Source organism: Trachinotus anak, unplaced genomic scaffold (assembly GCF_046630095.1).
Source record: "Trachinotus anak isolate AG129_WGS33_773 ecotype Australia unplaced genomic scaffold, CSIRO_AGI_Tana_v1 ptg000011l, whole genome shotgun sequence".
Taxonomy (NCBI): Eukaryota; Metazoa; Chordata; class Actinopteri; order Carangiformes; family Carangidae; genus Trachinotus; species Trachinotus anak.
The window spans coordinates 6288683-6360771 of record NW_027273862.1 but is presented as its reverse complement, the minus strand read 5'-3'; the positions used below and the strand labels follow the sequence as shown (position 1 = coordinate 6360771).

At 40.4% G+C, this 72089-nt stretch overlaps 1 protein-coding gene and 1 pseudogene across 2 annotated transcripts; one reads left to right on the top strand and one right to left on the bottom strand.

The window, feature by feature from the left end:
- The first annotated feature begins 2114 nt into the window (after window positions 1-2114).
- On the top strand, window positions 2115-20862 carry LOC139628372 (xaa-Pro dipeptidase-like; annotated as a pseudogene).
- A 6680-nt stretch (window positions 20863-27542) lies between these two features.
- On the bottom strand, window positions 27543-69950 carry LOC139627701 (thrombospondin type-1 domain-containing protein 4-like). 2 transcript variants are annotated; one of them, XM_071488711.1, is made up of 18 exons: window positions 69571-69950; window positions 68766-68820; window positions 68440-68509; window positions 66888-67204; window positions 64668-65097; window positions 63512-63614; window positions 60418-60554; window positions 36828-37032; window positions 34327-34502; window positions 34091-34175; window positions 33600-33797; window positions 33125-33254; window positions 32458-32662; window positions 31923-32096; window positions 30774-30947; window positions 30421-30600; window positions 29773-29917; window positions 27543-29404 (listed from the first exon to the last, which is right to left on the bottom strand). In XM_071488711.1, exons 2-18 carry the CDS (start codon window positions 68792-68794, stop codon window positions 29262-29264), a joined length of 2901 nt encoding a protein of 966 aa, XP_071344812.1. In that variant the 5' UTR covers window positions 68795-68820; window positions 69571-69950; the 3' UTR covers window positions 27543-29261. The 2 variants fall into 2 exon arrangements, with proteins under 2 accessions (XP_071344812.1, XP_071344813.1); XM_071488712.1 differs by lacking the exons at window positions 60418-60554; window positions 63512-63614; window positions 64668-65097; ... (2 more) ...; window positions 68766-68820; window positions 69571-69950 and adding an exon at window positions 46994-47340.
- Between the last annotated feature and the right edge of the window lie 2139 nt (window positions 69951-72089).

The window sequence follows — 72089 nt, the reverse complement described above, 5'->3', positions numbered from 1 at the left end:
GTCTTAGTGTCTTTGAAGATGCTCCGCCTTCCTTTGCAAATGTCCAAAGCCCGCGAGGAGCAAAGTTTTGAGTTCAAAGCCCAGCAGTTCAACTGTATCAGCACAACCTACAGCTGGCACTAGAGATAAAATTTAGGATGCAGGGGAATTGGCACTCAGTCTACAGTGACAGTGGTGGCTTGACGCCTGGTGTCCCAGAGCCCTCCTTTGTACTACCAGCAGAAACATTTCCTCTCTGCCAGGGGGCCCACTGAGGGGAAACAACGAAATTATGAGTGTGTAACGTGAGGATATATTTTTGTGGCGTGTCAGGAAAGAGTGTGAAGCAAGCCAATGATTAGTCTATGAACTAATATGACTTTTCTGTATGTTCATTGTATTTGGAAAGTAAAACAAGGATGACTATAATTGGATTATATTTTGCCCTTTTAAAAGTGGCAAATATATGCACATGAATATAATGAGTACTAGGTAAAACTGCCTGTAGTTCAAATTAGGCCCAACTTTCTGAGAGCAATGGCCTCATTTAGTTCAGACCAAACTAGCAAAAGGGGAGGTGGAAAGGTTATGAGTCTTATTAATAATATCTGGAAATCTAAATAAGTCTTCAGTGTTCATTTTTCAGCAAAACATTAAGTCCAAATAGCCTGGGCACACTGGAAAATAGCTGAGACATGGACAAATGATGTTTGCAGATACTTTACTCGATTTCTAATCTATCTTCTGTTAATTATCATCCCTAATAATCATTCCCCATCCACCATCATAAAGATTGAAATAAACCTTTATGATAGATGATTAAATGCAGCTTCAATCTCTGAGTGGAAGTGTTGATGAAATTATTAAAAACTTTACTTCAGAGACAGATGTTAGTATCTTGTTACCATATATCCTATTATCAGACATCTATTGGACATCTACCTTTCACAGTGAAAGCTACTCATGTTTCATCGTGAGTGTGCCAACCTTCCTGACAGTGTGTCATCGGTGCCTGGATGCTGTCTTTTATGACACATTGTTTAGAGTTACCTGCATTGTGTAGCTGTTGTCACTTATAAAGATTAATTATTTCTCAGACTCCCCCCTGCATTGCGTCAAGAGAGTGTTGCATCTCCCCCTACTGTTTTTACTGTAAAATCACCATTGCAGTATCAAATCAAGAGGCAGTCTATTGTACCTATCTAAAGATTTTAATGGGTGCTTCTGAAGGTCTCACATCTCATTTCGTTTTCAGAATATTAAGGTTTTTATGTGGACAAAATGTCTTGTGTTGTAATTGAGCCTTTCTGGTTTATTGGCTGGAATGGAAATGTACAGAACTGAGAGTGTTTACTATAGAAGTACTATAGAAGAAGTATAGATAATTGTTGCTCTGAAATGTGGTACAGTGGTTCAGAAAGCAAGACCCCTTGTTTGTAAAACTCACAAAGCACCAGGGGAAAAAATGCATGAATAAATAACAGTGTCTCATCACGTACACATGTTAAAGTATAACCACATTGTCTGTTCCCTGTAGATTATAGAACAAGTTCTAATTCTCAAATTCTCTTAGCGTGAGCTCATTTATATTCACCACAGAGGATAATTTTATAATTTCACTTCCTCAGCACAAAAGGAGCCGAAAACAGAATCTCAGTGTGACTCTGTAAGGTCAGATGTCTTAACTGTGCTATTCCTCTTTTTAATGAAATTAATTAAAATGCAACAGAGTTGAGAGCTACACGATATACACATAGAAAGATAGATAGATAGATAGATAGAGAGAGAGAGAGAGAGAGAGAGAGAGAGAGAGAGAGAGAGAGAGAGATAGATAGATAGATAGATAGATAGATAGACCATCAGTACTGTAACTTCCAATGACATTTAGGGGGAGAAGAATTTTCATCAGTATTTTCAGAGGAACCTAATGAGCCTGCATTGTTTTGACCCTCTGTCTTCTTTGTAGCTTCTCATTATTTTTGTGCAGTGATGTTTGCTGACTGCAGCACTTTGTGCACGACTGTTGGAAAAACAACCTCAGGACATCCTCTCAATCTGTTTTCAATACAATTTCACGGCTGAAGCTAATATCTCCGAAAACAGTAAACGCAGCACGGTGGTACGTCAGCTGACCGGCGCCACATCAGCACCACAGCATCACAAAATCACGTCAGCATCCATGCATGACAGTCTGGACCTGAATCCACATGGCTGCAGCACAACCTGAGGTGACGCGTCTGTTTCCCCACTGGGAAATAATATGTGTATTTATTTCAATCAGAACATTTACAGAGATAATTTAGCGTTCAACTGTCAGAGCACAGCAGCACGTGGATGTCACTTCGCAAAACTCGCGATAATAATAAAGCAGTTGTCAGGCGGATATACCGTCACTACACTGTGTAATTAATGCCAACATATTTTCAACCTCACTTTCCCACGGATGTAGTGAACTTTCTCTTTATTAAAGTAAAAACTGGACATAGCACTTTTACAGCTGCGTTCAGCTTAGCTTAAAAAAAAAAACCAAAAACACCGGTGTAAGAATACCTGGAGCAGCTTTCATTGGCACATTCATTTCTACAGTACATGTACACTTCGCAATTTCATTTTTAAGGGGACTGTAATTATTGAGAATATTGGCTGAACCAGTGGTACCCAACAGTTTTGGGTTGGGGTCCCTCTTAAAAAAGGAAATGTCCACTTCTATGGTTGTGACCCATCATCACATGAGTTGTGGACAGTTGAACCAAAGGCTAATTTTATTTTACCTCTGTTTAATTTGAAAGCTCTATAGAGGCCAGAAGCAGTGAAACAATTGAATATTTCACAAGAAAATATGTGAGCCATAATTTAGAGATGTAGTTTTGTGTAACTGACTAGATTATGATTCTTGTTTTGTGACTCTTCAAATTCATAATTGACTCCTATCCCATTATACTCGTTCATTTATCAATAACTGTGCTATTTTCCAGTCCAGAAGTTCCAACATGTAATGAAATCCCCAGTCCACCTGCATAAAGGTTAAAATAAACATTAAAGACAACTTCCATCTATCTGGATTGGAAGTGTTAATGAAACACTTAGCATATACCAGTCATTGGACATCTGCCTTTCATCACAGTAAAAGCTGCTCGTGTTTAATGCTGAATCTGCCAACTCTGAATCACTGAGTTGAACTACTGGTGAATGACTGACTTTTATACATTAATAACTCAATTTATGTTTTATGTTTATAGTAATGATGTCTGTCTGACAGTGATAATAATGTCAAGCATCATCCCTTCACTTTAAAAAGTGTTCTATCCACTGCTGAAATAATTCAAAGCCAACAGTATAATTATGTATTTTGTTTTCTCAAGGCAATATGTAATAATTTTGTCTTGGTGTCAACATGACATTTGGTACATCAAACAGTGACTATGCTGCAATCATAAAATAATTATCTGTTGATCTCAACGGAACAAGTTTCATCATCTTGTGATCACAATACAGCCCAGACTGTCTTCTTGTGATCATTAGATAAAACTGCATAAGATAATCTGCTGTGATAATCATAAAAATGTCAGCCGTCAGCAGACATAAGGCAATCTCTGCCAGAGATCTTCTCCTCACCGATTGCAGAGAATAGGGCATGCGTTATGATACTATGTAATCCAATGCAACACTACTAGAGACCATACCTTCAAAAATGAACTTAGTTTAATAAATACCTAACTGACCCAGTGGGGATTGGGATTACAGTTCAGTACATGTTAGTCTCTACCTCCTTCAGTAATATAATTGACCACCTCACAACGGCCGATCTGTCCTCTCAGTTACACCTGTAAACTCAGTGAGTGATACAGAAATCCTTGAGCTATGAAATACTGCAAGGTTATGGATTAACCTTTGGTACTTTCCAGACTGAAGCAGATATGTTGTATTTGTTATCTTATCACTAAGGGCACATCCAGAAACCGTGACCTCTCAGTTACAAAGAGGTTGATCTCTCTACATCTATGTCTTAACTCAATCCAAAGTCTGTGGTTCACCCACCTCTTCAGGATCAGATCTACTGAACAAATCCTCAGGATTCCCTCCAGACTGAACCAAGAACATTACGCGTCTCTTCTCCCTGTTTAGCAGATACATGATTCTCCTGAATCTGTTCACAAAAGTTGCTATGAAAGCTTTAATTATCAATTTTCGCTTCCATAATTTTTAATAAAGAGGCTTTTCCTTTTTCAGAAAACTTGTGTTTGGCCCAATATTGTAGGGAATTTTTATTCTAATCATGGACAGGTTAAGCACATGTGAATCTACTGTGTGCCACCACCAAAACTTCCCACTATAACTGCTATATATATTTTTGTGAATATACTGTTTTGTTTCCACTATGTCATTTAACACAATTGGTTTTATATTTAAGTACTACATGAATAAATAAGGATGTCAGGAAATAGTTGAATAATGGTGAGACAGTGTGAGTCAGATTTATTTTATAGTAGGCTTGTGCGCCAGAGCCGGTCTCTTCATCCTACCAATCCCCTGTCTTCCTGTCCTTTCAGACCTGTCTACTGGCTGGGTAATGACACCCTGAGGGTGTCTGCTGCCCTTTTTGCCTAGAACCGTCAGCGACTGTGCAGAGGGCTAAAAGCCAAAGACGGAGTGGTGCCAAAGTCAGTTGTGGTGCTGCAGGGAGGAGAGCAGGAGCAGAGGTACTGCACGGACACCGACATCCTTTTCAGGCAGGTAGGTTGTCTTTAGCTGACTCTGGGATTGTTGCAAAACAAAGGCTGAGGTGGGGGCGAGGTCTTGCATGTATTAATTCATCCATCCATGGTCCATGTTGGTCCCAAACCATCAGTGAGTTAATGTCAGTGGGCCCATCTGCTCTCAGCCGGTTGTTTGTTGATCCCTAAAAACCTTTAGAGGGTATCCATCAAGGTGCTACAAAAACCTCACCTCACTTCTCTGAAAGTCAGTTCCCATTCTGAGCTTTTCTCTGTTAGTGTTAATTTCCTCAGTTCAGCCACGTTGCAGAGAAATCACTTGTGTCTATGATCTCATCCACCAAACCTTGTATCAGTAATTAGTTTTTAACAAATATCGGTGGGCACCTCAGTAAATCCAACTGGTCTGATAATAGACAGCATCTTATTTTTTCTCATGTAATAATCTGACCAGAATATGCTGCACTTGAGCTGACTATTATAATTTCTCTCACTAATGTTCTGGCTGATTGTTTCAATTCTGTAGGAGTCTTTCTTCCACTGGGCTTTTGGAGTAACTGAGCCTGACTGTTATGGGGCCATTGATGTGGACTCTGGGAAATCTATCCTTTTTGTTCCCAAACTGCCTGAAAGCTATGCCACTTGGATGGGAGAGTGAGTCACACTAATCCTCAAAGAGCTGTGGACATGGCCAGCAATCATCACAGGCTGGTCCAGAGCTGTGAGCTTGAACTTGAAGAAAAGGTTGACAGAGTCATGTGCTACACAAGTCATGTTAGTATTAAGTTAGTTCGTTAAAAAAATAATATTAATATGCAGCTAAAATCTCACATCACCCAAAACACCTCAGTGATGTGCTTGACTAGACTGATACAAAAGCCTGCTCTGCATTTCCAGCACACATGCTACACAGAGTAAATTGCTCATATAAAAGGTATTTTTTAGATTTATTTATTACTTGTTTTGGAAATTATTAATGCTTTTACAAAATGCCTGAAATTCCACCTAAAAATGACATGAAATTGTCAGACAAACAAGAATAATTTACACACTTGGCTGCTTTCTCTGAAAACTTGACAATAGGCTGGTTGCAGCACTTGGCTAATTTGTGCGAACAGGTTGTCGATAACAAGAGTTTGGACATGCAGTGTCCATCCACACTTCCTAGTGTTTGTGTGTAACTCAGTCAGTGAAACCACTGGACGTGAAGATGTGGAAGCAACCTCATGTCACATGTTTGCTCTTCCTTGATCTATAAACCTTAAAGAATCTTTTGTCATCTGATTTGTATAAACATTTTTTCACTCTGGAGTTAATTTAACAGCATATTTAATGTACTGACATCTTCATTAGTTTTTTTTTGTTCTTCGTCTGTTTTTGTCTTTTACTATGTTTATTGTACTTTTCTTCACCAGTTGTCTGCTCTGCGTCTGTCTGTTGCCAGGATCTTCCCTAAAGAGCACTTCACGGCAAAGTACGCTGTCGATGAGGTGCAATACACCTGTGACGTAAGTCGGTCTGTGCTGGTGTTGGTCTTTATAGCCTGTGTGTGTGTGTGTGTGTGTGTGTGAGAGACAGAGAGAGTGACCTTTTCCCTGTGCAGTAACTGAACCTTGATGTTAAGTCACCCAGCTATGAAGTTACAGGAAAGGACATCAGTGCCTCCATAGACTGTTTTAAAGGTGAAAGTCATCATTCTCTTCTTTGAACCTCCTGGATAAAAAAAAAAAAAAAAATTATATTGGTGGCACAAAAGGTACCAGATACACTTTGCACCGAGTATGGACCTGCATCCTTTATCTGCTCAACTAAACATTTTATTCAAAGTGATTAAAATAGAAATAAACATGCATGGAAATTTTTAATATACCTTCTGCAGCCTGTCTGCATTTTGCATGTGATTAAATGTCTGGGGAGTGTGTAAGAGGATGGAAAAGCTGTGGGGGTAGGTCATGACATCAACGGATGTTGTGTAAGAGAATGTAGACAGTATCTGTGCTCACACAAAGCTTGTGTAGCATTATACTGATGATGAAATTTGTTGGAACGATTTAGCAGCGTGCAAACCTCTGACACAGTTCAACCACCAAAACACCTCAGGGGAGTTTCATTTTGAATTTTATTTTAAATTTGCAGCTCCATCCTCTTTTTAGCCATCAAGTCTAAAAATACACACTCCTGTTCAGACTGTCTGTAATTGCATATTTTGAGACTTTGGGAAAACAGTCATGTATAGTAAGCGTTGACAGCAGATTCCCAGGGGAGCAATATTAGAGGGTTGACAGCTCGGGAGCTTTGTTGAAAATGTGCATGTTGACAACTCAAAATAATAAATTCAGACTATGATATAACAACTTTCACTGGCCAACAAATCATTTAGAAGTTTGCATCTGAAATAATCACATATAATTTCTATATTTACACTGTAACCCTGTGTTGACTTCTCCCGCTGGTATTTCAGGTATTTTTACACCTGCCTGAGGTGTTAGATTTCCTAATTAGTCACAGGTTGAGCTGCAGACTAACCGATCTGCAGTATAATAATAGAAAACATTCAGTCATATAATAGCTGCCTCTGCATTTGTTTATCTAATACTGTCGTCTAGTTAGACACAGAAACCAGCATGAGCATTCAGTTGGTAATGCTGCCTGCAGGAGGACCTAAGAGAATAATGTGCTTTGTTTTGGTTTTTTGCTATCTCAGAAGCTAATCATGAATATTTGAGTGTTTTTTTTCTATTTTTCAAACACTCAGAGAGAAGATGATGTTGCACACACTTTTCTCAGCACTACCCTGCTCAACATGTAAAAAGTTCACATTTTAGATTGCTTAAAAAAAAGAAAAAAATGTAAAGAGTTTTTTTAGTAATCTTTTTTAAGTATCTGGCAGCAATTTGCCCTCATGATTTAATTCTGGCAGAGTTTTCAAATCAATATTTTTGTATCTGTGACAATATCTTTGGAAAATTCAAAGTATGTGCAGCGATTGTGGCACTTGCCTTCAGACTCAACTACTGCAAACATGACCAAATCGTATGTGTCAGAGGGTTTAAAATGAAATAGATTTAAGACTTGATATCTTCAATCAAAACATAACAAGTGTTTTTTTTAATGCTTTGAAGTTAATCTCACGGTTAATTTTTTTTCCTGCTTTGCACAGACAATACAGTAAATGTTTTAGGAAGCCAGTTTTAATAATAAAGACAATGCTCCAACATCACCACAGCGTCTGTGAATACTGAGTCAAGGATCTGTTATCTGACATTTAGGCTGCCGGCAGAGGAGTAATAATGTCGCTTGAGCTTTGTCATTCAGCTTGCTGCTGAGTGCAGAGAGGCCATGAAGCCACAATGGCTCCTGTCAGAGTGACCTTTATCCTGCAGCCTGAGAGTAGAAGGAAACTGGTGCTGGTTGTTTCTGCGGCTCTGTTGTGTCTCAGTCTTCTAATTACTCCCTGTCGGCTTCCCTGCAGATTGTTGATGTCCTGTCCAACCTGAACCCAGCAGTACTCCTAACACTGGTATGCATCACTTATTCTTAGCTGATTACATCTTCTGATACATGAAATTACTTAATAGCAGATGACGGCACACAAGTGTGGTGTGGGAGTAATTTCCTGAACCCGTTTTTAGGGATGGCGGGCTGTAAAAGCTCCAGTCACCCTATGTTAGCTGCCAGCTTATTCACCATATCAAAAATAGAAGCACTGCAGCACCAAATATCTGACAACCTGAATCTTTAACAGTGTCAACCTAGAAAAACCTGATTATTATATTATATACTGCTAAAGATGCAGTGTGAGAATTCATGTAAACTCCTTTTCCTAATTCTACAGTTGTACAGTGGAATAACTCATCAGCATGAATATAAATCAACTTAGTGTACTGCATTGACGCTTGAATGCACTTGCTCATGATGTTTTTCTTTCCATGCAGCGAGGACAGAACACAGACAGTGGGAGCATCTGCCGAGAAGCCTCCTTTGAAGGAATTAGTCAGTGTGTTTAATTGGCATCAATTTGCATTAACATAATTATACTGTGTTTGTGGAGGCGATTGATTTATTTTTTTTCTTTTATAACCAAGGATACAACAGACTCATGCATACTGGATGTTGTTGATTAACCTGATTCTGAATATAATTAATTAAGCAGAGAATCTTGCTTTTGGTTGTTAGTTGTCAATTAATGGTAATGTTACTATTGTCCTTAGTCTTTGTTCTTTTTTTTAAAACTATGTGTATCACACAGTTTTATCTACTCTACACTCTGACCCTATCTGCTTTGAAAAACAAGTGTCATACTTATTTCAAAGGTCATATAACCATTTGCATCAAATTGCATTCATATTTATAATGCTACTGTTTCTTGTTATGTTTTTTTCCATCAGTTTCCAAGTAAACAACACCCTTTTGCACCCAGTCATTGTGGAATGGTAAGCAATTAAAATTTGTTTTATAATATTATCAACAAACCCAAGATACAAATAAAGACCATAGTCTCCCTCTCTGTTAATTTCCTAATTGTGTTTTTCAGATTCTTTTAATACAAAAACCTCAGTCAGGTAACCGTGTGTGTGCAATCAGAAGCATTGGCTTCTCTTTGACTTGTTTTTTTTTTTCCTCTTAGAGTCAGAAGCCAGTGCGCACGGATGTAATGGACTTCGTGCCTGCCTGGTTGTCCTTGGCATTAGTGTGCACCCTCCAGATGAATTGACATTTTGTGAAATAAGGAGGAATGTTTTGCAGGCACACCTCCTGGGGAGAAAGACTTGATAGATTGATTTAACTTTCATTAGTGTTGCTATTGGTTACCACTGCCTTGTGTTATTTGCTTGGTTCTATTATCGTAGAAATCCTTAATACTCTCCAGTATGTATTTCAATTCTAGCACTTTAAGGTGCATTTAAGGTTCTTCCCAAACACAAATAAATAAGCCAGCAAAAACCCTCACTTAGTCTTAAAGCTTAACTTTAAATCAAAGACCTTTACATTTTATTATGGTTTGAAACACTTTCATCAGCTCTACAACAGCAGATTATGAGACCATCTCCTTCTGGAATTGCAACAAATGACAGGTCTCTCTTTATATACCACGTTCCTGGGAATGATGGGGGAAGGTCTGCTAAACATCAGCAACTGAATTAGCAGTGTATATTTAAGAAATGCATTTCAAAAATGTCTCTGTTTCGGCCATCAAAGAACAAAAGCAGCATTCCTTTAGCCTGGTGTGTGAGCTGAATGAATTCTGTATGCTGCGTGGCTGTACAGTCTTCACACTGTGGATCGATAAACTGGCAGTGTAGCGATCAGAGAGGGAGAGAGCTGGTATCTCACTTCTTGTTGTTGTCTGTCTGCAGCCGTCTGATTAAGAATGATATGGAGCTGGAGGTCCTACGTTATACCATCAGGATTTCAAGTGAAGCCCATAAAATGGTGAGGTTCTTTTTTGTCAGACAGCGCACTAACATTGATAGTATTTTTAATTTCAAAACAATAAAAGAAAGCAATGGAGAGAATTTAAAGTTCAAAGCTTGAAATCAAACACCGAAAGTATCGAAGTGTATCAAGCAGCTTATTGAGTTTTAAACTTGTGCAAAGGATTCAAAGATGTCAGGATCCTAAGGCTATAAACTGTTTAAATGCTATTGATTTTAACTTTATGCAGTGGCTTAGAGGCACACAATTAACAGAGATAGCCTTTGACCAATAAGCTGTAACATTAAAGCATTATTTCACTTGTGCAAAGAATTTAATTTTATTACCACGAACAACCTTCAGGGATTGAGGAGCAGTTAACCTCACAAAAATCAGCCCTCTGAAATTACTGTTTTTCCTGATTGTGGAAAGATTGTGATGATTAGACTTAGTTTTCAGAGGTTTGTTTTTACATGTGTCCCCAAAGCCACCAATTTCAGCAGATTTTCAGTCATGACATCCTATAGATGTCTAGTAAAAACAGAAAATGTTCTTCCAATACAATGCACACATTACCCTGTGAGTTACCTGAGAGAGAGAAAGAGTGAAAGAGCGAGAGTACCAAAGAGCGAGCGTGTCTAGTTTTTATTTTCCTTGCCACTGTCGCCAAGTGCTTGCTCTCGGTGGGAATTGTTGGGTCTCTTTCTTATACTTTAAAGAGATGGTCTAGACCTCTTCCATTTGGAAAGAGCTTTGAGATAACTCCTGTTGTGATTTGGCGCTATATAAATAAACCTTGACTTAACTTGACATGGACTGATTCACCAAAAACACACATTTCAACAAAGGATCACCTTTTCACCCCCGTCTTAAATAATAAGACATCAGGAGCCAAATAAGCTGTAAACACCATGACTGCATATTTCCACCTTGGAACAGCAGTGAACAGTGCTTCAGCCACTGCCAGTTACACACCAACAAACAACATAAGCTAATAAAAGATGCTAACTATGTTTACCGTTCTGATACGTCTACTAGTTGCTGATTTTGTTGCACAACAAACTCCTCACTCTTCAAGAAACTCAACGATTTTCTTAAAATTTCCTCTTCTAACGACCTTGATACTCTCTGCCCTTTCATCTGTCAACCTGGCACAAGCATTGGTAGTGGGCGGGGTACAAGGCCTGAGCCAGAATTTCTCAGTGAGGAAGTAAGAGTAGATGTACTTCCTGCCCCAGTTTTCCATTTTTTTTTTTCACCTGTTATGTGGGAAAACTATGTTGACCAAAATATGAATTATTTTGCATAGAGTATTTAACATACATATCAGGAGAGGAACTTTAAGAGACTGGTAGCAAAACACAAAAATAGACTAATTTGGACAGTAATTTAATATATTTGTTTTTATATATTTTGAACAGCTGTTAGTTACACTCACTTCCCTTTGCCATATTAGAAGAACCAGGAAATATCCCTACACTGCATTGTGATGCTGTTGACATCCATAGAAGTATTTGATGGGCTTGAGTGTGTGATGATTAAAAAATGAGAACTGAATGAATTCTTAAAAAGCATGCAGTCAGAAAACAGGCAGTGAATCCTATTGCTGATCTCTGTTGTGCTGAAATTGGTTAGTTACCTTTTTCTGACTTTTTTTTCCCAGCCTGTTCCATCACTACTGCTACACTAAAGGAGGGATGCGCCACACCTCATACACTTGTATCTGTGGAACGTAAGGCTTCTTTGATTAATTCTTCACCTGTTTTATTTACTTGACTTAGTTTCTTACTGTAATTGTTTTCGAAATTGTCTTACTTAATTGATTAATTACACACCAATTATAATGAGAATGTGGTCATCGATGGAAAAACGGTGGCTTTAAGGTTAGAAGTCACCAATATCTTGAGACCAGACACCTTCAAATACTGTCCTCACTGAAAAGAAACAAAAAATATTAGAAACAACACAATGCAGAATATCCTTTAAGCCTTTGTGGGACTCCAGTACCCTCAAGGATTTGAGCACAAATCAGAGTTTAGGAAGCAGAGGAAGAGGCACTCTGTAACACCGCTGAGTCCCGGGTGTCTTGTCGGCAGAAACAAACCATGTTCGCCAAAACAGTACATCACCTTCCTGTTGAAGGGTTGTTGCCAACTAGCAGCATCACTATGGATGAAGAATTTTGAGACATTGTTGTTAATCATGCTCTGGCCTTTTGTATTAAAGGCCATGTGTAATGAGCACCTCCGGGCACCTCCGGGTGTTTGTTGTCAAGGATGCATGTTATTTTCTGTTCAAATTAAAATGAAGGCGGACGCTATCCTGAAATACCCTATTCAGTTTAACTTGTTGTGACAGTAGCTTTATACAAGGCACACCATTCAATGCAGTTACCACCTCGTAGTGCAGTTGTTATTCATATGTGATGATACTATTTATGTGGTTTTCATTCATGCATTGTGTGTTGAACGCCAGGGGCAACAATTGCTCTGTCATCTACTATGGCCATCCTGGGGCTCCCAATGACAAGACAATTGTGGATGGGGACATGTGGTGAGTAGCTTTCAATAGTTTTTAACTGTCAGCAGTTTTTAGATGCAACCACATCTTGGTGTTGGCATGTAACACACTCATAAAACCCTACAGATCCTCCTAAAGCAGGAGCTACTGTGTCATTGTCAGACCATTTCTCCACATGCCAAACTCCACTGCCTCTGTGAAATGCTTCTTTGGTTAAGTGTCTCCCAAATGGATGTTACTGTTCTGCTGAAGCTGTGCTGTTCAGTGTTGTTGCTATTTGTGTACATTTGTTTCACTGTAAACAACTCAAAAACATTTTAGACACAAACCCCAAGCACTTTGGAAATGCATTTGATTGAATCAGTGCTGATATTTTTGTCCCCTGCAGTCTGTTTGACATGGGAGGAGAGTACTACTGCTACACATCAGACATCACCTGCTCCTTCCCAGCCAACGGCTGGTTCACCCCTGACCAGAGGGCCATCTAGGAGGCTGTCCTCAAGTCCTCCCGAGCCGTCTTGGCTGCCATCAAACCAGGTTATCGTCTTGTAGTCAGGTTGACTAATTGAGTACACGTTACAGACCTACAAAAAAGTAAAGTGAGGAAAAGCACTGAAAAGTTAACTTCTACCAGCACAGGGTTAACTTTTCATTGTTTTGTTACATTTTGTCCTGATCTTTTTTGTTTTTGTATGAGTCACAGTAAACCACAGTGGTGACATTTGACTTGAAGAGTCCTTCAACTGGTTAAATTTCCAAGGATTTCAATTTTCTGTTCGTCATTAACAAAGTTGTTTGTGTTGAAGGTGTGAAGTGGACTGACATGCACCGCCTGGCTGACCGGGTTCACCTGGAGGAGCTGGTGAAGATCGGCATCCTGACTGGCAGCGTAGAGGACATGATGAAAGTCCACATGGGCTCCATCTTCATGCCCCACGGCTTGGGACACCTGCTGGGCATTGATGTGCACGATGTGGGAGGCTACCCTGAGGTAAGAACAGAAGACTTAAATTCTAAGATTGCTAACATCACAACCATCCAGCAGACAGAAGAAGAAGAAAGTGCACTTCCTGTTTCTCCAGTATTGATGTGTCATCAATAATAGAGTGGCCCTCGGTGAAGAAGTGAGAGTGGAACAAAAAGAGGCCAAGCTGCAGGAACAAGTTCAGGATGAGGGCAGGAGAGAGGGGACAGTCACATGCTGTCTGAACTCTGAACACAGACGATGTCAGGTTTTGTACAGTTATGCACTTCAGATTTCTTCACATAGAGGCAGTTAACCCACAGTCAGTGGGTCAGTGTTGTAACGTTCCCTGCAGCAACCTGATGGGTGGAGTTTGCTCGTCAGCAGGATTCAGCTCACCTGGACGACTGCGCTGTATAAGATGGCGGCAGTCAGCCCCTCTCTCCCCCATGGCTTTCACCCCGTTTGATTTTGTTGTATTTTGGGTATCTTTAGATGAGTACTGTGAGGCAGGACATCGCTGAATATTAATAGTGATCAGTTTCTGCAAATACATGACAAACAATACTGTTGGCTATTTTCAGTAAGACTGACATTACTTTATCATTGTATCCATAATAATAGATATAATGGCAAGTGGCAGTTATTGGGGTCCAAGCAGCTCAAGAGTTTTTTTTAATACCATATGCATGAATTGCTATTGAATTTTTGCTGATCAGAATCAGAATCAGAATCAGAATCAGAATCAGTTTTATTGCCAAGTATGTTTTCACATACAAGGAATTTTTTCTGGTGATTGGTGCAATTGATCAGCAACAGTGGGGCTCTCTAGCCTTGTTGATGAGGCTAATAGCAGATGGGAAGAAGCTATTTTTCTGGCGAGAGGTTTTGGTCCTGAAGGACCGCAGCCTCCTGCCAGAGGGGAGTGTCTCAAAGAGTTTGTGTCCAGGGTGGGAGGAGTCAGCTACAATCTTCCCTGCACGCCTCAGAGTCCTTGAGGCGTACAGGTCCTGGAGGGACGGAAGATTGCAGCCAATCACCTTCTCAGCAGAGTGGATGATACGCTGCAGTCTGTTATTGTCCCTCTCCGTGGCAGCAGCGTACCAGATGGTGATGGAGGAGGTGAGGATGGACTCAATGATGGAGGTGTAGAAGTTCACCATCATAGTCCTTGGCAGGTTGAACTTCTTCAATTGCCTCAGGAAATACATCCTCTGCTGAGCTTTTTTGATGAGGGAGCTGATGTTCAGCTCCCATTTGAGATCCTGTGTGATGGTGGTTCCCAAGAAGCGAAAATGCTCCACGGTAGCCACGGGGGAGTCGCACAGGGTGATGGGGGTGGGTGGGGCTGGGCTCTTCCTGAAGTCCACTATCATTTCCACTGTCTTCAGAGCGTTTAGCTCTAGGTTGTTCTGCCTGCACCAGGTCACCAGACGCTCAGTCTCCCACCTGTAGGCAGATTCATCGCCATCAGAGATGAGTCCAATGAGAGTGGTGTCGTCTGCAAACTTCAGGAGTTTGACAGACTGATGGCTGGAGGTGCAGGTGTTGGTGTACAGGGAGAAGAGCAGAGGAGAAAGAACGCAGCCTTGCGGGGATCCAGTGCTGATGGTCTGGGAGTCAGACACGTGCTTTCCTAGCTTCACGTGCTGCCTCCTGTCAGACAGGAAGTCGGTGATCCACCTGCAGGTGGAGTCAGGCACGCTCAGCTGGGAGAGCTTGTCCTGCAGCAGAGCCGGGATGATGGTGTTGAAGGCAGAGCTGAAGTCCACAAACAGGATCCTGGCATAGGTCCCTGAGGAGTCCAGGTGATTGTGCCTCCGGGGAACCAAGTGCTACACACACCTTCACACAAGTTGAGACAATGATATAACAGGTGCAAAACTTTGGTATTTTTGTCTGTTTAACCTTAAAAAACTCTAAACAGCCAAAATGTTGGTGTGAAAGTCCTGAAAAAATTCACATATCATTCTAAAAATAACAGAGAATGTGCATAGGTTCTGCTAACGCTCTAACTGCCCACTCAGGCATGGAGACCTAATAATAATAATAAGAAGAAGAAAAACGAAAACAACTTTACTGTGTAGCTTGGGTTCAACAAAATGTATAGGGGGTGGAGCGCATCAATGAGCCTGGACTGAGGAATCTTCTGATGGGCCACCTGGTGCAGGAGAGGATGGTCCTCACCGTGGAGCCTGGCATGTACTTCATCAACCACTTGCTGGACCAGGCCCTGGCCGACCCTACACAGAGCTGCTTCATCAACAACCAAGTGCTGGCTCACTTCCGCGGCTTTGGAGGGGTCAGTCTGCCGATACCAATTTTTTGGTTATGTTTGTTGGATTCAACAGATTAGTGGTCAAGTGTTTTTTAAGAACTAATTCAGTTCAGGGTCATGGTGATGTCATGCTCTTGTGAATGTGATATACTGCTGGATTTAGGGAAAGTCTTGGAATATCATGGAAATTTTAAGCTGTATTTCAAACATGGTGAAATCAGAGAATTTGAATCCTAAAGAGACGTTGACTTTTCAGTGACTGATCCAGCTTATATTCAGCAAATGAGGTCATTTTTGCATCAACTGTTTTTGCCTTTCAACATCTCCCCCTTATATTCTAACATGTTTAACTGACTACTGTTTCACTAATATGTGCAGGTTTGCATTGAGGATGACATCGCAGTGACAGCGGATGGTATAGAGCAGCTGACCTGCGTCCCTCGCACTGTAGAGGAGATTGAGGCTTTCATGGCTGACTCTGGAAAAACCTTCAGCCCATAGGCGTTGGAAACCTTTAAAGGGATGTCGTCAAAAAGCAGGTCAGCAGGTTGGATTATGTGTTGGAAAAAAGGTATTTATTACAAAAATGATAACATAGAGGGAAAATGAACCCCAGGAAATTCAACAAAATGATAACCTAAGACATAAAAAGCATAAACACTACAGCCTCACAGCAGGCCACCGCCTACTCTCCTCCCTATTGACCACTAAAGGGCATTTTACCTTCTCCCTCTCACCTAACTGGAACATACCACCTACCCAGGTGAGAGTGTGGGTGAACTACACACACAAACACAAGCACAGAGAACACACTCCATTCTGTTACTGCTGACAATAACAATCTACTATAAGCACACAAGTTATTCATAAGTGCACAACGTTTAACCAAATGTCATTTCCTACAGAACAGTTTTACCTATCTCCCTACATCCTAACAATGTCCAGTCCAGCACTACTAAGAGAACTTGTTGGCTCCCTCCCTGATTGAGCAGCTGATCTAACCCCACTAACCCAGACAGAATAACTGAAAATATACAAGGTGGGCTGACTAATAAAAAAACACAAAACTGTGATAATGTGAGGGAACAGGGCCTAATGAGAAGGGAATGGAGCCTTTACTCAATCTCTTTAAGATGGTGCAGCATTAAATCAACATGTACTGTATATTACTATGAGAAGTGGAACTTAAAAATTCTTTTTATTCTAATATAGCATTTGCACTTGACTTAAAGCAGACACATCATGTCCTCATCCTCTGATGTTAAACTGAATCAGTTTAAGAATCACACAAGGAAAAGCTTCTGTAAAGTGTACAAATAGTGATGTTTTATATTTCAGATAATCTCATTAGCACTCCTCATGACAATCAGTCTTTGGTCCCTTAAAAATGTTTCTGACTCTGGTATTTTACTCTGACTAGGAAGTGTGCTTCTCATTTCACCTTGTAGTACTTGCTGATGGTGACAGTTTATAAAATCTCTCACTCACATTCTTTCTGAAATGGGTCTATAGACATCTGATCTGTCCACAGAAAAACCTTAAAACCATGTGTTACATTCAGTAAGGGTATGCTTTCATTCATTCATCTGCCCATTAGTAATCCTCAGGTGGTCTGAGGCCAGGGGTGAGTTAAAGTCCTTTCAGCAGGTTACGGGCCCAATGAAAACGACCTGGTGGATTCTGTTGAGTTTCCTAAAAACCTCACCTGGCTTCTCCAAAAGTGTACGAGCAGTGCACTGTTAATCTCCTCATTCACAAATATGTAGTTTAGCCAGAAAGCACTTTTGCTCATGGTTTCAGTTTTTTGACACTCTCACCTAAGCTTGTGACAATAATTGTTTTTTAACAAAAATCAGTGGGCACATTAAAAGTTTTGTTTTTCAGCTGATAAGGGACAGTATTTTATTTTTTCTAATGTAAGATGTCATGGAGATATCTTGTACTGTCAAGCTGCCCCATCAACACGCAGTTAAACCCTGTGTGTCATGGTGCACTACACTTTATCACAAATGACAAATGACCGAACTTATCACTGTTCTCTGTATCACACCATGGGTTTGACCTCCTTACAGTCAAGAAGAAACAGCCATCTCGTGTTATTCTTTTATAAAGCTCTACTGTCAGAGCTTCCAAACTACCTCACATCTCTTCTCTCATTTAAAACCAGTATCCACACAACACGATCCACTAACTACTTGACCCTCAATATCCCTCACGTTTGCACAAACATTGGCAGAACTGGGTTCAGGTCCTAAGCATAATTTAAATGGAATTAACTGCAAACTCCCCTCAAACTAGACTCGTACATTTCCCTTGGAGATTTTAAAGCTTTGTCATTTGTTGTAATTTATGATATCTGTAATTGTTAATTATTTGTTTCTTGTATTGTGTAGTTGTGTTGTCCTTGTTGATTCTGTCCTGTGACTGATTGTTGTTCTCAGGTCTCTCTAGAGAAAGAGGTCTTAGTCTCAATGAGATTGCCTGATTAAATACAGATTAAATAAAAAAATAAAAAAATATTATAATAATAATCTGACTAGGATATGCTGCATTATAATGTCCTCCACTAATGTTTGTTTTAATTCAGGAGTCTTTCTTCCACTAGGTTTTTATGAGCAACTCAGCCTGACCATTATGGAACCATTGAAATCCATCCTGTTTGTTCCTGAACTGCCTGAGATCTATGCCATTTGGGTGGGGGAGTGAGTCACATTAATCCTCTAAGACCTGTGGGCACGCTGTCTGGTCCAGAGATGTGAGCTCTAACTTGAAGAAAGGTTTGACAAAGTCATGGCCTCCACCTATAAATCATGTACACGCAATAGATCAGTATGTATGGTTTTGCAAATCACCTCAGTGATGCTAAAGTTTGTTTGTTTTTCTTTCTCTGATCTTTTACGATCATCTGTTATGATCAAAAAGATTTTGATCATCTGTCATCTGTTATGTTTTTAACCAGGCACTATTATCAATTGTACTTTAATTTACTAGGTCTGCAAAAATGATGGAGTCAGGTAGAGGGATCAATATTAGGTTTGTACCAGGACCTTTTACTGTAGAAGAGTTAATCTGTTTTACTCTACTTGCATCTGTCCAGCTACACATTATGAAGCACTTTCAGCCAAATATATTTGTCACCCTGAGTCATTCAAACTCGTATCATATGATCACATAAAGAAACCAGTTGCTGGTGTTCAGCATTCACCTGGCAGTGCTGCCTATAAAGCTAGTTAAAAAATATTTATTTTTTAAATCAAACCAAGTTATGAATATTTGAGCAGTCTCCTTTTTTTTAAATACTCAGACATGGAAGTTATTGTTGCACACACTTCTCTTGGCATTGCCCTGCTTAACACGCAAACAGTTCACCTTTATATTGTTGAATGTAGCAGTTTGTGGAGACATGAAATGTGAGCAGTATGTTCTTCATTCTTTTAAAATAGTGGTGTTTATCTTGATTATTTATTGTTGACCCAGTTTGCCTCAAATTGATATTCTTGGGTCTATGATGATATTTCAAGAAAATTCTATGAATGTGCAGTGAGTTGCCTTCTCTTATATGGCTGCATGTAAGCTCTTTAACTGGTTTTAGTGTTGATTGAAGCAGCCTCTTTTTTTACAGGCAGAAGTTATTTTTGCAGCTAATGGACTCAGTGTATCACAGTTTGGCAGAGAGTGATAATCTCATAACTGCTTTTAAGTAATTTCAGCAGTGACCATTTCAGTATCTAATCATTTCAGTCATGGCAGTTATTCCAAAGAGGCCACAAAGCCACAATGGCTCCCATCAGTGACCTTTATTCTGCAGCCTGAGAGTAGAAGGAAACTGGTGCTTGTTGTTTCTACTGCACTGCTGTGTGTCTCAGTCTTCTAACTACTCCCTCTCTCCGCCCCTGCTGATTGTTGACGTCCTGTCCAACCTAAGAACAGCAGTGCTCCTAACACTAATATTTTGCTTTTTTCCCTGCATTTAGGCAATTGCTAGCTTTATCCATTAGTGTAATGCTGTGGTTAGGACTGTGTATCACTTGTGGTGTCTCTGAATACAACAAGTGAAATAAAATTATTTTATATTAGATGTTTGTGATAATCTGAGGCCCGACCTGCCAGAGCTTCCATTTCAGTAAATGGATTTGATTATCAGCCTGGACGTACACTTATTTGATGCACTGCATTGCCATTTGGAAGCACTTGTCATGTCATTTCACTTTTGTGTTTCTTTTCACGGAGTGAGGACCAACCATAGACAGAGGCATCTGCCATGAAACCCCCTTTGAAGGAATTAGACAGTTTGTTTAATTGGAGTCAATTTGCTTTACATGATTAGACTCTGATACATACTGATTGTTTCTCATTAATTCAATTCTGAATATAATTAAGCAAAGAATCTTACTTCTGCATGTTAGTTAATGTAATGTTACAGTTGTTCTCAGCAATGGTCTTTGTGCTTAACCACGTATATTACAGCCTTTTATTATACACTGTGACCCTAACCCTTACTTTACAAAATCTTATTTATTCTAAAGGATAGTGTGTTTGTTTATCAGTTTCCAATTAACAGCACTTAAGCCCACTTATTGTGGAATGGTAAATACTTTTTTTTTTTTTTTATCAGAAATATATTTGAAAAAGCCCACTCACGATGAGAATAAAGACAATAGTACCCTCCTCAGTTTCCTAAAATTTTCTTCAAACTCTCACAAACCTTTGTTACTACAGCTGTCCTGTCGTTTAATGGTCCCATTAAGAAACTGGGGCTTTTCTTTCTTGGAGTCAGAAGCCAGTCTGCACCTTGACTCCACCACTGGGTAACTATGGGAGAGAACACACACTGGGTTGGTTTGATCCAAGTGCTGAGTTTTACCGTTTAACCCAGAATGCTGTGTCATTCATTTGACCCAACCTGGTGAGTGAAATTAACTCTATTTCTGAGTTACACATTATTCACATGCTGGGTTATTTCTTGTCTCATTGCCTTGATACTTCTATATGTTGTAATAATAAAACTAATTATAATTATTATTATTATTAATGTTGTTGTTGTTAACAACTACTGTAAACTAACTACTACTACTACTACAAACTACTGTAATAACAATAAAAAATAACAATATAGCTGCTATATTGGTCATTTATTGTCATATCTGGGTAATACAACATTTTACATAACATTAGATACTAACTTTGGCCACAATAAATCAAATGGTCAGATAAAATAAAAAAATGTCATTAACATTAGCTGGTCATTTGGCTATCAAAGTGCTAATAAGATAAAAGGATAAAGTCCATGTTACATTAGTTGCTAAATTTGGCTTTGGTTATTTTCAATAACCCTAACCCTCTGCATGTAAAATGGAAATGTGTCAATGACTTCAGCTGCAAGGTTTGGTCATGAAACAAACATCCTATTAAAATGAAAATGATTCAGTAACTTTAGCTGCTAAGTTTGGCCTCTAACAATCTAATGTCAAGTGAAAACAAAAACATTAACATTTGGCCAATGTAAATCCAATGTTAAGATGAAATAAAAATCATTAATGTTATCATTTGCTCATCAAAGTGCTCATAAGATAAAAGTCAATGTCACATTCACTGCTAAGTTTGGACATGAAACATATTTCCTGTAAAATGAAAAGATTTCAATAACTTAAGCTGCTATGTTTGGCTATCTAATGAAAGTGAAAACAAAAACATTAACAGTAGGTGCTAATTCTGGCCGTCACAAATTAAATATTGATTTAAAATAAACATTTAACAGTTACGCTACCCTCCAGCGTCACCTGCAAAAAGGTAAACAGTATGGTGAATTTAAAATAAAATAATTCAAAACTGAATGCAACATGATAAAATGTCAGTTACCTTAGCTGCTATATTTGCCATAATTTTCATATCCAGGTAAGATAATGTTCAATAACAATAGCTGCTAACTTTGGCCACCAGAATTCCAGTGTTTACATAAACTAAAACTTGTCATGAGTTTGTCATTTAGTAATCAAAGTTCTAATGAGAAGATAAAAGGATAAGGTCCATGTAAGTTTGGTCATGAAACAAATTTCCTGATAAAATTAAGAGATTTCAATAACTTTAGTTGCTTGGTTTGGCAAATTTGGTGGAAAATACATGGTTCTACCATGTATGGGTGCTGCGGGCTACAACTCTTGTTACGATCAGTCACCCGCCCTGGTTTCCTGGCTGCTCAGGAGCTGCAGGGAAGCAGAGAAGCACTTCCAATTCACTAAGCCTCATCTCCACTACAACAAATAAACTACCTCCATTACATGTATGATTATTATGAAAGGTGGCAGAGGAAAACACAGAGCAAAAGAGCAGTAGAATGGCAGGGAGAGAGAGAGAGAAATCTGCTGCTAACCTAAAGAAAGCAGATCTGAATTAGGGCTGCAGTTAGCAATTATTTTGGTAATTGGATAAGAACTATTTTCGTCTTATTAAAGAATAAAACATAAGAAAACAATAGAATATGGAAAAATATATAGAAAATATAAAAAATAGAAATGATAAAAATTCCAAAATTTGGAATTAGATTTTTAAAGAAAATTCAACATTTTTATTGCTTAAATTGCTACATTATTATCAGTCAAAACTAAACCCAGCTAAGTCTTTCTCTCCTGCGTCTGTGTGTGTGCTCTGTGTGCATGTGATGACAACACTCTTTAAAGAAAGGAAAACTCGTCTGGCAGTGTAAAAGGAGACAATAGCCTTTTCTAGCAGGTGTACTCGCATTTAAAAGTACCCTCTTATAACTGCTAATTTTGATTCGAAGGCTGAAAAATCTCCAGAGCAGCGCTGTCGCTGCCTTCTGCCATGTTCTGACTGACACAAAAGAAACTTAAGTTGCTTGCCACGCATGTTGATGCTACAGAACCTAACAGGAGTTAAATTAACAATAGTAATTAACCATGGTAATCGGCCATTGTTATGGTTACTATCTAGCCGTCATATGGATTAGAGGCTTTGATGCAAAGAATTTGCCTCAATGACTTTTGATGTTTCTCCAGGAATAGTTCCAACCCTAATCTGAAAAGTACATACAGAAATGCCAGCAACCGGAAATGATACAATATGCTCACTGCAGCACAGCAATAATAACCATGTTAAGTAAAAGTTTCTGCCAACTGAAATGCTGGAGGTGTTTTAATTTGAAACAGGTACAGAAAGTGTTGAGTTTGCATTAACACGTAATCCAGTAACTTTGACACAGCAAACAGGAGCGACTGAAAAGGAGGCTTTATACAAAAAGACAGGTGTGATCATTAGTCATACGAAATAAAGACCTGTCTCTAATAAAGGTTTGTTACCTTCTGCAGTTGAGGTAAATTAAGGCCCCAATCACTTTGAGGAAGTACAGTACAGACGTTGAAAACTATTGTGGATCCCATGAGACTGAGTGCTTTATGAGAGACAAAATTATATTCTGTCGCTTCTAACTCTCTCTTTGAGTGATCATTTTACAAGTAAATATAGCCAAAATTATAGCACAGTCTTAGTCTTTAATTTATCTGTATGAGTTGTCAAAAGACATCACGGTTATAATATCTGGATTTTTGCAGAGCAGCCACTTGGAAGTGGCTAAGTGCTGGCTAACTGCTCATTATGACTACTACAATAGACATAATGAGCCTTGTTTCCATTGTCTGACAACAGAAACAGAAAAACATGTAAATGAGCACAGCTGTATCGGAATTTGCCTCTATTACAATACTGTAAATATGAGCACAGAGAGTAGGAGAGAAGCAAACAGATAAAGGGCTGAAACCAACTGACACTGGGCAGAATGCAAATATAACACCATGATGTCAGTTTTTTACAGCAGTGCTACAGCATTGTTCAATTATGTCCTCAATTTTGCGGTCCAGTCATATTTTAGCTTTTGACCTAGTCTTACATCCTTTTTACATCACTGCTCTTTGTTGGTAGCTATTGATGGCAGGTAACATACCAATGTAACTGTTTAATTTCATTTCAATATAGAATTTGTAATGATGTGTACTAGCAACCAATGATACTGCCACATTTTCCTTTTCCCTTGACATTAGATTGTTGGAGGCCAAATAGCAGCTAAGAGTTATAATATGTAACTTTTCCACATTCAAATGTCTACAAATGACTACACCTATGTTATATGTGTTTTTGAGTTATGTACTTACATTATCCCAAATATTTCTAGCAATTCCCAAACCAGAGAAGTAGTGATTTTAATCATTGTAATGCTCTGTTTCATTGGTCACCTGTCAATGATGTCATATGCCCTGTGCGCATGCATCAGCATCATGGATACACTGAATGTTTTTCAATAAAGATTTTTTTTTTTTTTTAAATCAGCATCTTACTTTCTGTCTATATCTACAGCTGTCTGCTTGACACTGATATGGAGCTAGAGATTCCAGTGAATCTCACAAAATGGTAACATCCTTCTCAGATAGACAGAATATCTGCAAGGATTCTCTTACTGGTATATTTCAGATTCTCCTCCAACTACACAAGAAGAAAAAACAGAAAGGTTTCCGAATACATAGCCTAATAATTTCTCAAATGTTGAAACTCTAATGAAATACTGTAAATGAACTGAATTGCATATGGTACTTCATAAGCTGTGTATAGTATTCTCAGATGTTCATGCATTTTGAGCTGCACCGTACAATCTCTAGGGAAATGTAACTGGGTGCCAGATTTGCAATGTTTTTACTTTGGCACCATCAGGTGGTCATATTAGGAATGACACTGTGGTAGACTGCATGGCACAAAAGCAATATGTTATAGTCATACATTAAAATTTGCAAGGGGACTTTAATGACTTTGAGAGTTGATTGTGTTTTTCAGCCCTGGTCCAGTAGTTTTCCATCTATATGACCCAAACTAATCCTCTGTAGGTCATGAAGCATGTGAAACCTGGACAGATAGAATATGAAATGGGGAGGTAAGAGGTGCATTTTCTCGCTGGATCCCCTTCTTTACAGTGATGATGTATAAACCCATGTTTTAGCCTTTGTTATATGAAAAGAACCTGAAAATGTGGACTTGTCATCCTACACAGTGTTGTGACGCTGTCAAAATCAGAAGAAGTAGGCCTATTTGATGTGCGAGATCACCTGATTAAAGAATGAGTGCTTAATGAATTATTTAAAAGGAAGCGGTCAGGAAGAGGGCAGCAAAAGTCCTTCAGCTAACTATGCTATTCTCTGATCTCTACTGTGTTTCTTACTCTGGTATTTTTCTCTCTCTCTTTTTTATGTGCTTTTTCAAACCTTGCAGTTTGTTCCAGTAATCGTTCCTCACTAAAGGAGGGATGAGTCACACCTGATGCCCATGTATTTGTTAGGCTTTTAGCTGTCAGCAAGCAGAATCACAATGGATGGAGAATTTTTAGATTTGTCAGAAATCATGCTTTAACCTTTTGTATCAAAGACCAGCTGCAATGAGTACTTCCTGGGGATTGGTGGTGAGTGGATGCAAAATATTTTCCTGTCCAAATTAAGAGCTTGAAACATGAGGACCTAAAAAAGGAGCAGCAGTAACAGAAGGTTGAGGAAACACTGAAAAGAGTGATGATGTACTGAAATACATCATTTAATTCCATTCATGCTATAATTGTCACAGTGTGTTGTGATACATTATTCATATATAATTATTATTTATCTCTCATTTTTAATTCATGTATGTGATATTATTCACCACCAAAGGCAGTAATTGTTCTGTCATCTTCTGTGGCCATGCTGGGGCTCCCAATGACAAGGCCATTACAGATGGAGACATGGTGAGTAGCTTTTAGTAGTTTTTAACTTTCAGCAGTTTTTTTTAGATGCAAGCAGTGATTTGCAACTCACAAACTCACTCATTCATTTATTCAGCATCTCCAGAAAGTAGAGTTCTTGGGTCACTGTCAGATCAATTGTTCCCATGCCAACCTGTGGCACCCATGGCAAAGCGGTGTGCACAAATCATTGTTACATCTGCAGATTATCTGCTTCACTATATTGCAGATGACGTGCTGCTATATTGATATGAAGTTATTTGATTTAATTATAACTTGTGTAAGTTTGATCGATGGACTCTAAGTTCAGGTCAAAGAAAGTTCTCTTCCTCATTAACAAAGCTGTTTGTGTTGAAGGTGTGAAGTGGACTGACATGCACCGCCTGGCTGACCGGGTTCACCTGGGGGAGCTGGTGAAGATCGGCATCCTGACTGGCAGCGTAGAGGACACGATGAAAGTCCACGCGGCCTGTGTCTTCATGCCTGGGACCGTTGCGGAGCATTGATGTGCACGATGTGGGAGGCTACCCTGAGGTAAGAACAGAAGACTTAAATTCTAAGATTGCTAACATCACAACCATCCAGCAGACAGAAGAAGAAGAAAGTGCACTTCCTGTTTCTCCAGTATTGATGTGTCATCAATAATAGAGTGGCCCTCGGTGAAGAAGTGAGAGTGGAACAAAAAGAGGCCAAGCTGCAGGAACAAGTTCAGGATGAGGGCGGGAGAGAGGGGACAGTCACATGCTGTCTGAACAGACGGTTTCAGGTTGTGGTGGATGATTTTCCACAGTTATGCACTTCTTATTATTAGTTATTTCACCTTAATGTACGGAGCAAGAGAAACTGTGACATATGTCATTTCTTTTGAAGAACTGATCTGAACTGAACTTCAACAATTCCATAAAAACAAAAACAACTTACTCCAAAGTTTTACTGTATTGAACGAGCTGTACTGTGGAATCAGTGAGCCTGGACTTAGGAGTCTTCAGATGGGCTGCCTCGTGCAGGAGAGGATGGTCCTCACCGTGGAGCCTGGCATATACTTCATCAGCCAACTGCTGGACCGGGCCCTGGTCACTCCTACCCAAAGCTGCTCCATCAACAATCAAGTGCTGATTCCCCTCAGTCTGGCTCCACTGTTTTATTTGTCTGTATCTGTATTTTCAGGAAGTGAATTCACCAAGGTCGTAGAAATTAGTCATGTAACAATGTGTTATTGAATCTAGAAATACCTGAGAATGAATTACCTGCATTCAGCATATGAACCATTTTCTCTCCATTTTACATTGATTGAATTGCCCTTGACTTTACCTTTACTTGACTATATTTGATGGCCAACTATCACTTTTTGGTGCAGGTTCACATTTAAGAATACATAGCAGTGACACTGGATATGACTGACTCAGCAAAAACCTTGAGCCCACGATTGACATTTCTCAGACAGACAAGCACTTACAGGGACAAACTGGACATATAATTTCTGAAACTCGTGGAAAAAGAAATGTCTTATATTTTAAAATAAAGCTTATTCATTTGTGCTCCCTTTTATACGCACTGATATACACATATTTACATATGTATTCCCATATTTGGTTGTGTTTTAGCATCTGCAGTATCCTCAGTATGAGACATGTTTTCATAAAAGTTATACAAAGAATGACATTGGACCACAAAGATTCTGTCTATCAAACAACAGAAAAAAATACTGCTTCAGCAGCAGCTAGATAAAACAACATATATATATCATTACAGGAAGTGGATTCTGCTGTAAATGTGTTGTAATACCGCCTTTGTCCTCCAGATGGATGTCTTAAATCAAATACATGGCTTCCTCATCCTCTGTAATGTGAAACTCAATCAATTTAGTCACACAAGGAAAAGCTGCTGTAAAGTGTACAAATAATTAGTAAATTTGTTTATTTCAGAAAATCTCAACAGCACATGAGAATTAACTGCTGAACACTCATGCTTTATTTGTTGCAGTCATATGTTGAATACTGAAAGATTCTGGTATTTTTGTTCCACTCCTCTTGATTGTTTTTGGGAAAGTCAAGAGTCATGCCACATGCTTGTACATTCAGAATGGTAGTTTCCATTAGAGACTGAATTAATTGCATACTAGATTCATTCAGAACTTAAACAATGATACATATACAGTACTTAAGGATCAGAGGTAAGAGGGAAATGAAAACGGCTATAATACAACAAAAGTTAAACATATGAGAGGTACTGTGTGGAGGTTTTGGATGGAACTCAAAAAGATGCGTTATGGCAGAATAGGATTATTCATAAGGAATAGGAATAAGGATTTACTATTAATGTAAACCTCATATATACCATACCAGGTCAACAGTTGTAAAATACTGCTATAATTTATCTTTACAGTCAAATATTAATCATATGTTATGGATAATTAAATGCAGTTATGATTGGCGATTTATCAGGAATTGTACAACAGTGGAATGAACATATCCCACAAAAAAAATATATATGTAGGTGTATCTATAATGTATTCATGGAGAGGACCTCTCCATAAATACATTATAGATTCTGACCATCTGCTTCTGCCATCCAACAGGCTGTGGAATGCCTACATTCAGTTCAGAGGCTGTGATTGGTGGAGAGAGGCATCAAAAGTTTCATCCCCACAGCCAAAAAGGGGCCACCGGTGGTCGATAAACCAGTGGCCTCCCTGGGGAGCCACGCAAATAAATAAAGAGGGCTTTTTTTCTCTTCAGTTGCTGGGAGAACTGTCCAAGAACCCTTAAAAAAGACCCTTATCATTCACTTTGTCATACATACATATATACAAATATATTACAAAAACTGCATTTACACCTTATGGCTATGCAGGAAGGAAAAAGGGTGGTTTGTGGAATTGCTTAGGTAATCAGAAAGACCTCATGTGGTCCACAAGGAAATCAAATTCTGCTATTTTCCTTGTGGATCCATTCTATGTAAAGGATAGACCATCAGCACCGTGGAGGTTTTGTTGCACAGTATTTGTGTCTTAAGAAAAATGTGTTAATCTGTCACTGTCTTCAGTTTAATTAGGTTATATATATCTTTGGTCAACAAAGTGGGCGTTAAATAGCTGATTATAGGTGAGACAGGACCTACTTCATATGACATCATGCCATAAATCTGAGCATTGCCAAGTAAAGAGCCATATTAGAGCATATACATAGCCCATGTTAAACAGTTTACAGGTGCTCTCCTCTTCATAGGTAATCCACTTCAAGAGCCATTTTCGGTAAAAGACAGCTGCAAACTGTTTCCCATGAAAAAATAAATGATTACAAGTTGTAGTTATAATCCATAAAGTGTTTTGTGGGTTCCTCAGTTTGCTACTGATGTCTCTCACCCCACCAGGGCTCTGTTTATCCAGTCACTGGATTCCTGTCCTCCACTATTCTTAGGTATGCCTTTCTACCAACAGCTGTCTCCAAATGAGCCAGCAGAAATGTTCCTTCTTCAGTTTCCATTCTTGGCAAACAAAACAAATGTCCGTTTTAGGCAGGGTCTAGCCAGTCCACTCCCCTGGCTGGCACAGGACCAGAGTGCCTGCAGCGGGTACTGAGTCTGGCCCAACATGGAGCTGAGGGACCTCGGTACAAAGTGCTAGCTGCGGCCTCGATGGATCGACTGTCTGTGGGCCACCCGTGAGCACGAAGCACAGCACGTCGTCTTGTAATAATCGTACACACAGAGGCGAGCCTGGACCACCACGTTGCAGTTGAAATACTTGTCCCTGCAGTTCTCATCTAAAACAAAAATAAGTCTTACATTCATATTCTTTATTTCTAGCAAATACTGTATGAGGCTTATTAAAGCAAGGGAACATATGGCAGGCAAGGGAGAGGTATTAACATTGATAGCTCTCCAGCGCTGCTTGGGTTTAGACTGTTGGACAGAGTTTGGGGTTCAGTGCTTTGCTCATGCTACAATTTCCAGTTCAGGCTTTCAGAAACGGGACAGAGCGCAACTGATTTGCTCCTCAGGCCAGGAGATTCCCAGCTGGAAACTTTCTTTTACAATAATGACTATTGTGTTCCCAATGATAATAAAATCACTTTGAAAACATTCATCCAGTCAGTAATCAATACAGATAACATGTTAGGAGAGGTCTGACCTATGCGGGGTATGCATGGCTCTGGGTTGCAGTCCTCCTTCTTAGCTGGTCTCAGCTGCTCATCACAGCTCTCACTGGATAACATCCCATCAGAGAGGCAGCGCACCTCCCGCACACGGAAACCTCCCTCACATGTTTTTGAACACTGGAAGGACAGGAGTCAGTGACAGCAGCGAGGTTAATAAAACTCCCTGAAAACTTATTTTCTTAACCAGCTTCACAATATGAGCGACGGGATCCAACATAAGTACAGTTTTTCTTCCAAAGTTAGAACAGTGTTGGTAATTTCACATGACAGATTCCTCTTTTTTCTTTCTATTCCTTTCCTTTGATGAAGGCAGGCCTCAGTTGGCAAAAGGTGATGTAACTCAGGGCACCAGTGTAGAAATGTTTGAATTAAAATCTAATGACACTCTGTGGGTTGTTTGGTCCCTTCAATCGAATCTGATCAACCCACACAGCCCTGATGACGTATTAGCAGAGTTTTGTATCATTTATTAAATTTGATTGTTGCTAATTAAGTTACAGGTATTTAAAATGTTCTACTTAAATACTGTCATCCATACATTGCAATACTAGTACAAAGCAAATGACTTGTTTAAGGGTGTCTCAGTATTAAGGAGAGAGAGGATCCCATGTCTTACTCACAGCACTCCAGTCAGTGTGGTACCACTTTGCTCCGCAGGCCTTGAGGTTGCAGCTCTGCTGGCCGAGGGGCCGCTCCAGGGAGGAGCACTCATACGGTGGCATGACGGTGAATCCTTCATCTGACTTCATCAGACACACCACTGACCTCTGCTGGCTGCCTGCGCCACACTCTGCAGAGCACTGGCTCACATACAACAATAGCACAGACCATATGGATTTAATCAAACATCAGAAAATTGACACAGGAACAAAGACCCTTACATGTCAATCTAAAGTCACTGTAAAATCCCACGTATTTAGCGACTCCAGACAGCTCCCCCTCAACCCAGTGTGACCTCCTCTCATCCTCATACCTGGCTCCAGGGGCCTGTGAACCACTCTATGCGATTCTCACAGGGGCCGTTGTTGCAGACCTGAGAATCCACAGGCTGCTCGCTGCCACACCCCTCAAGAGGGAGGCTACTGATATGGTTGGTCAGACAGAGGACTCCCCTGGTCCGTACACCCATCCCACATTCAGCAGAGCACTGTAGAGTGAACACACATTTTACAGTTCATGCTCTCTGATCAGCAAGTGAGCTTTTATTTCTTTGCAAAATACTGAAATAACGGGGCATAGCCATATTTAAACAGAAAACATGCATGTTACATGTGTGTAAAGAATCTGAACAAACATGAAGTTGGTATGAGTTTGACACATGCTATAAGGACAAAATGTAAGAATCATTTCCCAAAGATTTACATTTCAATCTTTTTTGAACAATCCATATCTCAGCTGGCTTTGTGGTTCAGATGCTTTAAATCTGAAGTGGATTTGGAGAGATCATAGTAATTCATTTCTTTTTTTGAGTCCTAATGTACTGTATTGTCATAGTGCTGTATAGTTAAGTGCCTTCATCACTTTAAAACACAAAGATGTGTTTCATTTCTGTTTCCTGCTCTTGACATCTGCCTAGTTCTTCCTTCCCTGCAGTAACCTACTGGTCATTCCACTCTGAACTGGTTTCCTGTCTCCACAGCCTGATGTTGGCAAACAGAAAAAAACAGTTGGCAAACTCTCATGTACATGTATCTTCTATTTTTAGCTGTTCCACTTATCTTTCCCTTAAATAATACCAACTGTCTCTCTTCGTTGCTCTTATTTTACTCAGTTTCTCTTTTCAATTGTACAATAAGAGCATCAAAGTGTTTACTACAGTTCTGATTCTTGAACACCTACAAGTTGCTCATCCAGTCAGTGAAGGTTACTCCACTTTTATTGTCTTTGTAAGTCATTGTTGATGAGAGCAACACCTAAAACAGAGTCTCAACAGCAGGAAAGGAGCATCGTTTGTTATCACTGAAGCTTTTCTAGCTGTCAAAATCTTTATGAAAAGATCTACGTAGTATCTGGTTATATAGGACAGCTGCTTGATACATGAAGACAGACCTATACAATGACCACCACTGTTATTAGAAATGAATAAAAGTTACTATGTCTCCCATTAACTTTTTACACCTACCCTGTTGCCCCACTCTGTGTAAAACCAGCTCTTGGCACATGCTCCCATGTCACAGTTCTCTACATCGACAGGCCGCAGATTCATGTTGCACTCCTCATCTGGAACAAAGTCGCCCACGTTGCTGACACAGCGTACCTCTCGTGACCTCTGACCCAGCCCACATGGCACAGAGCACTAAGGAGACACAGGCCACATGATTGATGCTGTGCGCTGAAGGAAAGCACTGCTCGACAGACTGGAACACTTCTTTAAGTTTTTTCTCTTTATCTGTATTTAGTGCACCAGTGTATGTCTACAAGGACTATACTCTGATGTGTTTTCCTTCTTTAAATATATGCTGATACAGTGTCAAAAAAGAGACAAAAAGACACTCCACCATATATCACCAATACCAACAAGAAGAGAAGTCCTCTTACTGATGTCAGGGACAAACATTTAAAGCATACACAGTACTTTTATTTATGTGTTAAATAGAAATGTGTCAGACAGGTGTTGCGTTGATTCAGTCATGTCGTGACTGACAGCTGCCACTCACAGCGGTCCACTCAGAGCGGATCTCCCACTCACTGCAGATCTTCAGCTGGCAGGTACTGGCGGTTTCGGGACGCTCCAGGTGTCGGCAGCGGCTCGTGTGGACATTGAGGCTACGGTTGGCGTACACCTGGCGACACAGGACCTGTCGGTGCTGCATCCCCAAGCCGCAGGTCTTGCTACATTCAGACCACTCTCCAATATCCCAGCTGCTCGGGAGGAAATCACATGAGCTTGGGGTTAGGTACGCTGTATTTTTGTTGTTGTTGATATTATGATGTGTTCATTTGGAGAAGTCTTTTCTGACTCTCTCTGAGCATGACATGTAAAAGATTTGGCTCCATCTGTACAGCTTTTATTTCTGCATGTGAAACAAGCTTTTTGAGTGATAATGAGAGTGACATCATTTGAAGCTGTTGATGTTAAAATGCATTGTGTATAATTCAAGAACACACTATTCTCCACCACCTCTCAGTCACAGCTTAGATGTCTGGATACTGATTTACTAAATTAATAAAGCTATGGAGTCATTTTTCACAATTTTCAAAAATGTCTAGTCATCACTGCAGAGCGGTAGTGTTTACACTATTAGGCCAACTTGAAAGAGTCTTAAATTTAGCAGTATTCTGTAATGTGCACAAGTCTGAGATCAGAGGACTGTGGTGTCTCACAATGCCGGGCAGGGCTGCAGGTTGCAGGCCTCTTCCTGCGGACTCGGCTTGCTGCTGCTGTCACACAAAGCATCCGATACCTGGACATGGCTCAGCCGGTGGACACAATGAAAGACAGAGTATCTGAATCCTAAGAAGCACACAAAGCAGATGTTTCATTTAACTACTACAATACTCTGTAAGAAACAAAGACAATGTGTATAGTAGTGCGCACAAGAGGAGTTGGCTTTCTCCATAAGTAAATGTGGGAAAGATCAGAGAATTGATCTTTTAGTAATAAAAAGTTAGTGGTTTGTTTTAGTACAGTTTAATTAGTGCTTATGAATGACTATGTAACTCCGTTTATTTTTGGAAAGGCCAGACTTGCCTGCATCTTATCTGAGGAATAATCATTCAAATTGTGAGTCTGTGTGGACATCTGTGATTAAAAACCACACAAACACATAAATACGAAACACAAACTGCGTTTCCCTACCTTTACCACAGGAAGCGCTGCACTCTGTAGCACCCGTCAGTTTCCAGTTGTACTCTCTTTCACGTCTGGGTGGCTGCACGGCGGGTACCTGGTTGTCAGGGAGACGAGAAGGGTTCCTCCCTCCACCTGCTGGGTTGAAGTTTTCCTGGTGAGTGTTGCTGTGATGGTCGTGTCCAGTCTGCCCATTCACAGTGCTCCCTAAGACATGGACACATGAATTTACATAAATTACATAAATTTACATGCACTAAGAGTCACTGTGGTGACAGGATGGATAAAGTGAAAATTAGACATATGAGGATGAATAAATGCTTCACTGGTTGGGTAGTTGTATGGTCAAATGGATATGTGAAGGGCTGCAAATAATGATTTTTTTTTTATTATCAATTAATTCTTTTCCTGTTTAATTGCTTTATCTATAACATGTATTGCGCAATCAGATAAAGCTATGGAAATAAACAGTTAGGGGTTAGAGGGTGAGTCTTGTTTACCTTCTGGCTGTTGAGGGCCACCTGGTTTTTCAGAGGGGAGAATGTACTCATAATGAACACCAGGGTTTGGCTGCTGGAAGATCATCTGAGGGAAAGTAGATGAGATACTCCTAGATAAGATAATACTCTCCACCTTCAACTATTTGCCTATAAATATGTGTTTTTTTTTCTAATATGCAAAAAAAGGAGAATCACTACAACAAGTATCTTGAGGTCCTAACTGATTTGTTACTCACATAAACGTCCAGGATCTCATTGGTGGGCCCTTCAGCGAGAAAGGACTCCCCCGCTGTACTAGTGATTTCATTGGGTCGTCGGTAGGTGAACATGGTCCCCCCTCCTTCATACTTCCCTGGTCTGTCAATAGCCCAGTTTCCATTAATAATGGATCGCCCTGATCGGCTTCGGAGAGCTGGGAGAAAGAGGGAGAGAACAACCACACAATCATCACTGACAGCCCTGAGCTCAAACGAAAAGGAAAATATTGCCACAGCGTCTTCCACATAATTATTGTTTAATGTAAAACCATTTAGCCGTAATGAGAACTGTAGTTAAAAAAAAAAGACTGACACTGATTTCTCCACCCAAAAAGGTAATTACAACTAACTGAATAAATGCCCTCACGTGCACTTTCAAAGCAATGTCTTTTATAAACGTGACGATCTGTTTGTGTTGGCAGATCTTTCATGCAAATCGTGAAACAAAATCTCCCTAAATGTTTTCCACTGATTCCATGGATTAAGTACAAGAGCCCATTAGAAAAGCATTAGAAGTGTAACATTAGACAAGCTTGTAAAAGAGTGTTTGGACAACTAAAAGCACTGAGATGGACAGTGTAGAACAGAGGCCTATTGAGGGAAAATCGAGGACTTGGTGAAGAGACAGTCGGTGGCTCCTGCTAGATTCCTGCCCTTGACTCATACTGCAATCTTGTTTGCATTGCAAATGTTGCCACCAGGATTTTTGTGCCCTGATAATCAATCCAAAAATAGCAATGTTTATTTTATCCCCAAAGATGTTACAGTGTTTCACTGTCTTACATTGTGGCAGTGAATGACTCCTTGTGGGTGCATGTGTTAATGTGTGAGACTACGCGAGTGAATGTTGCTGTGGGTGCATATAAATGCAAGGAAAGAAAGCAACGTACTTGTCATCCAAGCAGTTGGGATTTGAAAGGTAGCCACTGAGTCCATCATCTGAGTGTTCCTGGTGTTTTTTTACAGAGTGGTAAAATTCCACACCTTAATTAAAAGGGATGGTGAGGCTTGAGGGGTGAGATCCTCTAATGAAAGCATGTTTATGCACTTTCCTGGAGGGAAGTGGTCGTGGGGGGAAAATCGGGGCCGTTCTTCTTACTCTAAGCCTATGGTTTAGCCAGGGCATGGCTCTTGTTAAACAATGTCTGACATTCCAACAGTCACTTCTGAAAATAACCCACTACTGTGTCCCACTGTTGCACCTCCATAAAGACACCAATTATCTGTGGAGAGCGTTTCACTCAGGGGCTCCACTGAAAGGCTGCAGCACAGTGGTGGGTGGTAATAAAGACTACACGCTGCATGGAGAAATCCTGCAAACGTGACACCGCCCTTTGTTAATTTGTCTTTTTAATCAGACAAATCCAATTAATTTTACAAGCAGATGCTGCCTGTTGCTGCAGGCACAGCCGGAACCAATAGAATGGTCAAATGCCAGCACATCAAATGAAAAACATTTCTTACACTCGTCATTTAATAATTTCTTTCATGATGTTTCATGAACTCTTTTTTCCATTTAATATAACATGTAACGTAATATTACATTTGGTAGATGGATACAGATTTCCATTTCTTCTACATGTCTTTTGAACTGGAATGAAGGCAAAGCTCTGCTGGAGACTGCATCTGATGAAACTGTAAACCTGGCTGTGACAGAACACAAGTACTCCAGCCAACACCACAAGGCCTCATGTTCAAAAATACGTTCAAAGTCAAATATAAAATTAACCAACTAATGTCTGAGCAGAAAACAGAAATCAGATACCAGTCAATACCAGTGCCTCACTGATTACAACCTCCTCACATACATGCATTTCTGGCATTCAGCCTTCTGGACTATACCCTCGTATTGAATGACAACATGCAATTTGAAGGCCCTCCTCCCCTCTCCAAACATCATTAACTGCTCAGACTATTAAGCAAAATAGTTGGTGCTGAAACATTATCATTACAGCATGATTTTAATACACTGACACACTGCAGAAGAAAACACTGAGCTCAGAACAACAGGGAGCGGGGAGCGACGATGATAACTAGACTCAGAGCCTGCAGGTGGATGCTGAGCTGAAGGTGGGGCTTTTGAAATGCTAGACGCACAGCAGCAGCAGAAGGAGTGACATAGCTTTCTGGTGAGTGATGTGGCAGCAGGCATGGCAGCAAAGGATTGAGCAGAGTGCTGACATCTTAAGTACTCCCACATAGTGAGACAGGTGAGTTGGATATATGTTGCAGTGAGATGAGTATACTGTGTGAATGTAGCAGCAGACCTGAGTTGACAGCCTGAACTAGCTGACAGCTTGCAGAGTTCACTTCAAATCATAGGCTGTTTTAGTACTGTAGTAATATTCACCTTTCCAGATGTAAAACAGTAGCTGGAATACAAACTGGAAGACTGAGGACCACTGTCCTACTTGGCTAAGGTTTCTATGTTGTGAGGCTACAGTGCAGAATCAACGTGAAGTTAGTTTTTTCTTTCCCACCTAGGTAGTTACGGCTCTTCGCCATCTCTGTGATGTTGATCTTGGTGGCTCCCTCTGGGATCTCCACTATCTTGTGATAGCCAATCTTGGTCAAACTGTGTTTGAAGACTCCAGAGACCAGCCTGCAGGTTGTGTTGTCACCTCCACACACGCCGCACTTGTCCATCACCTTTCCTGATCCGAGATAGTCATCGCAGCCTAGACTCTGCGACACAGAGGAGAGAAAGGTTTAAATGAGGGAGAGTGGAGTGAAACAGCAGTAGTTTAAGTATCAAAGTGTGCACTTCAAGTGTTCAATAAAATAGTTCTTTAAGGTTCACTAGAAGTCCACACATACATGAACTGTTCTTGGTCAAATAAAAATTAGGAATAAAAGATTATATTTACAATACTAAGCCAAGTTGAACCCTCTATATGCTCGCATTATTAACTACACTAGAATAACTAATTAGTAGGGATCTTGTTGCTTTCCAGAAGGCACCGTTTTTGTGTGACTGTCTGAGTTTCCTTAAATCTCTAGGGTGTGAGTTTTCTGTGTCACTTTGGCAGTAATACATTACAGGAAACCTGGGCACAGTAAAAATAGAACAGTTAACATCAGCAGTCCATAAATCCACTCAAACCAGCAGTAAAAGTAACTCGCTGTGCAAACAGGTGGTGGAGCAGCCAAAACTGGTCCCGGTAGGCTACCATACACTTAAACACACTGGGTTATGGCTATTGCAGGGCCACGTTCAGTCCCAAACAGACCACAATCACCACTAAGGAAACCAGCAGAGTGGACATCATGTAGGGGAAAGACAGAACACAAAGATTTTCTGTGTCTGGACAGCAGCCAATCTCCAGGGCTTCCAGTCAGTTTGCAGCTCCCGCTTGGTTTCCATGTGGATCCCCTGATTGCAGCTGATGTATTTCTCTTGCTCTGTCTTGTAACGAAAACACATTTCAATCAGAGCTATTGTACACACTGGTTCCTAACACTTATAAAAAGCTGGTTAAATATGGAAACTACCTCAGCAACTCAGACCAATGTGTGGCTGTTGAGCCAGTGGGGTCCAAAAGTCAGAGACCATTGAATGGGTCAATGGTCTCTGAACCCCACTAAACACTGAGAGGCACTAGACCTCACTCTAAAGATGAATGATTCAAACAAATTTACAGCAAATGTCTAATAAATCATAAATATTGTAGCCATCATCATGAATTAGCTGTAGTAGAGCAGCCATGAGTCATCTGCAGCAGAGAGACAGACAGACAGCAGGGAAAAGATAAGGAGGTGTAGAAAGGTCAAAGAAAGGTATGAAAAGGAGAAATGGTGGCCACGAGTAGACTAAGGCAGTCGGGGTGAACTCAAGAGGAGAGTCTGGCTCTCTCCCACCCGTAGCAGCCTGCCCTGTTCTGGGACAAAACACCACCTGGGCCAAAACAAACATGAAGTGCCTCCTTCCACACAGGAAATAAGTGATGAGAGAGAAGAACAGCAAACTACGAGCACAGAGAAAAATAAAAGTGCCCAATGCTTCTGTGGTCAGTGTGGAATTATGTAGCAGTACAGCATGGGGTTGAATAAAGCCAGGACAAAATTCACTAAACACAAAACAATAACATTCAGGGAAGCACTGCTGCAGTTCATGATCTCACTTTACAGATCAGTGAATATAAAACTGTTCAAAATGCTAGAGTCCAGTGATAAGGGGATACATAATGCATAGTAAAATCCACTGGAGGACATTTTAACTAGCTACACTAAGTCCACCATGGAAAACAAATAAAAATGCAGTTAAGGAGGGCTGTTGGTGACATGACTACCAATGAATATCTCCATTTTCACCATAAATACCTTGAAACTAAAACAACACAATTATAGCAGCTAGGCAGCATTTGCCTGAAAAAGGGAAAAATGTTCCTCTCATAAAACAGATGCTGACATGGTGAGAGGTCATCTGTGGCCATTTGGATGGGAAAATGTCTGTATCAAAGCAGATTCATCCAGGAGTGGAGAATAAGCAGTGTAATTCACTGACCCCAAATCTGAATTGTCAATTTAATATCATATGACTGTGGATTTAAAAACACACAGGGTTTTTGTTCTGCTGATATGAGAAGAGCCAAGAGATTTTATGGCTCCAGTGCAGAAGGCATTAGAGAGTTAAGGGGCTACTTGATATGTAGTGATTTGGACAGTTGCCCCATTAAAATCACTAAACTGTCAAGACAAACTTTTCAGCTTTGCAGTAGCATGCGGCACAAAACACTAACATCCTAATCTGTCCCTGAATAATCCCCCAGATTGTCACATCTGCCCTCCAGGCTGTCTCTGACAAATGTGACCTTAACCGTGAACCCATCAGAATGAGGTGTCGCTGGTGTCAGGACACATGAGTGAAACCACGGCTTGGCAAGATCCTCGCTCGCTCTTCCCAGCAGAGACAGAAATCTCAGTGTGGCTGATGAATGAGGAGGCAGCTTTGGAGTCTTGGTTTGGTTTCTCCACATCACTGCCTTTTTCACCTTCTCTCTGTGGGTGGCTTGTGCCATCTGTGGAGGGAAATCGCCCCATTTTCAGAGGAACTTTAACAGGATTTTTAAAATGTCGCTCAAACCCACCTTCATCTGGAAATGGTTATATGTGTCAGGACGGGGGAGTCCACTCCCAGACTCCCAGTCAACTCGCAATCACTGAAAACAACATCATCTTAAAGTAAATCCTGATGGTATTTTCCCACAAGATGCAGCTGGGTTAAACTCATCATACTGCAGAGTTTTTGTAGCAAACTGAACCCACACTCAGTTTTGCCAAGGGCGCTTGTCACTAGAGATTTCTTCTACTCCCAGAAAACAGACATTTAGAGAGGTACATTTTAGTCTCTTTCTTATTGAAATACAAGCTTAATCCCAGCGACCTATTAATCAGTGATGGCAGCACTTTTCCGCCGTCAACAGCTTTAATTTTTGAATACTGAAAATAAACTTGGGCAGAGACCTAAACATTGGGGTCTGGGCCAAGTGCTGATTTGCAGTGCTCAGCGTTATGGTTAGTAGCCACTAAGTGAACTGTGAACTGTAAACAGGGTTGTAGGGCTTGGGGTTAATTGTAACACAAAATGAGTGAAAATCGGCCTCGGCCAACAGGCCAAGATGCAGGAAATATGGTCACAGTCTCCCCTTCCTGAATTACAGCATTGAATAATGGCCAGAGGTGTTTTTGCGGAACATTATGAGGTCACAGTGAAGTTGACCTTTGACCACTTGAATGTAAAATATAATTTACATAATTTTATTCATTTAGCCATTTGTGTTAATGAGTTATGGCCAAAAATGTGTTTTGTGAGGTCACAGTGACCTTGTGCTCTGATCCTTGACTTTTGACCACCAAAATCCATTCAGTTCATCCTTGAGTCCAAGTGAACGTTTGTGCCAAAGAAGAAATTCCCTCAAGGTGTAACTGAGATATTGCATTCAAAAATGGGATGGATGGATGGCAAACATGAAAACATAATGCCTGCGGCCCTGGATGTTGCCTGGATGCAGACATAACAATAAACTTCTGGGGTCGTGTGAATTTGGGGACCTTAAAAATAGAAGGAAGGGGCTTACATTTGCCTTTCATTTGACTTAAACCTTAGGCTGTCTCTCACTTCCTTTATTTCAAGGCTTAAGGCACAGCTACTACATGAAGGCTACTCAGAAATGCCATCATTTGGCAGGTGCGTGATAAGAAAGCAGCAGTATTAAATGTTTTTTGGCTATTGGGTGTGGTAGAAACAAGTTATAAACACAAAACTGACATATTATTATTTTTCTCCTAAAGTTAATATGATGAAGGTTCGCAAACAGAAGCCTATTTACACATCCAGCAGACATTAGTAGAGCATTAGTGGTCATCTCAAGTCTTTTTTCAGGCTACCTGACCTATGCAAACTCAATAGTCACTCTCCTTGCTCTCACTGCTCACCTGCAGAGTCAGATGATGAGTCACAGCAGGTTCATCACTATGAGCAACCCCCCCACATTACACTGTCATTTGATTGTTAAAATCAAAATATTGATTAGTGAAGCTTTAGAGGGGATAAACACACCAGCACAACAAATGTGTCGGTGGTATTTATGGGCAACACACAGATTTATGTGCTCAAAAAAATCACTACTGCAGCTAGATTCTTATAAGGCCACATTCTTCATACTGAGTTTCACACTGTAGCCCAGATATAAGTGATGACTTTCACAGGCTCCTTGATCTGTCTGTTAGTGTTATTCCCAGTTTACTGTTTCACTTGTGTTTCTCTACACATTTGTGCAGAGGCGGCTCTTCTCTGAAATAAAGATTTAAAGGCAGTGAGCAACTGTCTTAACCAATATCAGAGTGTGTGGGAGAGAAAGTGGCAAATATCAGCCATTGGTATTACTCCCAACAGTAAACACGCACAATGTCAGGATATACAGTTGCACAGGCACTAAATCTCTTCCCAACAGCTCTGGCATAATGTTACAATTGCCCTGCAATAATAGAGCTTTTATCCTTGTAGGAGGCCTGGTTTGTGGCTCCACACCAGGAATGCAAATATGAATGAAAAGTTAATGCTCAGAATGATATCATGCCTAAATTAAGAGCAGTGGTGGATGTAACATGCAGCCTTTTAACTCCCCTTTACTGGAGTAAATTAAGTTTAAGGCTTTATTTAATTTACTACAGGCCTGCTTGGCGCTGGACCTTCCCAAAGAAGAGGAGTGTTTGAATATGTTTCTGTAACTCAAATGAGCCCTGTTACTTTTGCAGTGGTTCAATCTTTTGTGCAGTTTTGTTAGACAAGGGTATGTGTGTCTTAAGTGGGTGCAGCAGGGTATCACCACAGCTCTTTGTCATACAGGCCTGGAGCCCCAGTAGACATATTAAGCAGTTTACTCTGTGACCAAGATAACACTTGACTTGATGGTTATTTATGCTGCATTATTAACGTAATTTTTTGACCGATAATTGGCAGTGGTCTGGTGTCTCTCTGAAACATGGCTGCTGAAGGAACTGTATGGTAGAGCTGAGTTTTAGATATAAAATGTACTCAAAAAATACCAAGATGTGAGAGAGTTTGGAAAGTGAAGGCACCAGTTCCTATGTCTAGCATGTGCACATTGTCAGCCAGTCATTGGGCTGCTGAGACACAATAATCTGCAACTGACAGAGGCATCAAGCTCAAGGTTGACAGCTTGACTAACACCACCACATGCTTATGGCTCCACCACCAAGCTACACTGCATCAGCAGCATCCAAATGTGGGCAGCTGCTTTGGACTATACACACATACTGTATATCCACTAGAACAGAAGCTATGCACGTTACATATTGCAAAGGCTTCAACATGTATCTCTCTGTCATCTTTCTCTTCTATCTCTGAAATTTATCCAACACATTATTAACTTTAAGGGTTCATCATATCTTAATTTGGTCTGTTTATACAATAAATGTGTAAAACACACATTTCAGCATTTACAGTCTCAGTGCACAAAAAAACACAGTCCCAACAATACTGTAGGTTAGAGAACAACTGTTGGTACCAAGGCGACACTAGACATAAAAAATGTTTTTAAAATTATTTTTTTTGAATGTTTAAAATTAAATAAAAAAATATGAACATCAACAAAATGTAATGAGTCAGTGTATAGCACTGAAGCACCATCTGGGTATTGTCCTGATGCAGCCTATGTTACAGCAGCTTTTGATCAGTTTCAGTCAACCAGAATAACTAACAGGGCTACATGTTGCTGGTCCAAATGCTGTGAAAGAACAATGGAGGTAATGAATAAAAGGATGTTTTCTTAGTCTGGAGATGGTACAGTGGTTAAGCCCCCTCAAGTCTGAATCCACATGAATCCACGCTGGCTGAGGCTCAGATCCCACCAGAACCTTCTAACACAAGTCTTGGCAGTTTCCCGTTCAGCTTTTATTCTGACTGCAAAAAGCAAAATAAAAAACAATAATGTGAGACATGGACTGTGTCTCCTTTAAAACACGTTTTCACCAACTTCAAATGTACCATACCAATTACACTACCGTAAACAAAATGAACAAAAGTTCCATTACAGTACTGAAGGGTTTTATCTCCGGCAGGACATTAGTACAGCTGCTCACAGTAAAACACTATGATCTGTACTCGCGTCGAGTTAAAGGGGGCTGTTTGGTGAACACTTCTACAGCTCTTCACACATTGAAAGTTTGTAATGTTCTTTGGCAAACGGCCAATGAAACTGACCATGACTTGGTAAACTATGACACACCATCTCATCTGGAAAAGCAATTTAGCCATAACTTGGCTTCCATGTTGAGAATGCAGAGGCAACATCGTCCTGAAGACGAAGAATTTATAGGAGAAGTGACCTCAAGACACGACGCTGTGTCTGGAGATGACATTACTGAGATCCTCCAAACATCTCATGGATAAAAAAAATGATAAATAAAAAATAAATTAAGGTTAGATTAGGATGAAATATGGTCCAATAATAGACCTCCTCTGTTTCTTATGACATGCACAATATGGTTGCCATTGCCACCAGCATCTGCCTCCCACATGCTGGGATGCTGTGGGTCTTTAGCTGGTTTTAATGAGCAGGGGCAGGCGGCACTGCTTTTACTTCAGTCAGCACTTCAAACACATCTGCATGTATGGAAGCGACTGCCAGTGAGTTCACATCTAACATTCTCACTAATAAACTAACTGAACCACCGACTACCCCTGACTCGCTGTCTTTACTGTGTGAAGTAGGTACTGTAAATACAAAATATTACACTGGACATGATTCAGGGCACATCTGTTATTTGTGCTGATATTCTGAAGACTATGCCAATATTAAAGGAATAAATGTATCGCATGACCTAAAAGATATTGTTTTCTTAGCATTAATGTAATGAGATTTGGGACATGCTCGCTAAACTCGTCCCTCGAACAGTGACTGTCCAATCACAGCAGAGTAACCCTAACTACTAAGGAGTTTATTGCTCTACTGTCAACTGTAATTGTTAGCTTGCTATCTAAAGTAGTTACACAGCAATACACCCAAGGCCAAGGAGCAGACCATTAATTACATTTATTTATGGGGCTAAAGGTTATGTTAAAAAAGGCCAACTCATGAATACCACATACGCTGTTCAGTATTTCTCCTCTGTGTGGAAACTGGTCCTGGATGCTATCAGAGTTTGGGTTAATGTTGGCAGCTTTGTCCTGCTCTTTACTGGATTTAATCATGGCCAAAGTTACCACAAATGAACAGAGTCAGAACAAAGGGACTGTTTCATCTTACATTTTTACTCATCATACTTACAATAGCAGGATTAACTAGTGCTACACTGCAATACAAGAACAATGCTGTTTCTTTATTTCCATGTCTTCTGCATGGTTCATCAACCGGTGAGGACATCGACTTTTTGCCTGGGACATGTGGCTTCTGGTCCTTCACCACATTGTGTACGTCTCCATCAAGTGCATACTTAAAGGCCCCCTTAAAAGATTCTACTTTTAGCTGAAAACATTAACAAGTCATCCACAGACAGTATTTTCTACCAACTCCTTGTTGTCATTTCAGCTGGTCACAAATGACCATATCTGCCTCAAGCATCATAAGGAATTCTGAGGCGTAAATTTGTAGTAAACCCTTTTACATGACCTATTTGATCACTTCATCAATAGTCTGACAAAGCGTTTTGGCTAAAAGAATAAAACATATCAGGCTACAGTCTATGATATCAAGTCTACCATCGCACATCGAACATCACTGTGTCCAGAGGACATTTTATCAAAGAAAGTTTTTTTTTAATGCAGGTGGTTCAGAGAGGAATTAAACTTGTGTATTTACTACATGGAAGATGTGACTTCATCACTAGCTCAGATGCAGATTTATTTAATTTATTCCTATCCCTCATATTTCAGTTCTGGCTCTGGTATAATGGGAACACTAACGAGAGGACTAACTGGTTTGTAACCACAAATAGACACACAAGTTCTGGTGTTTTGGATCGTAATCACTCAGCTTTCTGCTCTCCACAACATAGAATTTCTTGAAATCAATAGCAGCATGTGTCAAACCAAAATGGGAACGCAAACAAGCTGTCACTAGAAAGAGATAATCTGAGGACAAAAGTGGCAGTTGTGGTTCCAACAAATTTACAAATTGCATTATATTGCTGTTTGTGCTTTTTTAATGTCCCCAAGTTTATTTTACTATTTTATGGATAGTTTTACAGGACTAGAGTCACAAAATTGAAATCAGGTTATAACATTGACAGGATATCGTGTAAGAGCATCATGAGCAATTTTAGCCAAGTGATGAAGACAGATGTATGAGTGGCAAGACCTTTGGTCCCAACAGTAAAAAGAGGCCTTATCCATACCACAAACTGCCCTCACAGCCCAGGGCGAAGGGCACAGTGTCTTCATTATAGGCTCCCATGCTTGTAAAACACTCAGAAATAGCGCTGAGCACAGTGAATCTACAGCCATTAAAACGTATAGGGTTTCACCTGACATCACTGCTCTGATTTGGATGGACTGTTTTGGGAACAGAATTACAGGATAGTCTCTACTGGGGATTAACACTGAGAGATAATGGACTGATGGCAGAGCAGATTATGAAAATGAACAGTTACACTACCACTGTTACAATGACAAGAGTCGCACTAACTATGGGTCTGACAAAAATACTTATAAAACAGGCTGTTGCTTTCACCCCAGTTCTGTTTGGAATCCCCAGCTGTGAATCATGACTATGGATTTTTATATCCTCTGTTTCTGCAAATGGTGCTAACAGAACTTTTTAAGCAGCACAACCTCTCTCTCCCAAAATCTGTTATCTGAGTTTTATAATTGTTTGTTCAAAAGAGGTGTAACGGTTCCACCTCTCTGGGGTCTGACTGACTCCAAACTGCATTATTTTACCTTGTAGGAAAACATCATGGCAAACAAAATGAACACACTATTTCTTCATGCATAGCCCATATAACATATAAAACATTAAACTTTTTCTCTTAGCTGGTATAAAAACATCAAAGGGAAAGAGTTCCACTTCATTCCTTGCTACATATTGGGTTTAATAAGATCAGATGATCACATGATAAAAATAAATATATTTAAAGGAAGGAAATGGTTGATTTTACAAATATAAGCAGTAAAGCAAATGTCAAAACAAAAATACCAGACAGACCTCTAAACATCTTCACAAAAAATATACATTAAACAAGATGTAACATTCTTATACATGGTGATGGATTCTGCTTTTATTCACTGAGACTGATGGTGGGTTGGACATCACAGTGTATGATGAAGGACACTGTATTATTATACAGTTCAGGATAAATGTGTACCGCTGTGTGGACTTCTGATGCTTCTGTAGCATCAACTTGGATCTACTACTATCAAATATCAAACTGATAGTCATGTAGTTTAAAGCCATATAAAACTGGCTCAGACATCCTCATCAAGACCTTGGCACTGCACGCGGTTGCATTAACAACCTCAGGCACCTCACAGCAGCCTCATTAATCATCAGCAAACAGGTGAGCTAAAACTAACTGAGCCGAGCTACAGGCAGCGACAGGCTAATTCAGGCTTGCCGTCTATCCCTAATAGAGCTCCAAGTACATCTTTATAGTCCCAGGACAGGCCTGACTCACCAAGTCTTCCACTAGGAGGGAAATCTAATCCCACAAGCAGCCCGTGAATGTGCTGTGGAAAAATAAACAGCTCCAAGAGACAGCAGAGCCACAGTGAAAACAGCCATACTGTAAATACTTCCTCTCAGTAGATGGACCTCAGGATCGTGGGCCTGCACTGACAGTCCAGGTTAAGGAGTCACACTGTCTAGTGCTGCTTACAAGCACTAGAAAATGGTTGAAATGAATACCAGGCTTACTTGTATCTACATCCATGAATTTAGACGTCTCAATCAGGGCTTAATCCCCATGTCCAGTAAAACACAGGATTTCTCTTGGTGACAAGTATGCAGTGACATGTCAACCACGTCCCAAACCTTACTGCAGAGAGAGAGAGTCCAAAAAAAATGTACACTGAGCAATGCATTGTGCAATGCAACTCTTTACAGCCAGAGTTTTAGCATCCATGGGAATCCCCACTCTCTCTCTCCCAGGTTCTTCCAGGAGCCAACAGAGGTGCAGCGCGTCCTACCTGTGACCGCGGCTTCCCCTGCACACGCATGTGGAGGCAGACGAGCAGCAGAAGAGCCAGTCCTGACAGCATTCTCTCATGTGGCCACAGAAATGTTCAACCAGTCACTGAGGCTTCCACACAAGTCCAGTGGCTGCTACCGTCAACCTCTTCCTCGCTACTGCAGCTCTGAGAATGCCAAAAAACCCCTCTCACTACAAAGCTGATCTCTACGAGCTCCCCTTGTAAACTGAGCTGGGGGAGGTGCAGCTGGGGGGAGGTAGGGGGGGACTGGAGCTTTTTTAGAGGAGGGAGAGTGAGAGTTAGAAAATGAACAGGGGAGAGAAAGAAACGAGAGGGAGAGGAGGCAGAGAGGAGAGTGTGTGGCAGCTACTGCTGACAGTAAATTGGAAGCCAGAGAGGAAGTTTTGGGGAATATTTTCAATGTGACAGAAAAAGTATGCGAGGAAGGAAATTCTTGCGGGGCTGAAATGAATGTGTAAGCAAAACCACTATGAAAACTGTGTGCAAATAATTGGCAGGTGGGCATGCCATCTTCATGGGATGCCAACAAAGAAGAATTATAGAATTGATATGAAAAATGCATCTTTGTTTTTTCTGCTCCCTCTCAAGATAGAGCAACAACAACAACTCAAAAACAATCAAATCTTTTTGCCCTCTTCGAGACCCGACGATCATATGGTTTTCCTATTGCCTCCCCATTGTTTCCACGACATTAAACCCAAATTCACCAAGACATACTGAAGTAAGGAGTACACTCTTCATCTCTGTATCTGACAGTTGGTTTTCTCATAAAATGATATAGACAGACGGAGCACATCGGGGATGTTGTGGCTGGACCTGTTCCTGCACAAAGAGACTTGTGCAAGCATGAGCCTGGGACACACAAGATAATTGAAAACTTTTCTGTTTTGAAGTGGCACAAGGAGACCACAACAGGCTGCTGCACAGTCTACCATATGCACCGTAAGGTGGTGTCTCAGATGGGCCGAGCACCACAGGACACATGGTGGGAATGAGAAGGAGAGGAGAGAGAGAGAGAGACCAACGAAATGAATGGAGGAGATGATACGATACAAAAACAGAAAGAAGAAATAAAACTACTGCAAATCTTGACTTCTTGAAACTAATGAAGGTCCTCCTTAATATTTACAAACTTTGTATGCATGATACATTGCATGCTTTAGTGTACATCAGATATCAGCCTACATTAATAAATATATTTACTGTTCTGTATGCCATAAAATAGTGTGGAGAAACCACTTTGAGATTTTCAGTTGCTGTTTTTTTTTGTAAATGAGAATAAATGACATAAGCACAATTTGAGAAAAATCTGTAAGACTGTATTTTTTCTGACCAATATTGTAATAAAGTATATTACCTATTTGTTTAAAAAGACAAATCAATTTATTTAGCTTGCATTTAGTAAAATACTACAATGGTAGTATACTTGACATTATTCATAACATTACAAATGCAACCATGGTTTAAGCAGCATTAATTAGTCTTAATTAAAATTCCACTTCATGTGATATATACTGCACTTACATGTGCATGGAAAATTAGAAAAAAAAAAACAGATTTTCAGAGAATAGGAAAGAACAGCATACATACAACCATGCAGCATCAGTACAGTCCTTTGGGAGGATGCATGGATCCAAAGAGCAATGGCAGATGGGAGATTGGCCAAATACATGTAGCCTACTGTATATTCATTTAACAGACTACCAGATTCCATGGACCTTGACACTACCAGCTGCTAATTTGCAATGCTTTAAACACCAGCTCACACTAAAATTAACAGCTACTAAGCTTGGCACGTCAGATTTATGTGCCCACTTATTTGTATGACAAGTCAGCTGCAGTGCATGTTGGCACTATACCCAAGTCACAACCTGCAACCTTTTCCAATATTCTGCAAGAGCAAGCAGAGACGGTGAGTGCAAGGAAGAGTCGCAAGAAAGAAATATCGCCACACCTGCAACTGGCGTGGCCTTTGCTGGAACAGTGTCAGCTGAGACACACACACACCCACACACTCACAGACACAGCGAAGCATAACATACACTATGCACAGTTAGCGGCAAAGTAACAACGATCTCCCAGTAAAACACAGCACAGCTGCAGACGTGTAGGAGGGGAATGGCCTTTTTCGGAAGCCCATCCGCCGCAATGAACCTACACACATGGTCTCCTGCTCCCCTTTTCTGCCTCAGATCTGGACAGATCTCATTATGGAGGTATCGCACCCAGAGGTCGGGCGGGGCCAGACTGACTCTCCAGTATGCCCCAGGGTCTTTGTTTCATTCAACAAGTGGGTCAGCCCTGAAGCAACCTTGGCTCCAGGCGCTTGATTCCTCCAACTCACACACATCAGAGTCATGCTCTACAGCAGGTGAGCTCAACATTACTGTACACTGTGAGGATCCAGCAGACACACGCTCGTACAACAGTTGTATTCAGCTCCTTTTCTTTTACTCTGTCACATTTCCAGCCCCTCTTGGCGTTCGGTGGACATTTAAATCCAAAGCTCATTAGCAGAGACATGACTGCAAACATTTTAGCAGGTGTGGCCTCAGTGGGAAACCCTCTACCTGGCAGCTGTAACACCTCTGCCAATAATCTGCCTTACATCATGCTCCACACATGCTCACACTGATGGATGAGAAAAGAGGATGTAGAATACAGTATAAAATACAAAATCTCAAAGCCAACATCTCCAATCATTTCTATCCACACTCTAATCTGTTCACTGGATCAGTAAAAGTTGAGAAAAGGCAGAAAGTAGGAAGAGAAAACTCGTGATTTTCGTGTATCTGGGATATATATTAGTCAGCAAGGCCAGGCATGTAGGTCCCATGATTACTCCCTTCGAGCAATGTATTTGACTGAAGAAGGCAGGAGTGGAATGAAGGGAGGAGAGCTGATGAATAAAGCAGGTCGAGAAGGGATTCGGGCTGGGAGGGGCAAGGTGTGGCTGAGGGAGACTGCTATTTCTATTTGCTTCATTTAAAAAAAAAAAAAAAACAGCTGACAGAGTCTGCAGATGAAGATATAAAACAGTTACTGTACTCCAGAGGTCTCCTACCAGGTGCCATTCTGAAACAACTGCATGAAGGATTTCACAGCAGCTGATGTCAGTGATTGGTTGCCATCACTATCTGTGCTGTTGTAGCCATCAATGGCACACAGACATTAGTGTATTGTCAGCAATATGTCAGCATTGAGAAGTTTAGCCTACCAAGTCAGTCAAATCAGTGCGGGGCAACAGCTTAGAAATGGCTTGGAAGTTAACATGTAGTCTCAATGGGCCATATTTCAGTCACTTTTTCATTCACTTGTTCCATTGATTGACAACAGGAACAGAAAAACATGTAAATGAAAACAAATGCTTTAGTGGTTATTCAGCTGTATTAAAATTATGTACATGAGCACAGACAGTAGGAAAGAAGCAAACAGATAAATTGAAACTAGCTGATACTAGGCAGAACGCAAATAGCCTACACCCCGGTCCAGCTATACACTGGCTTTGACCTGGGCTTGCTTTCACTGAGTAAGAGCTGATAGCAGACACAGAGTGTAGCCTGTAGAGGCTCCAAGCCTCATTAGTTACTCAACACCCTTGACCTCAACAAGAGGCTTTTGTGAAGCACAAAACTGTGACTGACTAACAAGACAAGGAACAAATGGACAAGATAGGTTCTGTGTTAACTCATTCATTTTTGTATTTTATGTCTTTATAGACCTGCTGGACGCCTTTTGTTAATAAAGCTGTTTTATGCCATTAGATAAGAGAGAATTTACGATGGTGTTTGACCCTGAGCAGCAGAAAACCTACAGTACAGACACACTCTCTTAGTAACAGACTGCACGCCCACTAACACATCCTGATATGGAAATGCACATTCATCAACAGGGATTTATAATTAGGATGTGACTTCTCACATACATATTCTCAAACACCTACAATTTAGAAAAAACACACATGTAAGCTCCAGATCCACACACATACACACACCTTCATTTCTTATCTTATTCTCCAATGACCTTAAATTCCAGGCGCCCAGTGTGTGCTGACCACACATTGAGAGATCCAGATCTCTGACATTCCAAACAAACCGATGAGGCATAAAATGTGCTCAACTGTCTCTTCAATTGACAGCCACCCAGACAGCAGCCAATCACTGTCAACGGCCGTCTGTCTGAGGAAGACCTGTGTGACTGCTGAGTGCTAAAAATACAGCCTTGTATGTGTATACCACACCCTCATAAATCTGCCTCGGAGACCGGACATTGGGACCTGCTGTGTGTCGGCCACCAAGTGCAGTATACATCAGCTGTCCCCCAATCGCTATCATCAGTCCATCTTATCAGCCACGTATCATCTATATATCATCTGTCCACCTGCTTAGTCTCCACACAGAACCACACATGACTGAACATGACTGAATGAATGACCTCAGGTCAGTTAATTATATCAGCACACTATGAGGGAAATGCATACGATAACAGCATGGCAGGACTAAAGAGTTCACTGTGACAAAAGAAAATACATGATAGAATAGCAAAATGTCAATAATTACAAATATTATATTTAAAAAAATCTTCCACACCGCAGCCAACTTTGAAATTTTCCCATTTTTTGCTCCCTCGTACTTTGGTCTAGATATTTCGGCTGACATCAATATTTGAGAGTTGTTGTTGTGCTGAGCTGGCACTATATGATCAGGAAATGGAAGTTCAACACAGAGCTGGCTTTTCTTTTGTTTTTCCTGTGGTCCCATATTCCTGTGTGGTACCAAACCAACACAATCCAGGCAATGTATGAAAAAAGATGCCATACAAACATTTATTTAAACTCCCTTTATATTTTTCATGTGTGAGTAAACCATTTTAAGAGTGAAGAAAGGCAGAGCTGAGAAAAAAATATGATCACCATTTAGAATAGAATAGAATAGAATAGAATAGAATAGAATAGAATAGAATAAATCTTTAATGTCAACCAGAGTGGAAAATTGTATTTGGCTCACCAACACACAGACCACTGGAGATACAGATGGCTCTATACAAACACATAAAAAAATAAAAAATAAATAAAAAAAAAAGAGGGGCTCTATAGCCCTTCCCAGACTTAAGAAGCTCAAACTGGCTGAAAAGAGGGTGTGAGCTGTCAGCAGTGATTCTCCTAGCTTTCTTCCTCATCCTGTCAGTGTAGAGGTGGGTCAGATGGAAATTAACAGACCAAATCTAAAATGCAGGGTATGAACAGAGAAAAGACATCAAATGGAGAAATGGGACATTTAATTGCAGACACTACGCTTTCTCACAGCTTGAAGGAGGCCCCACTTACAAGGGTAAACACTCCCCTGTCTCCTGAAGAAAGACTTTATGAACTGTGGCTGAGCCCAGCAGAAGTGTGACAGTGCAGAACAAGTGTCTAACCCCTGAACCCAGAGCACTCAAGCCTACCAGACTCACACTGGCCACACAGTGCCGGCCAGGGCTGACATGGGCCAGTGAGAGCCAGTAGGGGAGACAGCAGGCCCCCATCAAGATCCAGGAAGTTAAAGCCAAACTAAAACATCCATCTGTCATCTCCTTCACATCCTAACTTCTCATTTGTCTTAACTGTCCTCCAACTGGAATTCTCATATTCAAGCCCTCTTGACAGCAACAAATGCCCTAACAAGCGCGATTAAGCTGGATACTGTATCACTACTAGCTCCAGGGCTTCTGCTCTTTAGCTGAACCTGACCTTTAACTCCCCGTGGAGGGAGGCTAGGAGAAATAGTAGCTCTATTTCAGGGGATAAATTGAGCATTACTTAAAAGCCTATACTTAAGTTCATTCATGTTTTGTTTTCTTTACATTACAGAAGAAGCCATGCTTGCACAAAGAGGAATTCCTGGCACTGACTTCAGGCTATGCATATGCCGCAAAATCCATCAGTTCTGGATGAAGATTCACTGTTACATTACTAATGTCATAAAAATGCAATTTGTAGTCTGTCCAAGGGTTTATATAGGCCTATTTATATATATAAGGGAACTATAAGGTGTTATCTACTTTTCCACAATCACTGAAATATTAGATCCAGACTGCTGTTATGATTGGATGTCTGAACTGTAAGATGCCTTGAGAGCCTTCTTTTCAGTGCTAAGACTGAATAAGGAAAAGTAGCTGCGAATGAAAGAATGTCATAGAAGATGCAGGACTATTGCTGGATGTTACAATGGTATCCAATAGACTGCCCTGTGTTTATGAGAATGTTTAGGTGAAAAAAAGGTACAGTAGCCACCTTTCAGTAGGAATAGTTTACTGAAAAAATGTGTTGTCTAATAATTAGAGTTGCAGTGAGCTGGTATTTCTCTAGACACTGTGAACAGAGCTAGTCAAGGGCTTTCAGTGGGCAACAGACCCATACGTTACAGAAAGAGGGAAAACTGTGTAATAGAACGGTAAAATAGAAATCAAAAAGAAGCATGTTCATTCATTCATTCATTCATTAGCCATATTGCTTGTCCTTTTAGGGTCGCAAGGGGGCTGGAGCCAATCCAGCACCCTGGACAAGTCCCCAGTCTATCGCGGGGCTGACATATAGAGACAAACAACCATTCACACCTAGAGGCAATTTAAAGTCGCCAATCAAACCAACCTGCATGTCTTTGGACTGTGGGAGAAAGCCGGAGTACCTGGGAGGAACCACAAGGAGACCATGCAAACCTGATGTGGTTTTCAAAATCTTGTTTGCGTGACTATACATATCGGATCAGATAAAATGTCATATTTTAGAGGGAAGTTAGCTTACTTCCAGTCTTCTGTTTGTTTCTAATAATCATAGTTTTTATATTAATCACCATGATATCAAGTTTTTGCATTGTTCAGAATATTCAAAACTAAATAAAAGTGAGAAAATAAAGAAACGTGTCAGATTGATGAATGGTCTTTGCCGTGTTCTCCCCTTCTACAAAATATGTAGTCCAACTAGACAGGCTACCAGAAACCTAGGCTATTGATGCCTTCAGCTATTTCCTTCAGTCTCGTGACCCTTATTTTGCATGTCCTGAAGAGTCTCCTGTTAAAAAGTCTGAAAAAGTCCTACATTTAGAGGAGCAAAAAATCAGTTTCAATCACTAAATTGATATTAAAAGCACTAATTGTAAAGACAGCATTTTTCTCCAGCAAATACACATCATATCTGGTACTGTAAGTCCAATAACTGACGACAGGCTCTGCTGACATGAATCCATAACCATCTGCAGTGGGTAATGATGGGGGACACCCTGTGAGTCTGCAGCTGGGGCTTGTCGTGACAGAGATGGGGCTAAGGTATCTCCACCAGTCTGTGCCAGGCAGGCTGTATATCAGAGCACTCATCCCCCTTTTAACAAGTCTCCCTGTCCACCACAGTGGGGAATGCATAAAACAGATGCAGCTGTCAGATGAGAGAAGTGAGGAGCAGCCTGGACTGTAGTTAGATGAGTTTGGGCCTGAGCCCCGCGTTCAGGGTGCCGGGCAACATGCCAGTCAGGGAGGGAGACTGGCTGTGGCTGGGACCCCGACACTGCGCTGGGTCAGACCCAACCTCATTCTACAGTATCTGTCATCTTTATTAGGAGACAACAGTACGTCAGAACTCATGCTGAAATCTGTCAGGTCACTGTTGCATGGTAATAAAACCAGAATTAAAATATTTTACAGGTTCATGCAAAATTTGGCACATTTTTCATCCACATAAGACAAAAGTCAAATTTCAGCTTCCATAACTGGATTTCCTGTTATTTCATCATCATCTCCAACCTAACTGTGCTGAGCAGTAGGAAGTAGTGCAAACCAAGTACTGGGTCTATAATAGTCCAGGCAAGATAGATTTTTTACCCTCAGCTGGGCCCACCACCAGCAGCAGAGGAGTGTGTGGTCAGTGATCGCCCTTTAAAAATACACACACCCTTCTCAAATGCACTTCCTTGGTATAAAGGGAGAGAAGTCGCAGCTGAATGGAATTCCCACCATAAAGGGAGCTTTCTTTCACTGTTCATCTGAAATGAGTAACCACATTCGAGGGAGTTTCAGTGCCTCAGAGCTGGCTTTTTCAATGTCCTCAAGCACATGTGCGAATCATAAGAAATGCTCAGTGTTTCTACTTTACAAAGATAAAAAAAGTTCACCTAAAAAAACTGATCAAAGGAAATGTATTCAACATAGTCCAATAATTTTACTAAACTGACGTAGTGCTTTCCTTCTTAGTTTATGTGCAACATATGACTTGATGCAGTAAAAATAACAAAAAAAATAACTGCAAATCACATTATACGATATGATTTACAGTTCAGGGAAAAGTCTGTCACAACGTGGTTAGACATTGGCACTGCAGTTGTTTGAACCAGATTGGATTCAAATAGTATTTACAGTATACCAGTCTATTTCTGAGGCAGATTAGCTATTTTATACAATATGATTATATTAAGTATGTGAGATTACCACAGTAGAAAAAAGGTTTGGTTCAAACATCTATTGGTAATGAAAGGAAAGTGTTTCAGACTCCATTCAAGCTTTTAGTATCTCACCTGAACCTTATGTTAATGTACAGACAGTGAGCAAGAAACATGAAGATACTGCAATGGTTCTGTCCAACACTGAAATCATCCCTGCAGACCACTGAGAGAAATATTTTATTTCTCTTTCTTGTATGTCCAAACCCATTTATTTCATCAGTTGTCAGCAGAGCTACCCAATAAAGAGTGCAGTGCTACTCAGCAGTTTTGAAGCATCTCCTTGGAGCCATCTGAGATAGGACAAATCATGATGGAAAGCAAAGCCCTGGTGGCACACACAAAGAGAGAGCAGTGTCCTTAACAGTGAGCAACTGCTTGGCTTGCCTATACACTCTTACATTCAGGATGTAGGCTGTCTGTGAGTAAAATCAAGCACTAAAATGGGATGACAACCTATTGAAATGTGTGTGGGCACACTGAACAGAGAACAAACAACAGAGTAACCTTGAAATCTGCCATGTGCTTTACTGTACTATTCAATTATTAGTGGCACGTTACACATCAGATTTTTTGATGGATATGCGTCTAAGCTACAGACCACTAAACCTGATATACTGTGTTCAAACTGCTGGCATCCACATCACCCAAACCCTCTGCATCCCACCTCAAAAGGTTCAGGACAGGCACTACGGTGTCAATATAGCAGGCAATTTATGGTAGCCAACAATCCACACATTGGGATGGATTATACGGGTGAAATCGCATAAGTCTGCCCTGACAAACAAAAGCCGAAGTGCTGCAAACTACAGGCTATGAACCTTAAAAGACTATGATTTGCCTCATTAGTTTTGGTTGTAAAACTTGACAGACACACGTCTCTCTCACAGGGCAATCTGGAGGTGTCAGATGCATAAGATTCAGAAATATGAGCTGGAGGCCTGCAGAGGCACCAGGGGCCGAAGGTCAGATGGACAGAGCTAGGTTGTTATTCATGCTGCATAAAAGGTGTCAGGGAGAGGAATCAGGGACCACACAAACTGTGGGCTGTGTGGTAGGAGACAGCGTTTCCTCTGTCATCAGCAGTAATGCATCACAACAGCAAGCACATGACCTGTACAGTTCAGTTTGTATGGAAAGTTAAAATAACAGCTTAATTGAACCACATTTCCCTCTGACACAAAGGTACAGTCCAAATGTTTTGAATTAATTTTTCATTATCATGATTAATTATCTCAAAATCTGTTCATTGCCAAAACTAAAATTACTTCCAGGCATCACTGCACAGTGATAATTTAAAAAGGAAATACTTTGGAGTTGTGAGCTGCTATATTATCTGAGTGTAATGTCAGTTCAAACTCCTGTCACTTAATTTTTCCAACTTTCCAACTCTGTCTCTCTCCAAAAGAGGCTAATACAGAAGTTACACTTTAAAAATAAACAATGGTAATGCAAAATATAGCAAAATAGCTCTTCCTTTGGCAAAGTCATCCATGGGTTTAGAGTTTCTTGTAAAAGTGTACTATAGTATCTCTGTGCTATGTAAGGACAGGTTCTGACCTGCTGGATTACCTATGTTGGAATAATTAATTAGAAATTATTATATGGTTTGATCTGATATGATTCAGAGTAATTAAAGTCCCTCCAGGCTTCAGATTGGAGTATAATACTTCATTGCCTTAGGAACAGTGCACCAGTTTATGCAGTATCTAGTGTATGTGTGTAGATAAATACTCTACAACATATATTGTAGAAGTTTTTTGGTTCAAATTAATTTTAACAGACAAGTGTTTAGCTTATTGCATTTTAACCTATAGCCTGAGGAGTTTTTTGTAATAAATGTGATGGGCAGACCAATGAAAAGTTAACTTTTAAAACCAGAGCAGTTAAAGGTGGTATTGCTACAGTATAACAATTGCACAAGCAAGAATCAAACTTATAAATAAACCAAAACATAAAATCCCTCTTGCTTTTTCATTGTTGTTCATCAAGTCAGAAGAGGAGTAAACAGTCTAGTTTCCCCAACTGCTGGGCTTACCATGGAGCGACCACTGAAAACCACAGTTTTATGCAATGAATGTGTGAAGAATGAATGTGTTATATGCTTTTAAGTTGTTAAAATCACATGTCTTAAGAATTCAGCAAATATGCTCATTCTGCTTGCATAAAAATTCCTTGTCATTGGTTTTTCAGCAATCCTGCCTCATCTACTGACCACAGCAGCACATTAAAACAGGGCACTTACTCCATATAGACTCGGAATGTGGCAATAGCCCCAAAAACCAAAGCTTAAAGGTTAGCCACTGACAAGTAAACAGCTGGATGATGTAATAACATGATGACATGGTGTTGGTTATTAAATAATATTACAGTAATATTATTATGTCATTACTATGTCATCATTTAACAAGCCTGTATTATAGACTGTAGAGTCTGCAGCCATGCTAGGGGCTTGGTCACATTTCTACTTAGGTACAGCAAGATGCTAACATCAGCATGCTAACTGTTGCTTATTTACATGCAAGACAAAGTACAGCTAAAAATGTCATTGGTCTTTCAGTTATTATTCATAAACTAAAGCACTGGTCAAATTGGTATTTTGACCTGCTGAAGGCACTGAAAAATAACTTAATGGATCACTTAAGTTTTCGAATTTATCCTCTAAGGACCGTGAATATCTTGAGCAAATGTTACAGCATTGCATCCAGTAGTTGTCAAGATATTTCTCGCTGAAACACAAAGGACAACCTATTGGTGGCGGTAGAAGAAAAATCAGGGCATCATCAAAGTCAGTAGGATTTACCCTCTAGGGACCATGAATGTCTGAAAAAAATGTTATAGCCAAGCATCCTATCGCTGTTAAATTATCTTAGTCAGAACCAAAGTGGTGGTATTTGCATGGCTAAAAATATGTTACACATCTCTTCCGGAGTTCGAGCGTCAAAATCTAATGTTTACTGATTTTATTTTGAATGTAGAATTTATTAAATTTAAATGCTTTGCTAAATTCTGCTCCATCCCATATTATAGTATTTTGACAAGTTATGAAGTATCATGTTAGGTCAAGCAGAGTGCACCAAACCAGCTGACCGTCAGCTGATCCAAACAGGCACCAATGATGACTGACACTTCAAACAATCTGTTTGAGCTGCCAACTCCTCATTCTTTCCTGTGGCTCCTTCCTGCTCCACACTGCTGCTGCTGATGATAAATAGCTCTACTGCTTACTCCCTCTAACAGCCCAGCCTCCCTCTGTTATGGTCTTTTTTTTATTGATATAGTTGCAGTGACATCTCTTGCTATGTGCATTATGTATATTCCATATGGTATGGAATGTATCTTGTGTGTCCATATCATCTTGGAGTTGAGAGGAGAGCCTGCAGTGCCAACAACAAACGTTTATCAATTTCCATAATCATGTTTAATTTCAATCATGAGAGCAGTTCTGCTTTAAATTCAATTATCCAGATGTTTTTACATTATTTCTTGGCTTTAACATTGGGTGATCTCCAGTTAAAATGGCTAGACCAGCTGAGAAATTCTCATAAGGGGAAAGAGACAAGAAAAAAATCTTTCTTTCCTGTAAAACTAATGATGAGTTTGAATCCTAAAATAAATGATTGTTGTGGTATAGCTCAAATTAGACTCATGAATCACATTTAGTTTCCATTATTAAAAGTAATTCAACCTTGCTCACGTTAAGGATCATTGTGTCCAGTCTGGTAACAGTGGAAATGTGATCAAGGCTAAAATGAGAGATCAGAGGGTTTTCTATCTTGATTAAATCTTAATGTTGCAAAGATTGTTGCTGGATTACAGTGCATGGGAAATACATGGGGTTAACACAGCAAGGTCAGCATGACCAACTGGAAATGACCTTCAACATATTTCTCTGAGTTAAACCCTGATCAAAAGAATGCTAAAGTGAATCCAGCACATTGAATGCATAGCCAGCCATAAGCAGGCCCACACAGCGACTTATGTCTTTCCAACTCCATGCTCACAGGTGTGTTTTCATGGTGTGTATTAAATATGGGGTCAAAAGTACAAATATGTCCTACATTGAGATCCCAGATCTCCTGCTTTGGCCCAAGGGTGTAGAGACTTCCTCCTGACCTTCATTTCACTCCTCCACATCACAAGTGAAGAGCTCACTCTTATGCTGTGCTGCCCTCTGCTGCTCACAACCCTCAGATCTGATGTGTACAAAACATAGTCAGACTGGAGATGAATGGTCCAATTCTTATACAACTTCTAAAATGAAGTGTGTTAGGATTAAACCTTTAGGCTGGGCTTTTGTTAGGGTATTGTCTTTGGTTTGCTTAGTTTATAACCTGAACCATTTTACAAGATTGCAACATGGAATATCCCAGTGTTTACGCAAAATATATGTACCACCTGCTCAGTCATCATGCAAATTTGGCTGAAAGCAGTAATCCACTATTGAGTTTGACAATTAAGTTCCTATCCATCCTTCATGTCCTTTTATTAATTGTACTTTGGTCTGTGGATATTAAAATGTGAAGGACACATGATTCCAACAGCAATGCTGATTAGTAAAAACAGAGCTTGAGGTAGCAGCATCTGCAAAACACATGACTGCATTATTTTCAGGTTATACATGTTCACCAAAACACCATGGATCTTACAAATGAAGACAGTCATAAGATAAAGAAGGCAAAGAAGCTGCTTTGTGACTGATTTGATTCTTGGATCAAATTCCCAAATGAATCAAGTTTGTAGATTAAAGTACATTGCACCTAACAGCCTCCATGAAGCTACGTAGTGCCAAGAATAAAAGGCTATAACTAGCTACTAAAAAAGCTCTAACTGTTAATACATAAAAGTGTGTGAACATGAAGCATGATCATAAAAAAAAAAAGAAAAACTGTTTCTGGAAAATTTTCTTTTTGAAATAAAAAAAGGGCCTACCGTACACTTTCCTGCCACACAGAGAGAGGAATCATTCTGTCCACATGGCGTCCCATCAATCACCCTGTCTGACTGCCGCACATAGAACCTGAACCCTATGGCCCGGCAGTTGAGTTCACAACGCTGATCCCCAGGAACTAAGAGGAGATTTATGAGACTAATGTATGTATCCAGAGAAATTTTGACAACATGTGTGTATAGTGACAAAACACAGAAGGGCAGGAGAACTGCATAAAGATGATCAAAGACATATGAAAGACAGTACATACAAATAAATAATCTGTACATCAAGTGTCTAAATGTCTCCATACATTCATCTTCTGTCTAAACACTGGACATTTCTATGAAATAGTTGAATTTATAGAGCACAGAGAAAACACATTCAAAGTTTTATTTAAAAAAAAATTAAATAAAAAAAGATATTTAGGCACAGGCCCTTAAATACTTAAACAGAAGTCACATTATGCAGGCCACAGAATGACATTAAATTACGATGGCACTCATAAAACCAGTATGCAGGTCTGCTTGTGTCTTACCCACAGGCTGTATTCTGTCAGATTCAAATTATGTGTTTAATTTCAGTCAGTGAAAGCACTAGAACAACACTGAATTGGACTTAAAAGTAACTGTGTGTTTAGTTGCTTTCTGACTTGACTAAAATTGCAGTGAATGGCAACATAGCAAGAGTTTGGGTATAATGTTAAAATGCCCTAAAGGAGCAGATAAATGGAGTTTACAAATTCAAAATAATTTTGAAATTCTGAATACAATTTCCCAATAGCAAAGCAATAAATGTTAGCACAGAAGCTGGAGGAAACAAACAATAAAATGTTTCCTCAAAAAGAATTTCTTTGAAAACAGCTCTTTGATTTCTTCTAAATAAAAAACAAAGACAGCAGTGAAAGCATCCTGATCCCTGTTCTTTCAATTTTGTTCAGGTGCTTAATCAATTAGATATACAATAAGCCCAAAGGCCATGTATTTCTCAGACAGATATACAGGAGTATGTTTAAACACTGTTCAAGATGGGTGTCAAATAATCCAGACTCAAACATTTATCTAGAGTTATTTAATCTTAACATCTGCATTACCAGTCAGTCAAAGCAGCGGCACAAAGACACGATCTCAAAACACACATCTGTTTGACAGGATATTAATTTGGAGACTGTTATTTCCATTACTGTTCCCAGAGAAATGACATTTCAGGAGGTGTTTTGACTGTTGCCTGGATACTTCAGGTGAGTAAGGTCAAAGACTTTGTGTGAATGAACACTTATTTATGAGACTACAGACAGGTGACATACTGCAGGCCTTACATCACAGCACACCTTAGTTCATATTGGTCATAGGTCAGGGAGCTGAAAATGTAAGACCATGAAAATGTGATTAACAAATGTGTGTGACTTTTAGATTGATGGAGTACTTTTTTAGGTTAGATTACATTTTATGGACAGACTTGCTTATTCTCGCTGTTATTTTGTTTTCTCTTTCTTTTGACCTAAACTCATGCTTATGTTTGGTCATTTGTTTTTGTTTTTCTGGCAGTGGCAATGCTAGTCTGTTGGTTGGTTGGTCAGTCAGCCCACCTCTGTATAGTGCTAATTAGCAAATGTTAGCATACTAACAAGCTAAACTAAGATAGTTAACATACCTGCTAGCATATTATCATTTTCAGTGTGAGCATGCTAACGAACTTAATTCTTCGCTGCTCACAGCCTCACAGCACCACATGGCTGTACACTCTCCCTTAATTTACACACACACACACACACACATACTTGTACTTCTATCTTTGTGAGGACATTCATTGACATAATGCATTCCCTAGCCCCTTACCCTAACCTTAACCATCACGACTGAGTGCCTAACCCTGACCCTGACCCTAACCTTAACCTAAACCTAATTCTAACCATAACTCTAAAACCAAGTCTTAACCCTCAAAATGTGATTTGAAGATGTCTCAAAAAGTGAGGACTGGCCAAAATGTCCTCACTTTCCCAAAATGTCCTCACTCTGTTAGTAAAATACTTTTTTTGGTCCTTACAATGTAGCAAGTACAAGTACACACACACACACACACACACACACATATATATGTGTGTGTGTGTGTGTGTGTGTGTGTGTGTGTGTACACATATGAGAGTGTACAGCCATGTGGTGCTGTGACTTATACTGCATGGGGCTAGAACATGGGACCAGTCTGTGTTAAAGTTAACTTTTAATGGATGCTATGCTCTTTTGGCAGAAGTCTGCTGGAACAGGCACTAACGTTAGCTAATACAGTAAATTACTGAGTAAGACTCTTAAGCTTATAAAGGATGATAAGAAAGCCCTTCAGTTAGTTTCCTTACTTGATTTATTTAGATTACTTTGTAATAAGTCCCTCTTCTTTTTTCTTTCTGTCCAAGTTTGAGGCCAGTGTTATTGCTGCTGCATAAGGTTTCATTAACATGCTAATGCAAACCACTCAGAAGCATCAAACCCCAGCTCAGCAGAATTCAGTGCAGTCACATGAGCAGCAGAATCAGCTCAAACCCAAAAACAAACAGTGCAGGTGGAGATGGCCAGGTTTTGAACCACAGGTTAGCTAGCTGAATTGTAGCTATCATTAGCGCTTGTTCCAGCAGACCTCTGCCAAAGCATGATAATGTCCATTAAAGACAAAATTTAACCCACTCTGATCCTCTGTGATAAAAGCAGCGACAGAAAGAACAGGACTTACCTGCAGTTTGATATTTATCTCAGTGCTAATACAACTTATTTCCAATACAAGTTTTTTACTGCTATTGTTTCCTTTTTCAGTTCAGGTTTTGTTTTCGGTGTCAAATTTAATTTTCATTGTCAGAAGTTAAGAATAATGTCAATCTTAATTTTTACAACTTAATTTTTTGCTTTGCTTTTGGTCATTTATTTGGATCTCCATTACCATGGCTGCCACCAGTAACAGCTACACATAGTTACTAGGGTACACAGGAAAAAACAAATTACAACAATTTATTATATATATAGTCTCAGCAAAAGTAAAAAATTGTATTACATACATGTGCATGCCCTGTACATACATACAGTACATAAATATGAACATACAACCTACCCTCATTGAAAGGTTCCCACTCGTACAGTCTTCCCATGAAAGGCTGGTTATTGTAAGAAGAACACTGAACAGCCCTGATGTGTCTGCTGGATGGAGGACAGGCCTGAGGATGGACCAGACAGACAGACAGACACACACACACACACACACACACACACACACACACACACATTTATTTTCCATGAAGACACAGAGTGGAACAGGTAAATCCTTTTGTAACTGCAGTAAGCTCACATTTCTCATTGTCATGCTCTGTAGCGACTGATAGACTGCTGCAGTCAACCTCCTGCTTTAACAGCTTTAACCCTCCACTTGTAGCTCATTCTTTCTTGGCAAAAGTAGTCAGATTCCAGTATTTATGAAGGCTCACCAGTGAAACCCAATCTCCCTTGTGCCTCTTCATATCTCCTTTGTCTAAACAAGCCCCCAGTCTGCTTTACTTTGCTTGAATATCTGTGTCATCGCACACCAGAGACAATATACAGAACCAGACACTGTTTAAATTTATTTTAATGCACAGGATGGATTCCATACCTGTGAATCAGATAAACAAAGCTCATCCGCACACTTTATCTGGTAAGGTTTCCCAAGCCAACAGCTCTACAATATTCTTTTGTACTGAAGCTGCCAATGGAAAAAATTTAGTGCAAGTATTAAATAGCTTTAAATTCTAACAAACATTTCAGTCCAAAATAAAGTAGAAAATCTTAAGTATTGGCCAGTTCCAGTTGAGATTTATAATGAAGAGACATGTGACTTTGTGTAACAGTGTGGCTCATTGATGTGTTTTGTATGGTTTTTGGATTACAGTGAAGCTCTATGCTACAGAGGAATAAGCTTTATCTGTCTTTGGGAGGTAGAACATAGAAAAATACTATAATGAGAGGTCAACACTGACCTCACATACATGTAAACTAATATTTTAGCTACAACAAAATGGTTCTAATTCAGTTCCTGTGTAGTTCTTTTTGAATGGGGACCCGGTTACATCACTGATGATGCGTTCCAGTGCAACATTAGTCAGACCACTACATATCATCAGTACATAAGGAATGGGAATCATCACAATTCGAGTCAAGACACTGGAGTAATGGGCCTAATCAATTATGTGATTGGACCTCAAAAAATCACTAGCTGACATACTGATGTTGCGTACATTACTGTTGCAGATCCTGTAGTGAGCAGACTCCCCTGTACAGAAAGAAGTAGGTAAAGGGTTATAGGGTCTCTCATGGTGTTGCTGAGGCCCAGAGGTCTGGCTGCCTGGTTGTAGCTCCTGCGCCTCAGCCTGATTGGCTGAACCAGGCTGGTAGAGGGGGGCCCAGACTTGATTATTTTTGGGCTGCTGTGGCCGGGGCTGCATGTAGGGTCTGCTGTAGCGGTGGAGGTTGTTAGATGGGTCCAGGTTGTTTGACCTGTGGCCACCACGACCTCTAACAGCAGGATAGAGGGCATCAGTCGCAGCAGTGCGTCTCTGTCTGTGGGGGCGAGTCGTCCTGGAGCCCTGACCTGGGTCCTTCTGCAACGGAGCAACATAAGGAGCTCTCCCGTAGCCATACCTCCCTGGGATGATTTGACTGACCCTCCTGAAGACATAAACATAAGGAGATCCACAACTAAACCAGTGTAAACAGTGTAGTAATGATCATCTCCATGTCTTGACCAACACATGTCCCTGCTGGCTATAACATAACTGAATCCTATCATCTGTCTAACTATGGAAAATATTGTCTACTTAACCTCTTAAAACCACCCCAGACTGTACAACAGGGACCATAGATTTGGATCAGTTTCTTCTTCTATTAGGGATGTTTTAGCTATATATCCTCTTTGACTGAGGAAACTGTAAAGGAGCTTCATCCAACCAGAACTTTTGAGAAGCACTAGGATCCCAGTAGCAGAAATCTGGGAGCTTTTGTTGTTATTTGGTTCCTTGGATTCCAACTCAAACACCCCCCCATTACTCGGCTGTCAGTGCTATTTGGTTAAAGGCAAGCACAACAGGAAGGAGGTCACAAAGCTGCCAAGCACAAGCCGAGCCTTTGACTCCATCCATAAAAGACTAGCTTTCCACTGGAGGGCAGTCAGATGGCCCACAGTGACGGCTCCAAAGAGTCACTTTTAGATCGGGCTGCTCAGCATGCAGCACAGCCATACAGGCTCTTTAAGGACTTGCAGACCTAAACAAAGACAAAGAGCTACAATACTGAAAAAATACAGAATGTTCTCCAATTAACATCGAGACAGTGAAATGAATCGTAATAGATTTGTGATATGACAGATTTGACAATATTTCCTCAGTCAATATAGAGAGATGTTTTTGCAGATAATAATTAAAAACTACTTTACATAATTTAAACAGGGCATCTTGTGTAGGAAGCTACAGATGGACCACAAATTAAAGGAGAAACCAACATGGAGTGGCCAGCACATGCTGTCAGCTTAGGCCAGGATCAGGCTAAGTCAGAATAATTAGTCATAAATTCTTGCCATAAGTTGGTCAATAGACCTGGCAGACCACATTTTGGATCTTGACCAATCATATGTTTGCCATCTTTCATGACTTGTGTGATGAACATAGGCGAGCTGGTCAGGTGCCAGGGACCAACTTCACTGTACCACCTGACAGCCCCCAACAACAAATAAATATCTATGTCATCAAGGTTTTATGGATGAAGGTGAACGTGGAACCATCCAACATCACTCAGCAGTCTGTATTTTTTTATTCCCAGTCAGTAGACAGAGAATGAGATGTGTTGGTGCACAGCATACACAAGGCAGAGGAGGACGCCACAGCCACAAGTGTGATAACTGTGATATGATGCTCCTGACCAGAGGGTGATAACCAAATGGTTACAGGTTCACTGAAATGAAACGATCAGTCTTCTTTCACTTCACCATGTTTACATGTGTCGCTAGGTGAAAGAAGGGAAACATTTTCCAGCATCATAGCCTATTTGTCGGTGTAACACAATTTGTGCCAAATGCTACACAAGTTATCTTCCACTATGACGCACTGCATAGGATAAAACCAGCAACTGTCAAAAAAGGCTCGTTTTTGTTTGTGATGCCCTGAGTCTGTTGAGCCAGGCCATTAATGGGGTGATATTTTCCCTCCCATAACTTCTACAATGTTGTGGACCATCATTCTTGCAAATAACACAATCTTCATACTGATCAAACCACTAAATAATCTCTTAAACCCTGTATGGAAGCACATTTTCCCCATTCATTTATTCAAGTCTTTACAACTGTTATCCATCTGTATCTAAACATACTCTAAAGTAAAAAAAGGACAGTAGGTAAGTACAGTAATTTAAACTCTTGTTTGTTTTGTAGCCAGAACCACACCCATCACCGTGACTGATAACAGTACCTGTGTCCACCTGGTCTGGTCTCTTTCATCAGCTCACCACGGCTGCTGCTGTTGGAAGGCTGGCCTGTGTCACGGTGCAGAGGAACTGTTGGCTGCAGGGCTGAGATGACGTGGCCTGGTTGCTGGGGATGACCTCCAGCTCTTCTCGACGGATAATGGGATTGAGTGTAAACAGGCAGGCAGGGCCTGCTCTGCTCTTGTACCCCTCTTCCACAGGTCTGGGAGCAGGCACCCCAGGCACCCCAGGCACCCCAGGAGCCCTGAATTTCTCCATGCTCTGCCCTGAACTCCTGTTGGGGCTCTGCCCTTTGAGGAACCTGTATGGAGACCAAACAAGCACAATTACTGACACCACAAGTGTAAAGAAACAGGATAGTGCCACAAGATGTGGATGCCAAGGATTGATGGAAAGCCTCCATCAACAAGACTTTAATCTCCACAGATCATGGCCTCATAAAAGCTCAAGTCAGTGACCTCATCTCATCAACATGACTATCCTGCTCGGCCACCTCCCACCACTGTTCATGAAACAGACCTCTGTTCATGGTTATAAAGCCCTGATTTGGCTGATTAGTGGGTGTCTGTTGGTGTCCTATCCCCTATTGGCTACCTGCATTTCTCACTATTGACTCTATCCCTCTGTGTGGCTCTGCCAAAGACGTATTAGCAGCGATCACTACACTCTCTGTTTGAGGAACCTGCCAGCAGGAGTCCTGTGCCAAGCCTGCTTTATCCATGGAGCCGCGTGGAAATCCTGCTCTTTAAGGAGCACTTTGTCTCTATTCACAGCAACCTCTCTGGGCAAACACATGGCCTGTAGTAAAAGCTCAACTGACTTTGACTTTTAGCGGATGGAAAGAGAATACAGAAGCTGTGGGGAGAGTTGGCAGGAAGCTCTTCTGCTGTCAATCAGACTGTGCAGCTATTCAGAGAGACCCCAGACCTCCCTCCTCCTCCTCTACCCTGCTCCAGCCTTTGTAACTCAATGCCACTGTCATCTCCCATGTCAGCCATAGGTCACACAGCTGGACTCCCAGTGGAAGCACATGGAGCGGACTCACAGCAACCCCCTGCAAACTGACTTTATAGTTGATCTATCAGTCAGCTTCATACTCGGTGCACCCACTAGTTGCATCCATGAGGTTCCTGCGGTTCCACAGTTCAAGAGGTGTTTTGCTGACATCAGCCCTCTGTGTTTCACTGCAACCAACACAACTTTTCTCTCTCTCTCTCTTTCATTGCAACTTAACAGATTAGCACCCAGGTCAGGTTCCTCCTGGCAAATCTCTGTTTACACTCACTGGAAAAAAAAAGAAGGTGGAATGAAAGTCTATAACTTGAGATGACATTTGGCTATGCTAACAAGACACGATCATGCATGCCATCTTTGGAAACAAGTATACTCCACTTACCTGTGCCAACCATGCGATAAGACTCCCTATTTGAGGGAGGTCTACTATCATGAGAGTGAGCGTGTCAAACAGATCACACATGTCCGTACACAGATTTATCTGTTTCCAGTAGCACCACCTGCTACACAACTGTTGCTCACCTTCCTGTGGTCTGTTGTATGTTGGCAGTCCAAGGGGTCTGACCAAAGCAACAGCAGCAGCACAGAAACTCTACAGACAAAACACAGAAGCGTTTACTGGTTTTACTGGAAAGCCATTATTTATGAATAAGAAGGTTTATGAATAATATACTGTTGTTATTAAAATACTGCTGTTGTTAATTTGGTACATTTATAGATAGACATGAGGAAGTTACACAAAAATAGGAACATAGACATTCATCAGCATTTAAATAAAAATGAATGCACTAACTATTAAACATAAACATATATGTAATCCCTTGCTGAAACAGTCACACTGACATTACCTGACAATCCAGACACTGGTTCGCTGCATAGCTCCTGGATTCTGAGGTGTGGACACTTAAGTGTAAAGAGAGAACTTTACATTAGCATACACCTGAGTGGCACTGACATTTTCAACACGACTGCTGCCTGTGTGGCCACAGAACCAGAGGCACTAGAGGGTGAAAACCCACCTTAACTGTGTATAATCACAGTTCATCTACACAATACTGTGGATTTCACTCATCATTTTAGTCTCTCTGGATGACAAATCAAAAGTATTAAAAGTGAATAGTATTAAAAATGTAAATTATACTACCCTACCAGCTGTGCCCATCCTGGCAACTATCCCTTGAACCTGTCACTTGTTTCATTTGCCACTAAATCACTCCACCTGACAATCTCTCAAGACACTGACTCAGGACTTCTACCACTTGACAATGTGAGTTGACCTCTCTGACCTCAGGCTCCTAATGAGGGAGCTACCCCTGCTGAAAAACTGCCACCCCCTGAACAGCAGGTCTGAGATCCAGTTAGGGAGGGACTTTCACCCCTCACCCCAGACCATATAACTCAACCCTACTTTACACCTTGTCTAAATTAAGTTCACTGAATCAGACAGGAGGGTCGAGGAGTGCTGCAGGCTTTTCAGTGTCCAAACCAGAACAAAACAATACACACTACAAAATAAACAAACTCCCTAACACTCCACAACTTTAAATTAACAGGCTATACATTTTATTATTATCATTATTATTATTATCATCATAATCATCATTGCAGTATGGGAATCAAGAAGTAACACCCCACATATGAAATGCGACGTACCTGTATATTTCCAATGCGGGTATGGTGAAGTATTTGCTACTTCACTGTACTTTCTAACCAGTGTATCCTACACTGACGCGTTCACTGATCTATTTCCAGGCACAGGTAAACTCATGGTCGAAACAGTAATCCAAGTGGAAATGCAGGGTTTCCCTCCAGAGACTTGGTGCTAAGCCATGTAAGTCAGTAAATCCTCAGAGAGTTGTGAGTTAGATCCTGGCGCAGTCGACACTCCGGACCCTGGACATCATGGTGACTCCGGCATTTCTGCTTTTACGCGCAAAGACACAGAATGACAGAAAGCTGGAAACGGACACAACAGGCAGAAAACAACCTCTGCTGCGCCCCCTGCCGCAACTAAAACTTTCTCTTTGTGTGTGTGTGTGTGTGTCATGTAAATGTGTAGGTGTGTGCCTCCCTCTTCTTTCCCCTCTTAGTGAGTGCTGCGCTGCGGTTGTCTTGTGTGTGGAACAAAGAGAGTGAAAGTACAAAAAGAACAGTTCTTCAAACATGTCCAAAGTGGAGCCACGAACAGGTAAATGACCTCATTTATCAGCTGCAGTGAAGGCATTTAGATTGAGGTGTTGTCCATCAATGACTATGCAAGTGAGGGAGATAATAATAACGCTCAAAAGCAAAAATCTGTCACATAGATATCAAAAGTAGATGGTTTGCCAAAATCAATAGATGGGTAAGTTCTGAAAAGGCAGATGTGTACAGGAAAATGGCAATTTACCTGGTAGATTGAGGTGCACAAGTCTTGTGAATGAGCAGAAAATCATTTGCACAGTGAAGAAAAACCTCTTTATGACTGCACAGCAAGTCTCCAGGATGTAGGTGGACATGTTTCCTTGTCAACAATCAAGATAAGACTTCATGGCCATAACTTCAGGGGATTCACCACAAAATGCAAACCCATGGTAAGCTTTAAAAATAGAAAGGCCAGGCTGCAGTTCATAAAAACATAAAAAGTTCTGGAGTTGTGAAACAGAGTTCTATGGACTGAGAAACAAAAATCAACCTCTATCAAAATTATGGAAAGAGGACATTGTGGAGAAAAACATTAAATATGACAATTTTGTTTGACTTCATGTGTAAATGTCCAATTTACTCTGAACACTATCTTCTAAAAGGGCTATAATCTCCCACACAGTTCTGTTTATATTGACATAAACACTCAAATTAAAGCTGAGACTTGGCACTCTAATGTAGTGTACATTACATTACATTAAGATTTTACATTTAAATAACAAAAACTGTCCAAATACTTATAATGTGGAATTATATGTAGAAAGGCAAGAATAGGAATAAAACCCTTTGGGATTACCTGCGTTTATGTATAAATTCATCTAAAATCAGAGATGCTGTGGAAAAACAGAGCCATTCACACCAGACATCCTAACCAAATGGCTGAAGCAGTTAAATAAGAATGAATGGTCCAGATTTCCTCTTGAACATTGTGCAGGTCTGATCTGCAAAAGGACCTGCTGAAGGAGGTTCAACCGGTTAAATCCAATGGTTAACTAATTTTTCCTACCAGCACTGTGAATGTTTGTTCTAACTGTTTGTGTGCTGTTAGCATGAGCACTGTATTTTTCTATACCCGTGGCTATTAAGATCAGATCACATTTTATGAAACATTGATGCAGAAAATCTAAATTCTCATTATAGCCATTGTCTATAAACATATACATTTGATAGTGGCTTTATTATGTTGCCAACATAATCTGTCAATATTGTGAAATCTATCAGTGTATCTGTACCTATGAATCAATCTATCCTGCCACAATATATATATATGTATCTCTGTATATATCTGCAGAAGATCTGATCCCTAGTGACTGTCCTCACTGGTGTGTGCGTAGATGTTGATGCTGCTCAGGAATGTGCCTTTAACCACAATGTTTTCAAACTCTTCAGAGGCAAGCAAGCCTCCAATTAAAGGATCGTTAATGAACTAGCGTTCCGGATGACCCATTGAAGGCCACTCCAGACAAGATTTGGAGAGGCAAGTCACTGTTGTCTGACACTGGACAAAAATGTGCATTGACCTGCGACTGGACAAAAACTATGCTGGAAAAAATGCCCATCTAAAAGTCACTTCAGCAGGATGAATATTATGCAGTGTTGTGGTACTTTTAGTTTGGTATCTGTGAAAAATATGAGAATGGGTTAAAATAACTTTAATTGTTTGCAGTGAAGGACAATATGTTACCCTTTGATGTAATAGACTTTTGTTTAATCTTGAATAAAAACCAGATTTTAAATGAAGTGAAGTTCCAGTGTGAGATTTTTTTGCAGTGCATGACTTACAATAAACAATGCTCTTGGTTCATTCCAGGAGAAACTAATAGTTGGTCCTGTGAAGTGGAACGAATTGGCAGCAGTGTCTACAGACTATCAGAGGGTCGGGCACATCAGCACTGCAGCCTCCAAACCAGTGCTTAGCTTTATTGCTTGTCCTTCATCCAAACACAAATTGTGAAGATAATATTGCATGGCCATAGTCTCTCAGTGAG

Coding starts and splice junctions, on each gene's coding strand:
- LOC139627701 (XM_071488711.1), bottom strand. CDS start 68,794: ATGCAGCGAACCAGTGTCTGGATTGTCAG. Junction 65,098..66,887: donor ACCAGACCAGGTGGACACAG/GTACTGTTATCA, acceptor TTATGTCTTCAG/GAGGGTCAGTCAAATCATCC. Junction 32,097..32,457: donor TCCGCTCTGAGTGGACCGCT/GTGAGTGGCAGC, acceptor GTGTCTCCTTAG/TGCTCTGTGCCATGTGGGCT.